Raw genomic sequence first — 72,089 nt, 5'->3', positions numbered from 1 at the left:
TAATAGTAAAAACACGCTATTTATAAAGTTTTAAATTGTAAAAATCTCTTTGTTTGCAAATTTTTAGCTCGTAAGTCATAATAAACAAAGATTTTAAAGTGAGAAATGGTAGGTGTTTCTCGCTCTGGATAGAATTTTGAACCTACTATCCAGGTAGTTCTCAACACAAACAGGGTTGTTGAGGAGGTGCTAACAGTCCTATCTATGGGCACCTCATCAACAACCCTGTTTGTTAGAAATAATAAAAGCATGCAAATAAAATACTTAAAATACATAAAACTATTCGATTTAAGAAACTATATAACTGTATTGATTGTTGTTTTGCATATTGAAAACATTTAAGTATTTCTAAAATAAAATTTGTTATATTTTATCTTTAAAAGAGTCTATTTAAATGGAACTTATTCGATTTTAAGAAAGATTAATTTCGCAAGAAAGTTTTAATTGAAATTGCTAATATATATATAATATTTATAAATTTTACTTATTTTGTTTGTTATCTAAGTATTGAATATTAATTATAAAATTGTTTTTAATGTTGACTTATACTTATGTGCTTGAAAACGACTAATATCTTAAGAAATTTTCATACAAATTTGAAATATATATAGTTATATATTGGTCATATTCCCAAACCATTTTTAAGATAATATTTTCAAATTATAATTCTAGTTCCGATTATTGCAGTTCTTAAAAACTGACCATAGTATTAGCGCTCAAAAAGTTTGGTCTAAGACCTGGTGTACAAAGGAACCTTTCGGTTATCTAGTCGTACACCACATGCTTATAAAGTTTCTTACGAGCTATTACACATAGTTTTAATATTGTTTAAATATTTAAATCTTTAGTAATAAACATTCAACTAAACGAAAATAAAAATAAATTAAAATAAATCTTAACGATTATTAGCTGAATTTTGTGTTTAATAATGTACTATGAATCTTAGTTAGTAACATATGATGTAAAAAATATATATATACAACTTTAAATTAACTTTTTAAAGGATATAAGCAACACTTTTTACAAACGTGTAAATACTTCAATTATAGGTTACAATACAACCTCTATAAAGAAAGTAAAATGTAATACGCTTAAATATTTTTACGAAAAAAGTTTTATAAGTATTTTGTTCTAAAAAGGTAAATTTTACTCGATTTAATAGTTTAACTTGAATAGTAAAAACAATTTTACATTTGAATAGTTAAATAAACTATTGTAGAAATTTTTGAAATTTAAAGAAGCGAATTTTACAATAACTGAACTTAACTTTTATAAAAGAAAATATGAAGATAAGCACTGTACAATTTATGCTTTTGTAAGAAAAAAAAAAGATAATTTTAACAATAATGACATTAACAACAACAAATCTCCTTCTATTTTAAAATATACTCTCTTTTTTTTTTGATTACTTGTTCAAGTCTAAAACTGTATCAATAGAAAACAAGCAACATTTGCAAACATAAAAAAAACAATTATTTTTTGTTGATTTCCTCCAAAAAATAAGAGATTTTTTAACTTAAGTTTGCTTGAAACAGTTATCTCAGCTTACTATTTAAATACTTTATTTTCTGTTCAAGTATAAACGCCTATAACTTTTTTTTTACATTTGCATGCTAAAAAGAAAGTTTGTAAGCACAAAAAAAAAGATAGTAAGTATTCTGAACTTAATTCAAAATAGTAATCTTAAAGAGTAAACTTAAAAATAAGTAGATAGAAAATGCTAAAACCTAGACTAAACCAATGTTATTGTAACCAAACAAATCAAATTTCAAACAAGAAAACACAAATATAAAAAATAAATAAAAATTTGGATATTAAATGACAAATACTATCAACTCCTTAAACAAAGTAAACAGACGAGTAGGAATGATCAATTATGACCTTTAGAATCACTATTTAAAAGATGAATTTTAAGTTTATCCCAGAACTTTCCAAAATGACTTATATTTTTTAAACATAATGGTAGTTTAATCTATAATTTACTTCCTTGGTAGGATAGCGATTTATGACCTGTTTTGCTGTTTAATATAGGTAGGAAAAAAATTGTTTCTGAAGACCTTGTACGATAATTATGGTCATTTTTTACACTTTTATAGTAACTTTTAAAGTTATCTGGTAACCAGTTATGTTAAGCTGAAACATAAACAGACCTATTTAATATTTTTTCTGACTTTTTAATTCTCTTACACTATCATCATAGTTCTTATAACGTATGCATCTAAGTGCTCTGTTTATGAGAACTTTGATATCATTTATTCATTTTTCATTTGCTCTTCTCCAGCACAACAAGCCATATGTAACATAAGCAAAGAACTAAAGATCAAATATAATGCTTTTTCATTTAAGAAGTGTCTGGTTTTATATAATACACCAATTTTTTTTTGTTATTTCGTATTTATAGTTTCTATTTAATCTGTCCATTTTTAATTTTTGTCTAAAATTACTCCCAAATATTTATTGTTATTTGTGTTTGTTATAACTGTTTTACCTATTTTAACATTAAGTTCTATACTTTTCCAAAAATTATTTTTTGATTGATGAAGAACCATGCTCCTAGTTTTATTAAGGTTTAGTTTAAATTTTTTTCCCATAAGCCAATCTGATACCTTTTTTATTTCTGTAAAAATTTTTACTGTCATTTAGATATGTGTCTTTTGTGAATGTTTTGTATAACATTGTATCATCTGTAAAGTTGAGGACTTTAAGACTAGTATCATTTTGTAAGTCATTTATGATTATATTTACTTGGTTACGAAAACAGTATTATAATAGTTCAACATTAGTTTTAATTTAATTTAAAGATTAACAGACTTTATTTTTATGATCATAGTTTTCATAACTCATTTTCATATGAATAAAAAAAGCAATTTTTAAGTCAAATATCGCTTCTTTATCATTATCTAAATATAACTTTGACCGAGTTAATGTATTTAATTTCACTTAATACATTTAATAAACAAAATTAGTTTTATTTTGTATATTTATTATTTTAATATAAGACTTTGTTCTAAATTGACTGTTTAAATTGAAAAAATTAATTAAGCTTAAGCAAAACTTTTGCAATACAGTTATTTATTTGTTTTTTTAATTGATAAAAAACTTGATTACTCTGTTGATATCTAATACATGGTTTAGCAACTATAAACATTGTAGTTTTGTTAATTAGAAGCGTAAAAAATTGTTTTACTAAATTGATGTAATGGTTATTTGATAAACAATAAATAATTTTATGTTGCTTTGAAAAAAAAGTTTAAGTGTCAAATATTTTTTTAAGTTAAAATTTAAACAACAATAAATAAGCTTTTTAAACAACAATAAATAAAAAAATTTTACTGTAAATTTTTCAAAACCATCTAAACAAAACTCGATTTTATTTTGTTTTATAATTTTTATCGTCTTAATCATAACGAGAATAAAAATTTGTATGTCATTTTTGTTTAGCAACTAAATAAGTTAAGATGTTTAAATAAAATTACAAACAAAAATTAAGATTTTAAAGCACTTAACTTTTATTATGATTCGTAAAGAAAATTATGTAAAGTACAGAACGTTACTGAAAAATTGAAAACCTCCTTAGTAAACAAGCTATTTATCTAGTTAGTTATTGTTAACTTTAAGTTTTTATTGTTATGTACAGATTTTTTTAATAAAGGTAATGTAATATTATTTTTCAAGAAAAAAATATTTTTAAAACTAAAGAACATATACGAACTTACTCTTCCATAGTTATGTTTTTATCTTTATATCTTAACTTAAATGTTTAGATTTTTTTTATTAATTTTGTCACTATAAACTTGTTTGGTTTAGATTATAGATAATAAAAGTTTACACATATTGAAAAAGGCAAATGCATTCTAACTTTTCTTTAAAAAATTCCAAAGTAGTCTCTAATATTGAACTACTTTTTAGTATCAACAAAACGTATATCTCCTAAATCTGTATAAAATACATTATATTAATACTTTTGAAATAGTTAGGCTAGTTTAAGTGTTAATATATTTATAAATTGTATATATAAGTTACTTCATTATATTTTTAGATCAGTAGATTTCGACCTTTTCAATAACTCAGCACATAAATTACGTAAAAAATGAATATTTTGTACATCAAACTATAAAAGGTATAAACTAATATTTGAATTTTTTTATGTTTTGATTGTCTTAAATCTATAAATAACTAATAATATTAAGGCACTGAATCATAAAAATTGTTTTTTTTTTATAAGATTTACAAGTCTAACTGTTTATTCGTTTCATAATAAACTTTTTTAACAAAATAATATTTTATTTACAATATATTTTGACCTCACTACATTTTATATCTTCACGAAAATAAATCTAATACTAACATAAATCTATGCACACAAATGTCCACAGGTGCGCACCGTAAAAGCTGCTTTATATTTTTTTCTTTTTTCTTTTTAATGTTTAGTTAACCAGCTGAAGTCATCAAATTTGAAATAAATGAAAACAATTCTACTGTTAGTATAAAACATCTACAACTGAAGACATTATTTTTTCAAAATGAGGGTTAAAACATAATCACAGCAGAAGAACATAAGTTTAGTTTAAAAACTGATTTTAAGTATAGTTTTATTAGCTATGTTGGCATTTAGTTCCATAATTTCATAAGTACTAGGATTATTTTATAATTATTTCATAACTATGGTATCCGTGGTGTGCGACTCGATAACCGAAATCTTTTTTGTGTACCAGGTCCAAGGACTAAATATTTTGAGCGCGTTTTTTGTCGTTTAATAAACAATACTACACTATCTTTTTGTTTGCATTTTAAAACTGAAGTATAAAACTAAGATCAGTATAAAACTTATTGAAATTAGTGACCCAACTTCACTTTCAACTTGAATACAAGCAATGCGCAAAACATACAATTTTAAATTTTATTTTTATAAATTTACTTTCTAGTCTTCTTTCAGTTTTAGTTGTAAGTAAAAGTAGACCTTTTAGAAAGATACTTTTACCATAAAACAGCTTCTAAAAAATTTTTCTAATGTTTTTAGCAAAGTTACGGTGGATCACAAACACTTTTTGTTTACATTAGCGGCAAGACCACTACTCTAAAACTCACTGCTTTTGTATACAACAATTTTTTTAATAATATACTGTAAAAGTTTATCTACAAAAAGCAACATTATTATTAACAAATCTAAAGAAAGGAACGATAGTCAATTATTTAATATCGATTGTTTATTATTGTTATTTAAGTTTTTTTGTAGATATTTAGTAAGAAAACTTTAGATATATACATTAATTTTGAATACACCAATATAGAAATCTTTCCTGTGGCTGCAAAACTACAACGGAGCAGCAAACTTTCTGTTACACATTTTATTTCCGATTTTTTCTTAATTGATTACTTTTAATTACGCTAGTTAGTGGTATAATCAAAACAAGTGAACGGACAACTTTATTATTTAAAATCTCACATTTTTATTCGTTTTTCTTATGTAAGCCGTTTTTAAAATACTGTTATCTTACTTTACAAAAACTAGTATAAGAAATTATACGATGACTTCCCAGTTTTCAGTATTTAGATTGATGGAAACAATAATTAATGTGTTTGAAATCTTTATTTTTATGTAAATCTCATGTTTAGTTCAACTTCATAATACATCACTGTTTTAGAGTTTTTAGTCCGCAATATGTGTATTTGAAATCATTTGCTAAATTTTGTAAGTATGAGTTGTTTTCAAAAAAGTGTGTATTTTGTTTGTGCATTTTAGTATGAATAAAATAATTTAGAAATAAAGAGAGAATAAGCAATTGTGCTTAATAAAGTCTTTTCTATCTGAAGTTTTTCCAGGTTATTTTAAAGATAACTATAAAAAGCGTACATGTTTAATAAATCGTTTTCTTAATAGTTGTTAAAAAACTACTACCTGTTAAAACATATAAACAACAGTGTTTTTATTTATTTTAAATAATTTATATGCTTTGTTACTTGGGTGTATTATATAAAACCAGATATTTCTTAAATGAAAAAGCATTATATTTAATTTTTAATTCTTTATTTATCAGCAATGTTAGATATGTCTTGTTGTGCTGGGGAAGAGCAAATAAGAAATGTATAAATGATATTAATGTTCTCATAAACAGAGCACTTAGATGCATACATTATAAGAAATATGATGATAGTGTAAGAGAATTAAAAACTTAGAAAAAAAAATTAGATGTTGAAAGTCTGTATCTATATGAAATAGGTCTGCTTATGTTTAAGTTTAACAATAACTTGTTACCAGATAACTTTAAAAATTATCATAAAAGTGTAAAAAATCTCCATAGTTATCATACGAGGTTTTCAGAAACAAATTTTTTCCTACTTAGATTAAACAGCAAAATAGGTCGTAAATTGCTATCCTACCAAAGAAGTAAATTATAATTTAAGCTACTAAAAAAGTATAAGTCAATTTTGAAAGTTCCAGGATGAACTTAAAAGTTATCTTTTAAATAGTGACTCTCGAGGTTATAATTGATCATTCCTACTCGTTTGTTTACTTTTTTTAAGTAGTTAATAGTATTTGTCATTTAAATGCAAAATTTTGTTTATTTTTTTATATTTTTGTTTTTTTATGTTCGAAAGTTGATTTGTTTGGTTACATTAACATTGGTTTAGTCTAGATTTTAGCATTTTCTATCTGGTTATATTTTAAGATTATTCTTTAAGATTACTATTTTGAATTAAGTTCAGCAAACTTAAAAACTTATTTTTTGTTATGCTTTATATTCTTTTTAGTATGCAAACGTAAAAAAGTAGTTATAGATGTTTATACTTTAGCGGAAAATAAAGTATATAAATAGTAAGCTAAGATAATTGTTCCAAGCAAGCTTAAGTTATATTTTTATTTTTATTTTTTTTTTTGAGGAAGTTAAAGAAAAAATTCTTCTTTTTTATGTTTGCAAACTTTGTTTGCTATCTATTATTACAGTTTTAGACTTGGAAAAGTATTGAAAAATAAAAAGTAAAAAGAAGATTTAAAAATTGAAGGAAATTCATTGTACTGATTATCATTATTGTTAAAATTGTTATAGTTTTTTATCTTTTTTTCTTATAAAAAACATAAGTTTTACACTATTTATATTCATATTTTATAAAAGTTAAGTTCAGTTATTGTAAAAATCACTTCTTTAAAATTCTTAAAAAAGAAATTGCATTAGTTTATTTAACTATTGAAATGTAAAATTGTTATTACTGTTCAAGTTAAATTATTAAACAAATAAAAAATAATTCCAGCGTGTAACATTTTACTTTTTTTAAAGAAGTTGTAACCTATAATTCAAGTTTTCACACTTTTGTTATTAGTGTTGTTTACCTAATTCTAAAAGTTAATTTAAAGTTGTTTATATATATTTTTTAGTTCATATGTTGCTAAAGAAGATTCATAGTACATTATTAAACACAAAATTCAGCTAATTTTCGGAATTAAATTTTCCTTCAATTTCAAACCTTCTTTTTACTTTTTATTTTTCAATACTTTTCCAAGTCTAAAACTGTAATAATAGATGGCAAACAAAATTTGCAAGCATAAAAAAGAAATAAATTTTATTTCCTTTCATTTTTCTTTTCATTTAATTGATTGTTTATTACTAAAGATTTAAATATTTAATTGATAAAAAAGCTATGTGTAATAGCTCGTAAGAAACTTTATAAGCATGTGGTGTAGATAACTGAAAGATTCCTTTGTGTCCCTGGTCCTTAAAACAAACTTTTTGAGCGCTTTTTTTTATCGTTCAATAAACAATACTAAAAAATTGAGAATTTATACTGATATTGTAGAGTAGATTAAAAGATATTATAAACATTCTTATTATTAATGCAGGATTCGGCAGCCTTATGTAACTTGCGAGCCAATTTCCATATAAAAAGTTGCTTCTAAATCGCATTATGTAGAAAAAAACTTTTACGGCCGCAGGTATTTTAAAAAAGATGTATTATTTAATAGAAATATACTATTTTTAAAGAAATATTTGAAAAAGGACCGACACTAGTAATGATTATTTTTAAATTAACAGCCTGATTGTCAAACCCTTTTTTATGGCTTTTAAAAAGTTTGTTTTTAGCAAAAAGTACATTGCGAATCGCATTTGGCTCGCGGGCCGCAGTTTGCCCATTTCTGGTTGACACTCTAAAGTGTAATTATCTGAGGTACTATTCTTACTTTTGTATCAAGTATTTGTAAATATTGTGGTTTTTATACTAAGGTTATAGTTTTGATGAATTAAGCGCAAATAACTACAAGTTTGAATGATGCACCATGATTTAAGTTGTGAAATTTTAAGTTTTAATATTTTTAATTATTTTGTACTATTTATTAAATAAAACATATAGTACAAAATGATTAAAAAATATTAATATTTCTTCACATTATAAAATTGTATCTCTGGAATAGTTTTATTATTATCAATGTCAATTTAGTTGTTGAGATATGGTCTGTGTTTTAGATTTGAGTCGTCTGATTTCGTGATTTATATATAACTTACATATGTTTATAGAAGCTTCACACGTTCTATTTTCAAAAACATACGGCTTCGTAACTGTTACCAAATGACAACTTAGATCTAAATAAAACATATAGTTAAGTTCAGATATTCTAGTTAAACATAATTTCGTGGTCAAATAAATTGTTGATGAAGCTAAATGAAGGTAGATTAGGTCTATTCGTTTTAAAAATTAAACTGTTTTGCACTAAATTTGTAAATACTTCTAATGGAAAAATCAATAAGCATTTAAATCAGCAATTCGAAAAATTTCACCTCAATTGTGTAACGTATATCAACTATAATTTTCAGAAAAGATGAAGGTGTTCAGATATAACTTTTTTAATGAAAAATAAAGGAACTTTACAAGATGTAGAACCACATAAAACTGTTTTTTTATCATTTCCTTTATTTTTCAAGTTAAGCTCTTCTTATAAACTGGCCGCCATGCTGTTTTACAATGAAAAAAATAAAATATTGTGTAATTTTTTTTCTTTAAAACAAAAATATTTGTTTTAAATGCAGCCAGCAACAACTAATTATTATAAATCTTGCATTAAAAAACACATCAGGTACTTCATTCAAATCTAAGTAAAATTCAAATAAAAGTGCTTACTAAAACTTTGTTGTTCATAATTTAGTTAGTATTATTATTAATTATGCTTATAACAAAATACAAGCATGATGATATTAGTTTTTATACCAACAAAGACTAAACACTCGTTAATCGTGTACTATATTAATTTTTGTGATTAATAACTAAAAGACCAGATTTTTAAATTTGTAAATCTAGCGTTTAAAAGTTCATACACTTGTAAAACTTATACTGTCATAAGTTTAACCTTTGAAAATTAATGTCTTTTAGAATGACTATTTTTTAGAATGACTCTGCTTAAAAAACATTATATATTCAATTTCACCACGTTTATTATGGAATCTATAAGTTAATCTAACTTTTTCGCATTCAAACCTTATTAAATAAATTGGCCTTTAAACTGACTCTTAAAATAAATTAACAATTATTTTTAATCACAACTTTAAAAAATTTTATGTTCTAAGGAAATTAAAAATTCAAGTGAAATTATGATCTTAATTTTGATTTTACAGCTATAAAAAAACTTGAACAAGATGGCTTTAATTAACCAAATAAAGTAAATAATTAATAACAACTATATATTCTTGGACAAGACGTTAAAAGGTGTCCGTGATGAACAAAAGGTTTATTCGTGCACTAGGACCAATTTTTTGAGCGCTCTTTTGTCGTTCAATAAACTAATAACAATTTAATAGTATAAATTGAATTTTAAATTAAAATGGAATGAAGGTAGTCTTCCTCTTTTGATTTTAAAGACCGGACAGGATTGAATTTTAGATAAAACAAAAATAAAAAATGGTTAGAACCATCAAAAACAAATCAGTCACAGTCTTATACAAGCACTTTGAAGAGATCTTTCGTTTATTTAAAAAAAACATTTTCAATTCTAAAGAAAACAAAAAAATATACTAGCAACTAAAGAAAATTAAGTACCGTAAATTAAATATTTTTAGTAAAATTTAAAATAAATTTAAAAACTACCATATCATTAAAATACTGAATTTCATACTTTTACTTCAAAGTTAATGGAACACTTATATTTGAGATTAGTCAGTAAAGTTTGATATATTTTTTTCAATTTGAGAAACTGAGAAAACGACACTTTAGAAATTTGTTTTTGTTTACTGTAACTAAGAAAAACTATTTCTATAAACAACAAACAATTTTTAAAAAATGTGGATTAAAAAAACTAAGGCAAAAATTAATTTAAACAGTGTTTTGAAGGAATAGTTTTAATAAAAAGTTCAAAATGTCATCAAATTTTTTTTATCAAGTACAAGATTAAGGGACTTTTTAAGTGTTTGTTGTTTATAGAAATAGTTTTTCTTAATTACAGTAAACAAAAATAATTTTCTAAATTGTCGTTTTCTAAGTTTCTCAAATTAAAAAAAATATATATCAAACTTTACTGACTAATCTCAAATATAAGTGTTCCATTAACTTTGAAGTAAAAGTATGAAATTCAGTATTTTAATGTTATGGTAGTTTTTAGTTTTATTTTAAATTTTACTAAAAATATTTAATTTACGGTACTTAACTTTCTTTAGTTGCTAGTATATTTTTTTGTTTTCTACAGAATTAAAAATGTTTGTTTTTTAATAAACGAAAGATCTCTTCAAAGTGCTTGTATAAGACTGTGACTGTTTTTTTTTGATGGTTCTAACCATTTTTTATTTTTGTTAGAATTTTAAATTGTTACATTTTCAGAAACTTGAATTGAAAAAAGTTAAGTTGTTCAATTTATTTTATTTTGACTAATAATAACAAAGGAAACAAGAAAGTAATATGCTTTTTTTTTCATACTTTTTTTTTATTTTTTGATATTTTTGTTCGATTTTAACGGATATTTCATGACTTTTTTGTGTTCATATCAAAGTTATCATAAATTGGTCTACCAAAAGTTTTTGTGGCTTTAAACTTAAAAAGTTTATAAAACTGTTTAAAAACTTTTTGTCTAATATTTCTTACTTTAATTTTAAGCAGTAATCTTAATTGTTTGTAACTCTAAAGTATTTTACTATGTGCTGAAAACTTTTACAGTAAAAGAAAATTTCAAATGACGTTTGTTTCATCTTTTTCTATTCATAAAGTTGATATAACATAAGCTCAGTATTTAAAAATTTTATGTATTAAGAGACTTGAAAATGAAATATAAAATGTTGTTCCATAATATTTTTTGTAGTGAAGTGCCTACTTTTTTTTAAATTGATTTACCATAAAAAACTTTCAAAAAAAGTTAAAGACATCTGATTTAAAGCAAAGTTGCAAGAAAATTAACATTATAAAATTTAAGCACGATATTTTACGTAGGTAAATATAAGTTTTGTAATTACTCATTGTTTTAATGTATTCTGGCGACCATGGTCTAAAGTAAATCAAATTGGTCAAGTTATGCAATGGGATATTTAATTTAAAATATAAAGTACTTAAATTTTTTTAATCGTTGTACTTGTTTAACTATGTTTACAATTTTAATATACAACTTAGCCAAATATTTTTTACTTGTATGCTTATTTTCTTTAATTTGTTATAATAATAAGTCAAAAGTTAGTTTATAATTGATAAAACAGTAGTAAAGCTAAAGTCAACATTTAAATAACTAATTTGTAAAGCAAGTTTAAAAAATAAATCCGATCCTAGATTTATTAGATAAAATAAGAAAACTTTTGAAAACCCAAATATTGAACTAATTTATAGCGAACGGATCTAAATTGCACGAGGTGACTAAATTGCTTGAGTGCACAAAATTGCACGAAGCCAAGTTTGCACAAGGGAACAAAATTGCACAAAGGCGATTTTGCACAATGGTCAATTTCTACACGAGAGTAAAAAAGTACAAAAAGAAACAGAAAAATAAATAATAATTAAAAAAAAAAAACAGTGAAAGTAAAAAAAAAACTAACTGTGCACAAACGTGTCCGTGCAAAATTGTCTGCTCATGCAAAAGTGGGATAGCTGTCAAATTTGCACCAGCGTACAAAATTTCACGAGGTAACGAAATTGCACGAGTGTACAAAATTCCACAAAGGGTCACTTTTGCACGGAGACATTTTTGCACGAGTTAAATTTTATTATAAATTTTTTAATTTGTTTAATAGTTAAAAAAAATTTTTTATTATATTTTTTTTACATTCACTGTTACCCATGACCCTTACCCTCGGTCAGCAAGTTATTCTTTAGTTTTATTGTTTTTTTTTTTTAATTTTTTTTATTAATTTTTTTTTCTTATCACTATTACCCCTAACCCTTACCCTCGATCGGTAACTTTTTTTCTTTAATTATTATATTTTTAATAACAATTTTTATTAATTGTTTTTTTTTCTACAATATCACTAACTTTATTTTTCTCTTTTTCTATATATTTTTAACTACAGTGCAAGTTTGGCTTCGTGTAATTTTGTGCACTCGTTCAATTTTGCTCCCGTGAAATTTTGTCTTCGTGCATTTAAGACCCGTCCCCACAAAAGCGACACTTCGTGCAAAACTATCTACGTGTAATTTTGTACAGTCGTGAAAATTTGACAGCTACCAACATTTATACGATTTTACGAGTTTGTTATACTTGTATATTACCTCCTTTTTATTTTTATATAGGAGCTAAGATTTAAATGAAATACACATGGGTAGAAATTAAAATAAATTGATGGAAAACAAGTTGCGTTAGGATCAAAAAATAATGGTTATTACTTCAGCTGAAACGAATTTAACACCAGAATGTGCAATAAGAAACCCGGATGTATTTTGTTTATAGCAGCTACAAATCAAAGTTATGTACCTTTAAAAACTTAATATACAACTAATTTGTTAAACATTTTCATTAAATTTTTAAGAAAACTCTTAGTATCAAAAACTTTGTTCAAAAAAAAATGTATATATAACTATTTTTTTACTTAAATATAACTAATTAATTAAACACCATTGACCTGAATATTAGGCAAAGTAACGTTAAGTCTAGCAAAAAAATGTAAATTTTGAAAAAAATTAAAAATCGAGTGGTTTTGTTGTTATGTACTTTTTTTTTTAAGGAATTTTTAAACTGCTTTTCTAATGAAACAAAATCGATATTGGGCTAAATTTGGTCTAAGCGTAAAATAATTTTATAAATTTAGTTTACACTCTTCTAAAGTTATTGTTAATTTTTTATAAAATCAAAACGAAGAACTTATATATATATTTATACACGATAATTCATATTTAGTGTAATTAGAACGTTTTATTCTTTTTTCGCTTAATTATTATAAAATTATGGATTATTCATTTTATATTTATTCTTTCAAAACTTTATTATGCAAACTAAGTTTGGATCAAAGACCTCGTCAGTGCTTAAAAAAAAGTCTTACCCAATTAGAACTAATTATTTAATTTTTAAAGTTTATATTAAAATTTAAAGTACAAACATTTTTGTCACAGAGCAATTTTTAAAAAAGTTAGTGATTGTTTTACTTAATTTTTACAAATATTTATTATTTTGTTTATTGCAGTAGTCTAGAAGCTAATCAAAATCTGTGCACACTAAATTGCAAAATTAAAACTCTATGTACCCCAACGTGCGAATATTTACTATAAGTTTCAAATTTCCCGTAATAACTAGTGCAGGGTTTTCTCAAAAAAAAGATCCTATAAATCCTAAAACCCTTTTCTTTTTTGTATTTCATCATCAACTCCAGAATATCTAGTGTAAGTTTCAAAACTCAAGATAGCTTACAAGTTACGATTCATGCACAAAAATTTCAATTTTTTGTAATTTCTTTAACTTTTAAGTTAAATTTAAAGTAATTTCGTAAATCAAAACGTTTCGTGCACCCCAAAATAAATTTTGGTTACATTAGTGTGCACTGGTGCACATTCTGAAGATCACTGGTTTATTGAATAAAAAAAAGCGCTCAAATTATTTAGTCTAAGAACCTGGTGCACAAAAAACATTTCGGTTATCGAGTTGAACAACACTTGGATATCTTTTAACGTCTTGACCAGGTCAAATTATTAGTAATTGCATTTATTCAACTAACTTAAACTCAACTTAAAAATATTTTCAAAAACTCAAGAAGTTGATTAGTTTACAATTTTTTTTGTTAATTAAACCTCTTATATATGCTGTTCAAAAAAGAACTAAATGAGAATGTTTAAATTTTTTTTTCTAAATAACTTAAACTACTTTTGAAAAATGAATTAGATTTATGTTGATTAATAAAATTTAATTAAGTATAAAAACAAATTACTTTAAAATAAATAGCAATGAATCTTGTTATTAGCTTAGCAAAGTATATTATTATGTTTTATTGGTATTAAGAAAAGGATACTTTAAAAGCACTTATATTACGTTGACTACGTGTTCAATGAATAGTAAAGTTGAAATAAAAAAATTCTGTTTATTAAAGTGGTAAATTAAATTAATTACTTGTAATTTATGTAGTATATAACTATTCTTAATAAACAATTTTAATCTTTTTGTTTTGTACAAATTCTGGCTTAATCCGTCCCTGCTTTTCAAAATAGACAAAATGGATTCATTTCATCAGATTTTCCTTCCACATTTGCTAAACTAAAATTTCTTTTACCCTACACTAATTATCTGGTAAAGGTATATTCTGTGTACTTTTTGCAAAAAGTAAGAATAAGTTTTTTAATTTAATAAAAAATTATGTAATTCAAAGATGTAATTAAACAATTTAGACAATATGTATGCATAAAAATGTTTATGCTGTAATATATTAATTAGTTGTGGCAAGTTTTACTTAACACTATTACAGTAAATAGTTTTCAGCATAAGCAAATTTTTTGAATTAAAACTTTTTTAAAGTTCATTTTTTCATTATTTACCATTATTTATGTTTATTGACATATGTTTATTGGGAAATTTAAAATTTTTACCCTTAAGACTTATCACAATACTTTTGTTTTATTTATATTGTATTATTTATGCTAACTGGAAAATAATTTAATTATGAAATTACTAATCTAGAAGTAACAAAATAAAGAATAGTTTCTAGTATATATTTAAGTATTAAATGTGTAGAATACAACCTCAAATGTAAACTGAATGATGTGGATGGATTATGCTATGGTTTTAACCCATATGTCTCTACCCTGACAACTATAATTGATTTGTGTTTGTTTATAATTTTGTGTTAAAGCCCACCCTATAAAGGCTTATCCTCATTAACCTTATATAAATTTAATAAGTTTTAAGTAAGATTAGTATAAAAACTTTATAAAAGAGTCAAATTAAATTTTTTAATTAAATATAGTGAAAATCTTACTTCTTTTGTTTATTATAAAAAATGTGTTTGGTAGTAAAATAAAAAGATTTTATATGTTTTTTTCTCTTAATTTTCTTCTTTTATGCAATTTTTATCGTTTATGTTTTTATTGTAATTTTTATGTATTTGCATAAATACAAAAACTACAAGAAAATAGCTTAAATTTTGTAAATTTTGATCCACTAAATACTATTTAAAAGAAATATGATCTAATTTATTATAATAAATGCATATTAAAGTACAATTTTTGGTTAACTTTATTGTATAAAAATATAAAATATATAATTCTTAAAGATTTTATATTAGTCTAGCAAACGTTTTATATATTTCATTCTATTTTTTATTACCCAGTTTTATATTTTTAAAGTTGATTACAAATTCAGACTACATAAAATGAATTAAAGTAATATTTTTGTTCCATTATGAGTTTGTGTTAGTTTTATGTAATTAAATGATGATAAGTATATGATTTTATTGGTGGCCAGTATTTAACTTTATTGAATGAACCTGAAAAAATAGCAATCTTTTTTTTGTAATGAAAATTATTTTTGTAGTTTTTTAAGCATTTTACTTAGTCATGTTTAGCATTTAAGAAATAATTAGGAAAAAATAAAAACTTCCACAAACCTTGAATTTTTAAAAGTTTTAATTTATGTTACTTTTTACATTATTTGAATAAATCATTTCATGTACTTCTTGTTTATTGATTATGGGGATAATGTTTATGAATGTGTCTTAATTTTTTAATACTTATAATTACATAATAATTATTAAGACAATTCAGAAAAGTTAGTTTGTGTTAATCATTTGTTGGTTAAGTGAATGAGATTAAGTAACAAATATTTTCTGATTTGTATGAATGTATGTGGTAATTTGTAATGATAGGGTTGCCAAAAAATCTGGAATCCTGAAACAATTTAAAAAATGAAAAAAACTGTAATTTAAACATAAATCACTTAAAGATTTGGAAAAACCTGAAATTTAAATCTATTTTTACATGTTAACTATCTAAAGTTTGATTATATACAAAAAAATTATTAAAAAGATCTAAATATTATTGTGTAATATGAATTTTTTTTCATTAAATTAAATTAGATTTTTAGTATCTTTTTAATTTTATTATACTATTTTAAAACTTAAGTTTTATTTTATACTGAAAATGGGCATAAAAACTTGGTTTTAAAAAATTGAAGAAATTCAGAACACTTGAAAGAAATTTACGAAAACTTTTAGCAATCCTGTAATAAACAATTAATTTTTAGTTGTATTACATTTTAAAAATTAGTTCAATAACAATAAAACAGTCTAATGATAATTAAATAGTAGTTAAATAACGTAATAACTTAATTATGTTAAAATAATAAAAACAGTATTAATTTATTAGTTTATGTATATACTATTTTTAGATTATAGTTATGTTATTTTTATAGTACAATTTATTTTATATTAAAACAATTTTGAAATAAATTAGTTGATGCAAATATAAGTTAATGATTGTGCTATTTTTATAAATATATGTGTAAACTGAGTTGTAATTGTGATTGTATAAATTGATCATAATTGTTTTTGATTTACAATAACACTGATATATATCTCATAATTAGGGTAAAAAAGTTGTGAATATGCTTAAATCATGTAATATATATTAAAAACAAGGTTGCCACACTATCCATTAATTTCAGACTAGTTTTGATATTTTAAATTTATTCAGGCCTATTCTTATAAATTTCAATGCTTTTAATTTTTGTATATGTTCTTTTCTTATAGATAAGTCCATTTTTGTTATTGTGATATTTTTCTATATTAAAGTTTTATTAATAGTATTTTAAGTTTTATTTTTAGCTTTTATTACTTATAAACTTTAAGAATGGCATAAAAAGACAATTTTATTAAAAATCTATCTTTTCCTGCGTTTTTTGATATAAAGACCTTAAACTTTGAGGGAATATTGCTTGCAACATTTAGAAATTTCTGTCAAAAACAATTAAAAAGAAAAATTAAAATTTTATAAAAAGAAAATTAGCAAAAAAAAACAGTGTTTTATTTTTTGTCAAAAAACTTGAATTTTCAATTTTCAAAAAAATCTTTTTGACAAAATTTTAAAATGTTGCAAGGAACATTTCCTTAAAGTTTGAGGTCTTTATTTCAAAAAACGCAGGAAAAGATAGATTTTTAGTAAAACGGTCTTTTTTTGCTGTTTTAGTTTGCACCTCCCTTAAGGAACCTACTTTTGTCTCGGACTTTGACCAGCTATACCTCAAAAATTATTTTGAATTTTTAAAATCTATAATAAGCATCTTGTAGCTTAGTTAAAACTCTATAAAAAGCATCTTGTAGCTTAATTAAAACTCTATAAAAAGCATCTTGTAGCTTAGTTAAAACTCTATAAAAAGCATCTTGTAGCTTAGTTAAAACTCTATAAAATAATATCAAATTGTAATAAAAAGTGTTAACCCTCCGATGCCCATAATTAATCACAATGTTAGCAACACTTCAATTAGTTAGAGTAAATTATTTTATACTTCAAAGTTTTCTTTAAATAAAATATGGCTTCATTTTATTATTTTAAATAACCATTAAAAAAAACATTTTTAAATATAATAATTAGAGCTATGATTATTAATATTTTTTAAACTTGAACATTAACGGCATAAGGGAGTGAGGAGTCCTTTTTTTACAAAAAGTAAATTGAATTATAAATAAAAGCCTTAAGTAAGTTGTTATAAAATGTAAAAGTTAATACTAACATTTGAGATTTATTTATTAATCTAAAAAGTTTCTGATGAAAACCTATGGACTGGTCAATATTTTTTTTGAAATTGAATCCTATTCTTTTTTTTAGCTAGAGTCTTCAAGATTCTAGAAACTGTTTCTTGCAACAAGTTTTAAATACAAAAAATAAAAGTTATATAACCAAAAAAGGACAATGTGATTTTTTTTATTGATATTGTTTTAAATATTATGCATTTGAAATGTTCTTCTGACATACTTAAATTAGAAGTAATATATTTAATTATATTACTTCTCCTCCAGCAGTTGAGATCTCTATTTGTTTTCTTAAAACCAAAACATATAATACTTAAATTAGAATTAAAAGTTTTAAAGATAGGAGATCGGTCTTTAGTGGTGTTGTTTTTTTTGCCTTTTAAATTTTTCTCTAAGAAACCTTTGAATATCTTAAACTGTAGATGCTTAAATTTAGCCTTAAATTTTACAAATGGCAAGTACTAGCTAAGTTAATTGTGAAAAAAAAGTGATTTACGCATCCCCAACCTTATGACCTTAAAATAATATTGCTTATTTGTTTAGATATGCATGTAAAAAATGTATATACTTAAAAAACAAATGTTTTTGATGAATTTTGTGACCATGAAAAAATTTATTCTTTGCTTGAAATGCATAAAAAAAATTAGTTTGAGGTAAATAACTTAATTTATATTTTAAGCTTTAATTGAGATTCTTGCATTTCGCTTAATTATTTTTTGATAATTTTAGCTTAAAATAAGCACAGTTTTAATTTTTTCCTATAAATACCACTTTCTTTTTTTGTGTTTAACCCACTAATATCTTGATGCCATTCATAATATTTATTGTCAATCTAAATAAAAATTTACTTGGTGTGTAGTTTAAACTTTCCTAAGGGCATAGGGGGGTTGGCAATTTTTTACATGTTGTTATTTTTTTAATTAAAGAAAATTGCTTATAGTTGCTTTTTACTGTTTCTTATAATGAAAATATGTTTTTTAAGATAAAGGGGGTTGGAAAGTTTTGTAGGATCATTATGGAATGCTTAAATTAAAAAATAAAAATAAAAAGACAATTTTATGAAAAATCTGTGTTCTCTGATTTTTAATCAATATTTCTCAAACTTATATTTTTTAAATTAAATTTTAAGCTAGTTTTAAACAATTAAAAAAAAAAAAACTTTAAATATTTATAGCATTTTTTTCCTTTGGTAATATAACTTTTATTCTGTCAAAACATTACAATTGGATTTTGTCTATTAATGAAAGGAACATTCCCTAAGCTTTTGAGGTCATTAACTTGAAAGATAAGAACAAAAAAGATTTCCAAGTAAATTAATAAACATTCAAATAAATTGACTATGAAAAATAATCGTCCATACAGTACATTTGTATATGAAATTTTCACAAAAGTAACTATATCTCATCTGTTTTAAAATAACGCATTGTAAAAGAACCAAGTTGTTTCTATAAAAATAGTTATTTCTACCCATAAAAATTATCAATCATTAAAAGGTTGCCATTTTACCTAAAAACCTGGAAAAACCTGGAATTTGACAATTTAGGCTAAAATAACCTGGAAAAACCTGGAGTTTTAGAAATTTTGAAAAAAATCTGGAAAAACCTGGAATTTTGATCAAAAAACCTGGAAAAACCTGAAATTTTTAATAATTTTAACATTTTCAGTAGTTAAACTTCAATTTGTCTCAAAAAATCTATCATATAATTAAGATTTTTTGTCATCATCAAAAATGTTTTTTATTAAAAAACACATTTAAAGTAACTTTACAGTATCTTTTCAATATTTTTTACTATTTAACACAGTTTCTTTAATAGAAATTAACTTGAAACTAAAAATTGACCCAAAAATGTTTGCTTTTTTAAAACCTGGAAGAAATTTTGAAAACCTGGAAAAAATTTTGAAAAAACAAGTGGCAACCCTGTCATTAAGTAAGTGTTTGACCCAAGTACTATTAAATTTATTTTATTAATTCAGATTTAAAATTTTAAGCACAAGATTTAATGCATATAACTTATTGTACAGAATTTTAGTTAATATAATGTCAAGCAGTCAAGGAATAATTTCTTGGGCTGAAGAAAGCCACAGCACAGTTGATCACCATGACAACCAGCAACCACTGACCGATCACCACGACAACCAGCAGGTTTGTATATTTTGAATATATTTAAATAAGTTTGTACTATTAGTTTGAATAAAATTCCCAGTTGATTGTAATAAAAACTAACGTTTAGCTTTGGACTCTACCAAGCAGAATTTGTGTTTTTTTAATTTGAAAACAGTGTTCATTTTTATAATAACAAATATTTAAAGATGTGGTTTTTATTGATTTTTCTTTGTATAACATCAGTGTTATCAAAGGATCATTTAATATAGGTAATACAGTTTTGTCCTTGAAACTTAAAAAAATATATATTATGTATTTAAAAGCTGCATGGAATGTTATATTTTTAAACATATAAGCCCATACATAAATTAAAAAATATTTCACTAATTAATTATAAAGTATTTATTGTATTGCCTTAAATTACATATGTATTATTATTATTTCCACAAAATGTAATTTGAGGAATAGAATAAATATTTTTATAAATCATTTGTGGATATATTTTTTACTTAAAGTGGTAACAACATTTTTTGTTGAAAATAATTTCACAAAATTAATTTTCAAGGATGATGGAGAGTGGAAGCAGGTGGTTGGCAAGAAGCAGGAGAGGCAGCTTTCAGGTTTGGAATCAGGAGGCAAGAACTCGCCGAGGAGGTTCAAAAACGGGGGCAGAAGCAAAAATAACAAAAGGAGAAAGGAGAGGAAGGATGAACAGCAGGAGAATAAGGAGCAGGTAAAATAATATTTATATTTATTGTTATTTATTTCTGAAGTTTATTTTAGTAAGATGTAAATTTGAAATTTTTATTTTATTTTAGTTAGGTGTAGATTTAAAATATTAGGTTTATAATATTTTTATTTGGGTTAGTATCAAGATTGTTTCATAGCTAACCATAAAAATGTTTCACTGTAATTTCCCAGTTGCAACAGAAAAATAAAGAGTAGGTTGTTTTTATAGGTTATCTTAAAATTTGTTAACTAGTTATGATATTTTATGATTTTAATTGGATTAGTATAAGGTAAACTACAAGGGTAAATCATTTGTTAATGATTTTATAGGAAAATAATTTAATTATAAATCTGATCATAAACGTTGTTACACTGTGATCTTCTAGTTTATCAAATCTTTATTTAAATCTTAAGGTTAGGTGCTTCAAAAAATGAAGCTTATAGACCACTCTCAAAATTTTTACTTGGTTAGTTGTTTATAAATAAGTAATCTATAAGTGTTAAATTTTAAAATTAGGGTATGTATAGGTCAAAAAAAAGGTTAGAAATAAGTTTTAAAGCATATTAAACCAGTTCCTTTTTAGACCTGTCAACCCCTATCATAAGGGTTCCACCTTGTTAATTCAAATTTTAATATTGCATAAATCATGTGTTTAGTTCATACTTGTATCTTTGACCTGAAAGCTAATATCAATTTGCGCCTTAACCATGTAAAGTAACATCAAATTTTCAAGGATCTCCAACAAAAGTATTCTGACAGGGACTAGTAAATAGTTTTATACAACCAACAACTTTCAAAGGTTGAAGAAGACAAAGACAGTGATGAGAAGGCGAAAGAAGAAGAAGTGAAAGAAGTGAAGTATGTTTCAGCGCCGATCCCCTCAAAAAATCCATGGGCCAGGAACCTCCCCATTCCCCAGCCAGTCAAAAAAGTTGCCAAACCACAAACAGAAGTGCAGCAAGTAAAGCAGGAGGTTTCAAAGCAGAACTCAAACAACAACTCAAACTCAAAATCTGCAAGAGGAGGTTTGTAGAATTAATATTTTGTTAAAGTTTATCTCAAATTAATATTTAATTGTTTGAAGTTGAACGCAAATTAACATTTTATTAAAATTAAAATCAACATTGAAAACAGTAAAGTTTATGGGATTGTAACTGAACTAACCAACAAATAAAATCAAAGTGACAATAAGTAACTTCACTTGGTCACAGTTCTGTATTATTATAACTGTAAGTAAATATATTATAAGATTTTTAAATTATTTCATTTCAAAAGGAGCAAGCAACAGAGGTAGGAATGGAAGAGGCGGCAGACAGCGCAGAGGAAAGCCAAGAGACGAGAAAAAGAAAGAAAACAAGAACGCATCATCCAGTGACGAGAAAGTTCCTGTGAAGAAACAAGACAAAAAAGAAGTCAATCTGGTTCCTGCCAAACAGCCAAGTGTTAACGCGTGGGGTTCAACCACTTCTAGTACCTCTGTTGTAGCTCAAGTTGATACGGAGGGTAAAGTTTGGCCCACACTTGATGCTGCTGTTGAGGTGAATAAGATTTAATTAATCATAAATTTTTGAAAAATAAACATAAATGTTAATAAATATTATAAGTTGAAAATAGATAATAAATGTAAAGGTATGACAGATAGTAAATTAGAATTATTTGCACTTGTATTTTAGTGTAGAAATAAGAATATTTTATTGATAATTGTATTAGTTAGCCTGTACGTAGGGTAAAAAATTAAAGTGTTTAAAAATGAAGTAACGGTCCTTAAAAATGCTTTGAGTATGATTGCTTGTAGAACTAAATGCATAGTTTATATTATAGTAAAAATCGAATCATGCAAAAATACAGTTTTAGGGAAGGCAAACAGTTTAATCATCATGTATTTAAAGTAAAACTTTTTGTCAATGAGAAAATCCTAGCACAAGATTATTATCCATTTAGTTGTTATTAGATATAGTTCTCACAATACAATTTCAAAAGTTTAAAATTTACAGGTAATGATAATTTTTCAGGTTTTAGTACTCAAGTTCATTTCAGTGGATTACTTATTATGTTATTTATTTATTCATATTAACAACAAAACAAATGATTATTTTTTACTTATTCAAAATAAAAATTACAGGAAAACGAATCATCCGCCCCAAGCGCTTCAGCTCAATCAACTCCTGCACAAAGAAAAGTAAATAACAGAAAATATTTAAAATAATTTAATTATTAACTCAGTATATATAATTGTTTGTAAGATAATTTAATTATTAACTCAGTATATATAATTGTTTGTAAAATAATTTAATTATTAACTCAGTATGTATATAATTGTTTTGATTAACAGGTTCTTGTATAAGTATAAAAAGTAATTTTTTTTTCAAGTTAAAATTTTCTGATTTGAACAAAAAAGCAAGTGCTGTTAAAACTGTATTTTTGCCACAACTAACAACATATTGAATTTTTACAGAACAATAAGAATAGAAGCAGGAAATCACCAAAAACATCATCGACGAGCGTGGCGAATGTTTCGTCGGAAGAAGGAACCAATAGCGAACAGACACCAGCTAATACTCCGTCAAGTAGAAAAAATGGTCAGTTGATTAATTAATAATTATATAAATAAATAGCGAACAGACACCAGCTAATACTCCGTCAAGCAGAAAAAATGATTGGTTTTTAGACTTATTACATGAAAAAAACAAAAAATTTACTTAAAAAAAAACACCATCTAGTAAAAAAATGGTTGGCTGATTACATTTGTTTATATAAGTAATAATTTATAATTAAATATATAGAATATGTGATACCCTGAATTAAATATTGTTACAAACTTAAAAATATTGACCAAGTAGTTTATATAAACTAAATGTTTGTTGTTGTTTGTGTTACTAAATATTTAGCCATAAACAAGTGTCATAAATTTCTTGCAGTTATAAATTATTTAAATTAAAGATGATAAAATTTGTTTTAATAAAAAAAAAAAAGCAATAAACAACTATATACTAAATATATTTGTATAGGTTGGTCATTGATTATAAACCATTAAGTTAATTATTTAAATTTTTCATTAAACTTGTAATCGATTAAATGTGTATACCAAAAGGCTTTCGTTACAACTTTGAAATAAAATATTTTAATTAGTTTTATTGGCCATGGTTTTATTTACATAAGTTTAATTTACAATACAATTACAATAAAAACCGAGCGATAATACCAAGTGTTCTTTAAGATGTGTATGGGTAAAGCCTCCATTCACACAGTAAATTGGTTACATTAGTCGCAGTTTTATAATAAAACAAAAAACAAAATAATGCTGAGAAGGTTAGTTGCAGCTTTGAATAATATTGAACTAAAGTATATTCTACCAAGAAATAAATATGCAACATTTAGTTATCATACTAACAGTGTAAATATTGTTTTCACCATTCATATGTTAAGTTAGCACTAGAAGCAACTCAAGAATTCAAAGTATTTCACGTGACTACTACAAATTGCTAGTACAACTTAGTTGGTACAAACATATTAGCAACAGTTTGTATTGTATTTATCAAATCGTCTGATATTTTATAGTAGGTGGTAGTACAAGTTGAAAACAAACTTGAATTGTCTGTTACGCTATTAAAATCAACTAAACCTAGATAAAAATAGTTTTTCTAAAAGCTAACTAAAACTACTAGTTATATAACAAAGTAACTGTATGCTAAATAAACTTATATATTTTAAAAAGCTGAAAAAAAATCATTGTTTTATATATACCATATTAAAGTATAAAAATAAGTATTTAGTAATTGTGCAAATAAAAATTTAAGTTTTATTTGTTTACTTAAACAGATGGTCTTATTCGCTTGCATTTCATAATTTTATACTATATATAAACTTAAACACAGTGTGTTAAGTCACAAACTTTTAAATTCAGTTTGATTAAAAAAATACTTATTGTAAATTCAATCCAAATGTTTTAAAAAAATTGTATTTGGTCATAAAAGTTTATATAAACATCAAAAAGTAGTACATTATTTTAAATATAGTGAGCAATCCTACCTAAAGCTACTACTACTTACTAAAAATGTTGCTCAGACAATATAGTCGTATTAAGTGTTTAGTAAATCTATTGGCAAAGAAATGAGATATAATATTAATTTTTTATTTCAAAGTTTATTTAACTTACTAAACATGCAAACAATACAACAAAAGTTGTTGTGAAAACAAATCAATGTCAAGTACTCCGTTTGATGCTGAAATGAATAATATTTTGTAGTAAGTAAATATAGTGAATGTTTTGTTTTCTTATTTAATAAAATCATAGACTTTTGACAGTAAGAACTATTAAAAAAAAAAAATCAAAAATTTGAGTTGTACGATTGCGTAGTTTAAATGCATGTGGCGTTTGATGTTGGGTGTTCGTTATTTTTAAATAGATATTATAATCATTTATCATTGTTACTTCACAAGGCAACGATGGAAGTAATTTGAATACAAAATAATAGATAAATACAAATGTACAGTGTACACAATTAACTTACATTTATCACTTTAAAATGGAACTAGTATAATTTTGAAAAGCTTTGTGAAATAGAATATTAAAAAAATGAGTAATCTGTTAATAATAAGTTGCAAATGGTATATAAATACGTTTAAAAACCTTCATATAATAGTCATTTATTTTAAATAATAAGATAAATAAAATTCTCAAGTACTATAAAAGAAAAGGAATAAGAACTCAAAAACAGGAAAGCCTGAGTACATCATATAACAGGTGCAATTAATATATAGTTTTTATATGATGTAACAACCAACAAACAGGAAAAGGAAAGAAGCTTGATGTGCACATCCCATCGTACAGGGAGCAGCAGAGAAGGAGGAACAATAACAGAGAAGGTCAGCAAGGCAGGAACGAGCGGGGTGGTAACAGGAACAGGAGAGATAGGAGGGGATACAACAATAGTAGAGGGAGAGGGGGAAACCATGGAAATAGTTTGTTTTTTATAATATTTATTTTTACAACAGTGGTAGGGTATCATGTGAATCGTTAGTTTTAATCTGTTTATTTCTTAAATTGTTGTTTATTTGTACGAGTGTGAAGTTAGCTTGATAACGTTTTAGGCCTTATTTCGGAATTAGGAAATCTAGAATAAAGCCAAATAGTACAAAATGTTTACAGTTGGAAAAAAAGTGTTGTACAGGATTTATCAACTAATAAATATAAATATTAAAAGAAAAAAATAATTTTGCCAAGCCCCTATCCAAAAATTTTTTTTTTTGTACATTGAAGACAAAGAACTGCTTTCTAAAAAAAAAAAAAATTATCCAGCTATTAAGATAAGGAAAATAATTGGGTCTGAAGTTTAAACATTCTTTTAAAATTGTTGAAAAACGTTATCAAGCTAACTTCACACTCGTTTTATTTGTTACAATAACTTAAACTGGTGGCAACCACGGACATGTTTAGTTTTATTTGTAAATTATTAATTATATTCACAATTAGGATTTGAATATTAGCTGTAAATTCTTTGAAACAAAATATGTTTATGGAAAGTTTAAAAATTATCTGGAATAGCTTTTTTTTACTTATAAAACAATAACAAAACTAAAGAAAAAAGAACAAATGTGATTTTTAAAGGAGGAAAGAGATACCAAGACGCCAACCAGCAGCTGTACCAGCAGCAATTTTCCATGCCACAGTTCCCAGTCTTCAACCAGAATCCCTACACAAATCCCGCTTCTACTTTTGATAGTAATAACATCTATGGTTAGTATATCTATACGATGAATTAGTTGATAGAAAAAATCTTTATACTGGCTTCAAAATTTGATAGTAATAATATTTATGGTTAGTATATCTATACGATAAATTAGTTGATAGAAATGAAAAAAAATAATCTTTATACTGGCTTCAAAATTTGATAGTAATAATATTTATGGTGAGTAATATTGTTAAAAAAATTGGCAAACTAAATCATAAAATATTTAAGTGATTAAAAATTTCCACATTGTTTTTACTATATGTTATGATATATAATTTGTAATAACATTATAATGATTTCTTTATTGATTTAAAAATTAAAAAAAAATAGCACCGTTAACTAGTAGCAAAAGATGTTTAAATAAAAATAACGGTTTTTAAATTATTTTTTAAATTAAATTATCAGGTCCTCAACATCCTCAGTTGGATCAAATAATTCCGAGTGGAAAGTATGCTGGAACTACTAGAAGACAAATGTTCACTCACAGATTGTTAGTTTAAATATTTATTTAAATTTTGAACTATTAGTAACCAAGTTTCGGTAACAACATTGAAAAAGTACAAATAAAACTATTAGAAACTTCAAATAAAGACGAATAAATAATATTTTTTTTCAGGCAATTTTGGTTTTCTCAAGTCAATATTGCTAATGACGGATTTCTTAGAGGCCAAGTTAGTTAAAAGTTTTATTAGAATACATTTCATAACAAAATTGTTCTAAGTAATTCATAATTTGTAAAGTTGAATTTTTTATAAAAAAAACAATACCACTGGTTTCAGTTGAAGTCAAGTATATCAATTATGACGTCACAATATCATAATAAAGTAAATTTTTGATTGAGTTATATTAAGTGATAACATATAAATCAGTATATGTACATAAATACACTAATAATAAGTACACTAATAATAAATACATTAATAATAAGTACACTAATAATAAATACAATAACAATAAATACACTAATAATAAATACACTAATAATAAATACACTAATAATAAATACTTAATAATAAATACACTAATAATAAGTACACTAATAATAAGTACACTAATAATAAGTACACTAATAATAAGTACACAAATAATAAGTACACAAATAATAAGTACACTAATAAAAATACACTAATAATAAATACACTAATAATAAATACACTAATAATAAATACACTAATAATAAATACACTGATAATAAATACGCTGATAATAAGTACGCTAATAAAAATACATAAATAATAAATACACTAATAATAAATACACTAATAATAAATACACTAATAATAAATACATTAATAATAAATACACTAATAATAAATACACTAATAATAGATACACTAATAATAAATACACTAATAATAAATACACTAATAATAAATACACTAATAATAAATACACTAATAATAAATACACTAATAATAAATACACTAATAACAAATACACTAATAACAAATACACTAATAACAAATACACTAATAACAAATACACTAATAACAAATACACTAATAACAAATACACTAATAACAAATACACTAATAATATATGAAAAGACAACAACTCATAACAGATGGTTATGCTTCAATATAACATAACAGTTTATATAGTATTTAATATTTATCAATTTAATAAAAAAAAAAATTTAAGCAGCTCATCGCAATAACTCTGTACAATGTACTTGACATATAATAATTATTACTATAGTTAAATATAAGTAATAATTATCTAATAATAATTTAATATTTAATAATTAAATCAGCTCAACGAGGACGGTTACGCTTCAGTGGATGTCGTTTTGAATTTCAAAACTCTCGTTGAATTGAACTGTTCGAAACAGGAACTTGTTGATGTTAGTTTATAAAAATTTTATAATAAGACAAACATAACTTGTTGTTGATGAACTTATTACTTAAATAATTAAATAACATGACTGTATGCTTTTACATGGATTTATTTAAATAAGCAATTTTTAACCCTATCTTTTATTGGCATCCAAAATTAGTTGAAAGGTTTGGCAGAGTTGTAGCTATTATTTTTTTGGTTAGACTTCTTAGTATCCTTTTTAGAATTATAATTTGGTTACATTATTCAAAACTGTAACAGTATAAGTGAAGGTACAGTAAATAAACATTTATTGTATAATTTTATTTGATAAAGGTAAACTGTTATAAAAACATCATGTTGAAATAAGTCTCAATGCTAAAACTCATAGTTTTTATATATACCTCATTTTAATTATAAACGATACAGACATTCTTGGTCGTTGGATTTATTGAAGCAAATGTATGTAAAAATTTTCAGTTATTGGAAAGTGGAACTGTGGATGTGGAGTACGATGCGGAGAAGCAGATGATAAAATCTAGTGACAACCAGCAAGTGAATTTCTCAACTCAAATGTTGAACTTCAACGCCAATCATTTCGTTCCACAGCAACAAGTTGTTGGTGGCTTTGCTGGTCAGTATTAAATTTTATATTTAGTATTAAATATTTATATTTTATATTTGTTGTATTAATGTTATTTTTAATTTTGTACAACATCATCAAGTGTTGGTGACCTTGTTGGTTAATGTTAAGTTAACAATTTTATTTTATATTTGTTGTATTAATTTGTTCCTCAGCAGCAGTTGAATAGTAGTTTTACTAGTTAGTATTTATATATAATTATTTAATTTTTATGTTAATTTATTTTTTACCATAACAACAACTTTAATTAGAACAAGGCTTATTAATTTTTTGTCTAAATGTATTGAAATTTTGTTTATCACAACTGAATTAAGGTACTCAACTATGGTAATATTATGAAACATCGTAAATAAACAAGTCACTAAGCTTATAATTATTAAACAGTAATTTATGTTTTTCATCATCAAATAAATAACGAACTATATAAATAAAAAGATTGTTTTTTTTTGTGTGTGGGCTCAAAAACGGAAGTTTATATAAAGATTTTGGGTGAATTAATTTTGATTTAATGAAAGCAAGTACAAAATAAAAAAGTCAAAAACAATTAAAAGAAGAACACAACTTTGCCTTGAGTTATATATTAGGACTTTTTATTGCTGGAAAAAATAAGTCTGAAAATGTTTTGATTTTACAAAGTTCATTATAAATGCATGAGTTTGACATGTTAAATATTTTATCAATAAATATCCTTCAGCATAAATTTGTAGTTATCTTTGTTATGGGAAAAAATGTTCCAATATTTTTAATGAAAACTTGAAATTTGTGTCGTATAAGAATATAATAATAAATATAAGATAAATACTTTGTTTAGAAGATAAATAAGTTTTAGAAATTATTTTATTTGTTTCTTAAAAGTGGCTACTTATGAATTCGCTTGATAGTAATTTGTGTTCTCATCATTAAATTTATTTTATTGTACATAAATGAAATTAATTTGAAATAGAATTTTAACATTCATACATATAACTCCAATAAAAGCGAAAAATTCTTGTCTTTTGTTTCCTAGTTAGTATTGATTTATTTTCAATTCTTTGCTAAAAGAATGTGAACTATAGTTATTAATTTAATTTTAATTGAAACATTTAAACCGCAGCAGTAGAACAATCAAGTCAAAAAGAAAATTTAAGTTTAATAAATAGTAAAATATATCACTAAATTAATATTCTTCATGATAATATATATATACAACAATGAGAAACTTTTAACTAAATACTTAAACTTAATTAATTTAAACAGTATGACCAACAGAACAGTGAGATTTTAACATTTGATTTGAATTATAACTTTTTTAAATAATAATATTGATCACTAATTTTTATAGTTATGTTAGTTGTTACTGTTTCATAAATATTATTATTTTCAACTAAAATAAACTATTTTAGATATGTTGCTAAATATTATATTTTTTTTTATTTAGCTAATTGTTTTTATTTTCAACAGCACCACCGGCACCAGTGGAGGGTGAGAAGGAGAATTGGCAGAAAGTAGGGAGAAATGTCGCCAGTAATGTTGCATCACAGCAAGATAAGCCCGCTGTTGTTGCCGGTTGGTATTAAACTTAAAATGTATTTTCCTCGCTAAATTTAACTTTATTTAAAAGTACACGTTTTAAGTATTTTGGTGGTTTACTAAAAATAATTTATCAACTAAACCACCAAATAAGGATGTGATTTAAAAATAAAATGTTTCAGTAGATTTAGCGAGGATCTACATTTTTTTCATGCAATTTTTCTTTCCTTTTTTTAATTCAGGGGTCGGCTAACTGCGGCTCCAAAAGCAAATATTTTTGTGGAAAAAACTCGCACCAGGCTATTGATTTTATAGTTGGTAACTACTGGTGCTTTATCATCAAAAATTTCATCACATTATTGGTTTAAAGTAGTATTTTTATTCATTAAATTGATATAACAGCGGTGGAAGATGTATAAAAAGCTGCCGACCCCTGAATGTTCTTGCTTTTGTGACTTCACTAAAACACAATTTGTTTTAATATTTCTATTGCATGATAGAAATATTAAAGGATGCTCGATTGTTGTTTCTTGTATTTCCATACAAGTATTTGTGAAGTGTTTGTCAATGATTAATTTGATATTTATTTCTTATTTTAAATAATTATTGAGATCAAAACTAATGATTATAATTAATTAAGTATACCGATAAGTATAGTTATAATTAATTTGTAAATTTATGGGAAAACATTATTTAATACCGTTATTTTATTATGCACTTATGTTCATATTCTTTCTTTCATGATCTTTTTTTACTAAGAAATTTACAATAATTAAACACTTTTGTACCCAATGTAATAGCAACCTCTAAAAATTCCATAAAAGTATTTTCGCACGATGGCAGTGATGAGAAAAGAATGACACGCGATGAAGATTTGAAGGGAGACATTGCTTGTAATAAATTGTTATATGAACAACCACATACTATAATTGACCACCAACTTTTTATAAACTCCGTTTGCTATTTTAATGTTGAACAAGGAAAATTCAGTGAAATTCCTACCCGAAATCAGGAAAACATTGGAAATAAGTGCGTGGTTGCGCTTGGTAACAAAAGTCAGGGTAATGACCTCCCTAAAAACGATAACCAGGGTAATAATGAAAGTGGGACCCTTATCAACCAAATTCCGGTAAGCGTGAATGTGAATGACCAGGAAGCTTCCGAAAACGATCAATATTTTGATATAGAACTTGAAAGTAATCAGGAGGGAAATTATCAGGAGGGAAGTGACGGGGAAGGAAAAGATGGGAAAGAAAGTGACGGGGAAGGAAAAGATGGGAAAGAAAGTGACGGGGAAGGAAAAGATGGGAAAGAAAGTGACGGGGAAGGAAAAGATGGGGATGAAAGTGATGGGGATGAAAGTGATGGGGATGAAAGTGGCGGGGATGAAAGTGACGGGGAAGAAAGTGACGGGGAAGAAAGTGATGGGGAAGAAAAAGATGGGGAAGAAAGTGATGGGGATGGAAGTGAAGGGGAAGAAAAAGATGGGGATGAAAGTGAACAGGAAAAAAGTGATAAGAAAGGTAGTGATCAGGAGAGAACTAATCAGGAGTTGTTTGAAGATGACAATGTTGTTGAGCTTCCTGATAATTTTGAAACTACGAAGTTACAAGACCTTCCTGGGAACCAACCCAATCGAAATAATCAGGATGCAAATTACCAGGAGGAAAATAATCAGGTGATTCTTCCTGATAATTTTGAAACTACGAGGTTACAAGATCTTTCTGGTAACAGGTCGGAATCCAACGAGAGGTTGGCTGCTGCTAGGAGAAGGATGATATTGAAAGTGGCCATGTTAGCTAGAAGAATGGAGAGGTATCAGGTGGTTTTACTTTATTTGCGTCGTTGGAGAAATACGTTAGAGGAATAATTTAGGTTAGAGAGTCAGTAAATTTTGTGTAATTCAGCGAAATTAGTTTTGTAAGCAGGGCAGTTATAATTCTTAATGAATTTGAATTATAAACTATACAAATTTGTGCCACTTTTTAAGATAATTTACAAACCAGACCAGCGCCATGACTTTGGTGAGTCAATTGTATTCCAAAAAAAAAATGTTTTCTTTTGCTTTATGATATATTAATGGATAAAAATTACATAAAGCTGTTTAAAAAGGAAATTAGAATTATTGTGTAATAATTTGTGTTTTGATTTTTGTTATAAAAGGTTTCACTTGAAATTTTTTGTTTTTGATGTTGTTTAGGTAAATATGAATTAGATATTAATGTTAGGTTAATAATTAATTTTATAATTATATTTTCAATGTAGTTTATATTTATTAAAAAAAATATATAAAAAAAGTAAAAGTTTCTATACAAAAAGGATAAAAAATAGTATGCTGTTTTCAGTGTAGTAAATATTTCTAGAAATATTAAAAAAATTAAGATAATAAAAAACATAAAAAAATAAAAAAGTAAAATTCTTACATGAAAAAAAAAACAATATAAAAAAGAGAAAATCACTAAAAAACATAAAATGGAAAATATTAAAATAAATTTATTTTTTTTAATGAAATAATGTTTATTTGAAATTACTACATGATAGAGTAATATAATATTACAAAAACAAGAAATACAAATTTAGGATAGTAAAAAAATAATTTAATTATCTGTAGTTGGAAATAAAGTAATAGTATGTAAATATTTTATATTAAAGGTTTATTTTATTTGCATTAAATTTTATAAGTATTAGTGCAAGGTTAAGTAACTAAAACATTGAAAGTTTATTTTTTGGCCTCTTGTAAAATTTCAATGTTTCGTTTATGAACTGTTAGTTAATAATGGTTTATATATATAGTTATTTTGATATCTTAAATACATGTCAAGAATTTTGAAAAAAAAACATCAATTTGGGAGTCTTAGATAAATCCAAACTAATTTATTGATGTATAACTATGGTTGACTTAATATAGATATTTGTGGGTTTATTTATACTAAAAATGTTTAATACATTTTTTGTTTATATTAAGATAAATATTAGTTTATACACTTTTTTTTTACAATCACTAAATTAGAAACTTGTCTAATGATTAGGTAAGTTATTTATTTTTGTGGTTGGTTTTTTTTTGTGTTTACAGATAGTTATAAAAGAGGATACATTCGATTGTTTATGTTATTTAGTTTGGTGTAATAAATTATATAATCCTCTGAAGTATTTTGTCAAGTTTGTTGTAAATGTTTATGATACAATCTTTAAGATACTATAGTTTTGATAATAACTTTCTCATTAAAACGTTATAAAGTTGTTATAAAATGTTGCTTTGTGCTAAAAAAATATTTTTAGTTAGTTATGAAAATATTTAATTCAAATTTAACTTGTTTGCATGGCTTCAGTCATTATTAACAGTTTTGCTTCAAAAGTAATTCAAAATAAACTGATAATGCAAGAATTCAGAGTAAAATTTTAGTTTAAACAAGTTTTCATACTATTCGGAAAAAAGAAATTAACAGATACTTTATAAAAGCAAAATATTTGTTATTTAATATAGAAAAAATTCTATTTTTTGAATTAATATTGAGTATAAGGAATTTAAATGTTCTAAAAAAGATTAAATCAGAAAAATAAAAACAAGTTTTCATGTTTTTTATTTTATGTTCAAATGAAGTTATTTAAAAAAGTAGTAAGAAACAAAAATACATATTTAATCTTAAGTTTGCATGTTTTTTCGTTAACAAGCATGTATTAATTTTAAAGTTAAAAAAATTGGCTAACAAAATAACCAGGAAAAAAGCTTATAGGTTACGAAATTTAGTTTTTATTTGCAAGCTTTTATTCTAAGGTTATGTAACGTTTATAAAAACGTTTATATTCTAAGGTTTTCAATTTAAGTTCTATATATTTGTTCAGAAATATATTTTAATAAAGAAAATAGTATTAAAGTTGAATTATTCTTCAGGCATAAAAAACAAATAAGGCAGTAAAATAACAGCCAACATAAGAAACTTAATTCAATAAGAACTGATTATAAAATTTACTCAACTTTGCATCAATTAAAGCTGTCATCAAATTTATAAGCCAATGAGAAGGCGCCATTTAATATCCCAAACTTGCATCAGTATAATTTGCTGTAAAGAAGCCAAAATGTCCCCTGTAAAGTCATTGATGCGTAAAGAACTTTCTAAGGTTTTCATTGCAATGGTCATTTTAAAGTAAACTTCAAGTTAACAGCAAGTATAAAAAAACATAAGTAATGGGTAGAAAAGGCAAGAAGTTTGTTAATGGTTAGTTTTTAAAAGTAGATAAAAATTCAAATAATGTTAAATTTATTATTTTAGTTGGTGTATTTAGGTTTTTTTTTGTTTGAAGTACATGAAATGTTTTGTAGCTTCATAACAAAATCCAAATTGACCATGGATACATCTTTTTATCAGCCATTAAAATGTTTGTAGTGTATCATGCTATAAAATGTACCTACTTAAAAAAAATTAACTTGGCAAAAAAAAAAAAAACAATGACCAAATCTTATGATATATAGGAGGAGTTATTGATTTTGTACCATAAGTAAAAATAAATTTTTAAGAACTAAACACTGGTGTGAGTGTTGTTAGTATAAAATTGAGTAAAAAAAATTAAAAAGTTATTTTTTGCCAGCCAATCCTTAGTTTCAAGGTTATTTTTAGATTTTTCCATTTACACTGTCATTGTATTAGTACTACATTATTTAACGATGAAATTTAAATTTCAATTATGGTTATGGAAATTAAACTTTTAGATAAATAAAATTAAATTTTTCATAAAAAGTATTTTAATTTCGGTAATTTTCTTATTTATTAATTTCAATATAAAAACAGTTCATATTTTAAAAAAGTTAGAAGTAATGAATGAATAATTAATTTAATAAAAAATATAAATCCGTACCACAAATGATATATAAAATAAAGCTATTCATAATAAACTGTCATGCAATACATTTTTTTCCATATATACCTGTTTAAAATGTTTATTAATTTTGTTTGAACTCAACCTCAACAAAATCCTAGCTGTTTTCTTGTTATTAGCTATATACTTTCATTAAAAAACTATTTTAAAACAATTAATGATGTTTTATCTATTATTTTTACTTTATCTCATATAACATATAAAGTACATGGCTAGGATAATGAATTTTAAAGTTTCAATTTGTTATAGGCAATTAAAGTATTCAATGTAATATTTTTTGGTAATTTTTTTTTCTGATTGCAATAAGGCCTTGATAGCGTTAAAATTTTCAAAAAAAAATCTCCTAAAATGTACATAATATGTGACTTAAATTTTTCTGAGTACTTTGACCCACCTAACCAAACAAAAAAGTTCCAACCTTCAACTAAACTCAAAGAAAAAAGTGAGATAGAAGTTTTATATACAGATACAAAATAATTATATGTATTTTAATGTCCATATGTTACTTATTTAAATTTGTAGAACTTAAAAACTATATCTAGCTGTAAGATACCAGAATTTTTGCTATATATAAAAAAATAAAAGTAGCACTGCATAATTTTCAAAATTTGTTTTACACATCAGATGCAACTAAACAGGGTCAAAAAAGATAACATAAACAAGGTTTACCATTTTTATTTTCAAAATCATTTTAAATAGATTTATCCTCTTAGTTAACTACAAATTTTTTGTCGTTTTTTATATTTTGCAAACTCTTTGTAGTTATTGCCCCCTTACAGCGAAAGTCACCCACTATGGGACTATATCACCCACTTTGGGGAACCCTGGTATAAAGAATAAATAGTTGCTTTAAATTAAATGAATGTTTTTTTTACTTAATTTTAAATTACTTGTAAATTGTAAGCTTTCAGTAAGATAAGTTAAATGAAAACATTATGGTTAGTTTTCACTTCCCTAGATACAGGGTTGCCACTTTACCTGGAATCCTGGAAAAACCTGAAATTTGACAATTTAGGCAAAAAAACCTGGAAAAACCTGGAATTTGAGAAATTTTGAAAAAAACTGGAATTTTGAACAAAAATCACTAAAAAAATCTGGAAAAACTTGGAATTTTAACAATTTTCACATGTTCAGTAGTAAAATTTTGATTTGACTTAAAAAATCTATCATATAAATAAAAACATTTTGTCATCATCGAAAAATTTTTTGATTAAAAACATATTTAGAGTAGTTTTACAGTATCTTTTTGTTGTTTTTTTACTATTAAAATATTTTCTTACCTTAAACTTAATTTTAAACTAAAAATAGACACAAAAATGTGTACTTTTAAAAACCTGGAAGAAATTTGGAAAACTTGGAAACATTTTTGAAAAAAAGACAACTCAAATTAGTTTAAGCACAAATAAACTCCATTCAAAGAATTTGTAGTTACCACCGACAAATAAATTAATTGTTATTAGTTATGTATAAAACTTGAGGTCAATTAATTTGACTTTGTAGCTTGACTTAAAAAAGGTAGCAATTGTCATTTCAGACCCTGTAACATGATTTTTTATTTATTTTTGCTTAAATCTTCAAGAGTAGTGACAGTAGATAATTATTTAAGCTAATACACAATTGATGCTTGTTTTAACAATAAAACTGTTTGTTCTATTGTAATTAAGAGAAAAGAACCACAACTTCAAAATAATTAGTTCAGGGTTTCCTAAAGCAAGCGGTTATATTTGATGTGTAAAATCAATTTCAAGTTTTATAGGGTTTTTACATTTTTTTTTATTACAGCTGAATATAAAAATGCTTCAAATTTAAATAAGTGAGGCAGATTTTTAATGAAGCAGTTTTTTTTTATTGTTATTTTAGCCTTGCCTTTCCAAAATGATTCTATTAAACTATCCTATTTTGTCTCCTTTTACCTCAAAAACAATTTCTCATTAAAAAAGCTGTAAAAAGTAACTTTTAGCTAATGATCTTTCATCCAACATGAAGAAAAGCATCTTATCCCCCTATGCGCTACATAAAACATATAGTCTCTACAGCAGGGTTTATTATGAAATGGATGAAATCGCCTATTTAAGAAATTTTTGATTGTCAGGAGGCGTTAATTACTGAGAGGAAAAATAAAAAAGGTAATTAACTAGTAAAGCGGGTACATCTAATAAATGGGGGCGATTATATATTTAAAACACTTGGCGTTAATTAAAATGATTTAGGGTCGATCTTGACACATAATATATTTAGTATCTGGATATGAAGCACTTTAATATTTAAGTTTAGCTAAAGTCTTTAAACTTTTCATTTTGATAAAGTGGTAGTTTAGGGGTAATTTTAATAAATATAGGTTTATCTAAATTATTTGTGTCCTATTGGTTGTCCTAATAGTTACATTGGTAAGTTTTTAAATATGCCAAAAGATGTTGTTATACGGTTTTGGTATTTATTGGTATGCAGTACCTGATTTTTATAAAAAATAAAGGTACCATTATTTAATAATACTAAACATATTGAGAGTTCATTGACATATTACATAATAAAACTATCGGCAAATTGAAATAAAACTTTGGTAAACATTAACACCGGTCTTTGTTTGTTTAATAACATCAAAACTTTTGCAACTTTTGTTCAACTCTCTAGTGCTCCAAGTGGCGTGTTTGTGTCCGAAAACTTGAATTTGATTGGTTGGTATTTTGCTAATTGCCAACACTAATATTGTGTATTGCGTTACAATAATATTTTGAAACTTTTACTTGAATAAAATATTTTCACAAAATATCCTCAATTTAATTTAAATTTATTTTAGGTCAATGAAGTTCCGTAGCAAAAATATATTTACTTCGGTCTGCAATAAATAAATTACTCTCATTTAAAGTTACAATTTATTATTTCTTTTTGGAAACACTAAGTTAGGTTAATCATATAATGGAAACAATGAAACTCAATATCTGTGTTAAACTGAAAATTAACTCAAAGTATCCGTTATTAGAAAAAATATGACAAGTTTTGAGCCAACATTAAGTTACAAAGTTTAAAAAATTGGAATATCAATACCTTAATTGTTCGAAAATAGTCACTTGTCATTTCAGTAAAAAATATGTTAATTTCTATTAAGAAAATAATCTTCAAGAAACTTTCTTATAAAAAGGGTTTGTGTTGTGAATGAAGTTTATATTGATTATGAACACATGTCAGCTTTGTAAGATTTATTACATCTCATAATTAATTCATAACTTGAAAATAACAACATGCACCTTTTTATGGTGATGTTTAGAATTAGTCAATTCTAATATCTTTCGCGTAACAAACTAATCCTTTTTCATCCAACTTTCATTGGTAATTAATTCTGTTTTGTTATTTTGTGATTGTGAATAAGTCACAAATAATTTTACTTGGTGCTTTATTTTAATTGATAACTGAAAGTTATTTATTTACAATTTATAACCTTAGTTTTATTAAAATTTGTATTTGAAAGTTATATCTTAAAATTATGTAATTGGTGCATGCAAAATTAAATTTTATTAATGAAACTGAACATGTTATTATATTCAGAAGTAAAAACATATTTGTTCAACTTTCTTCCCTATTTTAAAATATTTTAAACTGTGTATAGATAAGAGCCAAACAATTCATAAGAATTTTAGCGTGTTTACACACACTAAAATCTAACAACTGTAAAAGAAATAAGAAATAACTCTCTTTAGCTTTTTGTATATTAATTATTAATGCCAATATGCTTTGTGTTGCATAACTTTAAAACATGCATTCAATCAATCGGTTCCCTGTAATAATTTTTTAACACACTTGTAAACATTATTTAAAAACTTTAAAGGAAGTATCTTACTGTAATAAAAGTTTTTATATAACCCTTAGAAGACTTGCAAAATTGTCATTCTAAGTTGAGTAACTCTTAAAGCATGAGTGTTTATGTATACGTATGAATTAACTCTTCTTTATAATTTCAATTTACTACGAAGGGTAGACATTTATAATCTCTTACAGTACAAGTATTTGTGTTTCCGTATTAATAATAATAGTACGTGTGTTTCTCTCCTGTATTTTTCAATAATTGTACTTGCTAATAAAATTTAAAATTAATTGAATAATTCTTAGAAGCGGAAAACGACAAGGAGGAGCTGAATTTTATGTTTGACGAGGAGATAGAGTCGATGAACCCCAAGCTTCAGAACACAAAATACGAGCCTTCGTCCGACGAGGATGACGTGGAATTCGCTGATGACGTCATCACCGACAAGCAGCTTGACAGTTTGATGATCGTCGCCACTCCGGTTAGTATATATATATACAAAAATCGTAGAAAAAAAAAGATTTTTAGACACTTTAGTCTTTAAGCCATAGAAATAAGTCTATTGCTACCTTGTTATAATTACTTCAATCATTATTTATATATTTTAAAGAGCTTTAATATTTTTGCAATATTTATATGTTACCATTATGTATTTGATTCAAATACTGAAAATTATATTGAATTAAAAATGTTGTACAGTATTGTTGCAATATAGCATAATAGCTTACAGAGAAATACCACAAAAATATCCAACCACATAAAAGTTTAATTTGTTTTTCAAAATTGGAATGTTTTTAATCTAAAAATATTTTGAAATTAATGTAAATTCAGATAAGTATACTATAATTTGATACACTAAAATAAATGTAAAATTTTTAAACTAGTAGGTAAATTACATCATATTTAAATAGAATATAAATTATGAAAAGAATTCACTTAAAAAAAATGATGAAATTTGAAAGTATAAAATATTATTTAAGCATTATTTCAACAGAAGTAGTAAAGTGTTTTTTATATTGAAAGTCTCCCTTATGTAATTCTAAATTTTATTTTATTTTTTGTGTTTTGTAACATTGGTTTTTGTTTTAAACTGACATTTAAAAGTTTTCAAAAACAGTTTTCTATTCCTGCTGAAACACTTTACAATGTTTTTCTTAAGTTATCCAAATTTTTGTGTCATTTAAGGTTACAATTTATACTATACAATACTAAGCTGCTTTTTATTAAACATGCTTAGCAATCATGCTAATGTAGTAGTTTCAAAATCAATCTACATAACGCATAAACTAACAAACCATCCAAACTAAAAATTCCCCTATACAGAAAGTAGTGAAGCAGGACCAGACAACTCCCATAAAGATGGACAGAGACAACAGAAGTGGTAAGCACGTGAGTAAGCAGAAGGGACAGAGAGATTTGTGGCAGCAAATTGACGATGGTTTGTACCAGTATGAGAACGAATTGTGGGATGATTATGATGAAGATTACTTGCCGAATTCAGTAAGTTATCGATTAATTTGGTGTGAATAAGTTTAACTTTGTGCACACTTTGTATTTTTAAAGATACTTTTAAGTTTTTTCTGTGTGAAAACAAACTGTGAGAACAAATATTAATTTCGCTCAATGAGTCAACATAAATAAGTTTTATGCCACTATTACACACGATCATACATTTATCTAAAATGTTTTGGCACAGTACACCCAGCACACAAACATCAACGTTATATCTCAGGAAGATTTCGATAATTTGAAGGGAATAAACCAGCAGCCTGAAAGTTTTGATCCGACACAGACAACCCCACCAATGCCACCCAAGCCCAGGGCTAAGAAAAGTAAGTTATTTATTAATTAGTTAATAACATAAATAAATAATTTTTCTATGCCACCCATGCCCAGGGCTAAGAAAAGTAAGTTCAAAATTGTCAAGAAAAGATAATTATGTTTTTCTTGATAAAATAAGTAAATAAAGTGTCTGTTAGAAGCTACCAAGCATAGGGCTAAGAAGTGATAGTTTGAGTTATAAGAAATAGTAAATTATGTTAATAAATAGTAAAATAGATAAATATATTTTTTTTTATAATAATAAAAAGTTATCACAAGTAATGTGAGTATTTAAGATAATTCCAAAAATTTTTCCTATTGATTGAACTACTTAAATAAAAAATGAAGGCTAAAAAGTAATTCAACTTTATAAGTAAGTATTTCAGTCTGTAAATATTTTATATTAACTATTTTACAATATTTTTAGTGCCTCCAACCCCAGGTAGAACTCAAAAAACACCAAGATTCTACCCAGCAAGTGATAAGGTCACCAAATTGGACCCTAAGGTTAGTAAATTGACATCTTGTAAATTTTATAAAAATAATTAGAATGAAACTAAACTTTTTACTTGAATGAAAGTTGTTAATGAATTTTACAAAAAAAAACAGTTAAATTATAATAATTAAAAAATATTGTAACTTAGTAATTCATACTAATTTTTTAATGAGAGCAAAGTCTTATATAAATGTTTCGCAACCAATAAAAGTTGTTTAACAACTTAATCATTAATATACCTTATCTAAAAATAGTATTGTTAACCATAACAACTTTGTTTAGCTATCAACCTACATGCATATAACTCAATTAGATTTAGTTGTCTTACATACAGCAGACTTCGCAGTTAGAGTAAACTAAGAAACAAATATACATGTCATAATATTTATCAAACAGCTAATGCAATTATACTTCGGCACTCGATCATAAGTGGTACTTATGTCATTCTAAATAAACTGATAGCTTCAATAATATTATTTGCTTGGTCAAGTTTAAATATCTACCAGTAATTTGTTTTGAATTGCGTTTTTGTTATAAATATATATAATGTTTGTTTAATCTTAAATTTTAACTGAAGTTTTATACTGTTTAAATTAAACATACCTTGTTACATTTAATATTTCAAGTGTTGCGCGCAAAAATAATTACATGCTGTTTCATGTCCAAATTTTAGCATATATATATATAAAGTTTATAAAAATGATATGTTAAATAAAACAGACTCCACGCAAGAAGAAAACAAGACATCAGAATCCAGTTGAAGAATACGACATTGGATTTATATTCAATCCGTATGTTAGTCATATGAGGTCCAGAACTACTTCTGTAAAGTTTGTTTTTAAAATTATTTATATTTGATCTGTTTTAGCTTTTTAATCAAGTTTGTAAATTTAAAAAATATTATTGTCAATGTCTTTGTTTTTAAATTTCATCTTAATAAGTTTATATTGCAGAGCAATCATTTAAATCATATTGTATAAGTTTAATAATTTAAGAATTCTTAAAACTTACAATTAAACGCCAGCATATAAGTTTAGTGTTAATGGTTATTACCAAATGTTAAAAATCTGCAAAACTTTTTCAATGAGTCATCAAAGTTAAGCGCGGAAATAAAACATTCAAATGCTTTTAAATCAAACTTTTACTCAAGTATATTATTTTGAAAAATACTGATTTTAAAATTTTCAAAATCTATTTTTATTTCTTTTTAAAAAAAGTTATGTTCACAATTTTTTTGATAAATCACTTGAATACTAAGCATGTTTGTAAGCAATGATCTTTGTGATTAAAACAGTAACAATAAGTTTGTTTTAAAAACTTAAATTTTTTTTAATTTATAAAATTAAAGTTTTTAATTGAATTGCTTCGTCATCAAAGCAATAAACTTAAAAGTTAAATTATATCTACAAGAGTGAGAACTACCGAAAAAAAAGTTGAATTCAATGTAACAAAAAAAACAATTTTAATAAATAATATTTTTATAAAAATAGATTACACTTATAACTAATATTTACTGCAGCGAAAACTACCAACAATAATCATTTGATTCTATGAAATAAATAATTATAACAAAAAACTTGAATAACATAAATTGACGAATAGTGAGAACTACCAACAACAATCATTTGATTCTATGAAATAAATAATTATAACAAAAAACTTGAATAACATAAATTGATGAATAGTGAGAACTACCAACAACAATCACTGGATTCAATGGCATCGTCGCTTTCAACGTCGTTCGGTAACAAGAACCACAACAGGAGAAGGCAGCACGCAAGCAGGGAGTTGCTGAAAAAGAACAATTTCAGGCAGTGGAAGTACAAGAAGTACATGAACAACTGCGTCAGGGGTTAGTTGAGTTTTATAGTTGAAAAAAAAATTCTTTGTGGAATAAGACGATAACTGTGTAAAAAAAAATTACTAAATATTTAGTGAATTATGTAAAACATAATGTACAAGGTATGTTTTGATTTTTTGGTAAGTAGAGTATATTTTGATAAGTGAGAGTTAAGTATGAATAAGTTGTTTAACTAGAATAGCTTAATGTTATACTAATGTTATACAGTTTCTTAAGTTATCAGAATTTTTAAAAGTAAAATCTTGGTTGAATTATTAGCTAGTACACACTCATGTTACAATAATCAATATTTTTACATTAAATATTTAAATGGGGTTTTTATGGATTTTTATGCGAAATTCGATAGTTTTTGAGGTTAAAATTTCGGAGGTGTGAAATGGGCTTGTTATATTGCGCAATGAAAGTTAATTTAACATTTTTAAACATAAATAACTAAAAGTTCTATAGTTTTGAACATTTTTTACATGTAATTTTTTTTTTTTTGATATTTAGATTTTTTTTGTTATAAAACACATTAAAAGTAGCATTACAGTATATTTTCAATATTTTGTACCATTCTAGTGTCATACTAAAAATGTTATATGAAAAATGAACTAAAATGATATGGACTTGTGCTTGTTATATTGCGCAATCAAAAATATATTGTTAGAAATACAGTAAAAAAATGTGGTTATAGTTTAATTTTTAAACCAGTTTAGCGTTTTTGATAATTATATTTTTATTGATGTAGTTGTAATATAATATTATTATGTCTCAGATTCATACTTTTTTAATATCTGCCTATTAATAATAATTTTTAATATAATAAACTTATTTTTATACTATAGCTTTATTATAATATTTGATTAATTTAATTTTAGTATTGTACTTAAACATATCATACGATTGAAATAAAATTTGGAATTTAAAAATTCACTCAGTAATCACTTTTTTTACAATTTCTTTTCTTTTGTGTTTTAACTAAGCCACAAGATATAGCAGGTCAAAGTCGGAGGCAACAATAGGTTCCTTATGGGAGGCGCAAACTAAAACAGCAAATAACTAGAAATCACTAAAAATTTATCTTCTCCTACGTTTTTTGAGATAAATACATCTAATGTTCAGGAAATATTCCTTGTAATATTTAAAAAATTCTGTCACAAGAAATGTAAAAAAAAATGAAAAAATAAAAATTGGTATAAAAAATCAACAGCAAAAAAATTTATAAAATAAGACTAAATTGTGAAAAAGATGATAAAAGTAACATATAACAGGATTGTTACTTTACCTGGAAACCTTGAAAAACCTGGAATTTGACAATTTAGGCAAAAAAAACCTGGAAAAACCTGGAATTTCGAACGAAAATCACTAAAAAAATCTGGAGTTTTTACAATTTTCACATGTTTTCGTTTTGAAATTTCGATTTGTTCCATATAAACAAAAAAAAAATGTCATCATCTAAATTTTTTAGTTAAAAAACATATTTAAAGTAGCTTTACAGTATCTTTTTAATGTTTTTATACTATTTAACACTGTTTCTTACCTTTTACTTAACTCTAAACTATAAATAGACTCAAAAATGAGACTTTTAAAAACCTGGAAGAAATTTGAAAAACCTTGAAAATTTTTGAAAAAACGAGTGGATATCCTGCATATAAGATATGTATAGCTTTAACATTAACTTAGTTATTTTTTAAAATAATAAGGCTACATGTAGTTGATACTGTTGGTCTTTTAAAAACTATTTTGATACGGTTTAAAATTATACTTCTTACTCTATGACATACTACATAAATAGATAAAAGTCTAGTTAATATTACATTGATAATAAATAGTATTTATTTATTTTGATACATAAATGTATGTGTGGACAATCCCATTCGAGTACTGAGTAAATAGCTTAATTGCTATGTTTGTGCTTTAGTGCTTTTCCGAGTTGTCCAAAATTAATCAACTGTATAACTTTGTCTTTTTTACTAACTTCCACAAAGTTATACTTCCGTCTACAGAGCATTAAATCCTAACTTGATATTACATGTTCAAGTTTTTATTGGGTTTGTTCAATGCTGCTGGGCGTAACATTTCTAGTTTACAATAATTTTATTTTTATAATATTATTTAATATATGTGTAAATGTAGGATATTTTTTCCCTGAAGGATTTAAAATGCAGAAACGTTAAAAAGTATTATAATGTAAAATTTAAAATTTTCAAATAATCTAATAACTATGACGTCATAAACAGATCGTGAGGAATCGATCAAACATCTTGGTTATGGAAAGTCTCATGAAATGAACACTCTTTACAGGTTTGTTTATCTTATATATGTAATAATTTTTTTTAATGAGTTGGTTTGTATAAATAATATGATATGATATACATATATATATGATAAAATTCATCTTTTATACTACATTAAGAAAATAGTTTTTTTCGTTGTCTATAATTTCTGACACTAAGCAAAAAAAATTTTTATACAGTTCTCCTAAGAATAGATTTAAGTAAACAAATATATACATTACATTTTTATTTTTCGCTATTTATTGGTAATAATTGATAATTTTATAAAACTGTTATTAACAGATTCTGGAGTCACTTTTTGAGAGACAACTTCAACAGAAGCATGTACAATCAATTCAAAAAACTGGCTATTGAAGATAATAAGCACAATTTCAGGTAATTAATTATTTTATTAATGTTTTCAATAAAAAATTCAAAAAACTGGCTATTGAAGATAATAAGCACAATTTCAGGTAGTTATTTTGTTAATGTTTTTTATAATCAATTCATAAAAATATCATTTAATAAATATTATAATATTAAAAAAAAAAAAAAAAAAACCGGAATATTTATAATTATATATTGAAATAATTATTAGTTTAAAAAAATTGAAAAAAGGTCCATAAAATACAATTATTACTATTTTATAAGATTTAATTTCATTTCCATTAATACTTAAATGTTAAATTTATTTAAACATGTTATGTAAAAATACTCAAGTCTGATTTTCAATTTAAGACTAACATGTTTTTTTTATTACATTTAATATAATATATTAAATATTCGATTACTTAGTTGCAAATAGAAGTTATTATAAAGTGTAAATGTATTATAAAGTACAGCTTATTTAATTTTAATATATATGTACTTCATTAAAAAAAATAGTTTGTATAATCTTACCATATTCGTGATATAAAATACCAGAAAGTATGGAAATGTTTTTGTGGTTTTAATTTTCCTAGTTCATAAAATCTTGTAATTCAGGTTTATAAATAGAATTTTAAGTTTCCTTTTAAGAAGTTTCTCCAAACCTCAAATGTTAAACGTGTTTTTACAGCTATTATAGATATTTTATATAGTAATACTCATTTAATTAATACAGATATGGTATGGAATGCTTGTTCAGATTTTACAGTTATGGTCTGGAGAAGAAATTCAAAGCTGATTTGTTCGAAGATTTTCAAAACATGGTCATCAAGGATTGCCAAGAAGGTGATAAAAATTATTAAATTTTATTAATTATGGTTGAAAACATGGTTGGAATTTGATCTTAACATTTTTTTATTTTGTAGGTTTAAAACAATCTATTTTACGGAAATTCGCTTTGTTATTACATTCCTGTAGTGAATTTAGAAAGAACAACCATTTTTATAGTTTGAAAACATGTTATAAGATTTAGTTGTCATCAATAGCATTGTTTTGCAATACTTGACAAATTTATTTTATTATATATATATACTTGTTATTATTTGACAAACTTAAACATTTATTTAATTTAAGATCAACTGTACGGACTGGAGAAGTTCTGGGCTTATTTGAGATATTCCAAGTTTAGCGAGCAGAGCACGAAGATCCCAGTGAAGAAGTTCATCAAGGACATGCTGGAGAAGTACCCGACATTGGAGCATTTCAAAACTGAGGTAATTAAATATTTTATCATAAGTTTATAAATTTGAAAACCATTAGAAATTTGTCGTAAGAAATTTAAGTGAACATTTTTTTTTGTTTAACACTTGAACATTTCAAAACTTAGGTTTGAAATTATTAATTTTAAACTATTTATACAAATTTTTAATCAGAAAATGTCGAAGTGTTTATTAAATAGAAATTAAAATTACGTGAACCTTTGAAACATAATAGCCTTGTTAAATTATTAAACTAATAATAAATTTTAATTGGATTACTTTTTTTTGTTGTAGTCATAAAGTAATGTACAGTTAAAAATCATATGTCATAACAAAATATTCTTTAAAAAAATATTTCTACCACATAGTCGTTAGTTATTTAACATAACATGAAAATGAGTTTTATAACAAATTTGTATAATTAAGATAATATCAAGTAATTATAATTTTTATGTCTATGTGTTTAATGTATATAGTAAATTGTAATTAATTTTAACTTAGTCTCTGTTAATAAAGTTTATTTACAACCAATAATTTAAAAATGAAAATTTTATCAAACTCTTTATAATTGAATTATTTAATTTTTTAATATTGTTGTATCATATGATGTATAAAATTATGTTTGTAAAATTATTTTCTGATAAAATTAATTTTATTTACAACTCTTTAGCCACCAAGCGGAAGCGGAGATTCATCGTCAAGAAAAAAATAAATCAGCAAAAAAAATCGTAACAAAAAATCTGCCTACAAGTTAAATATTCCAAAAATTGTGCCTTTCAAATAACGAGGTCCAAAAATTATTTACCAGTATATATACCGTAGGCTTAAAAGTTGGGAAATTTATTTGTATCAGTTTATATCGGCTTGTTTAAATTAAGTATTGTGTTCGGGGGTTCTATATTTTTTCAAGGGTTCTATATTGTTTTATTTCAAGAAAAAAATACAAATATTAGGTTGTATTTTATGTGAGGTATCTTAATAAAATTTTAAGGTTTTATTATAAGTAACTTAAGGTATTTTATAAGTATTTATGCTAAGCTTTAAGTAAAGTTTAGGGTTGTAATTATTTTGGGCTTATAACCTGAAAGTTGGATAGAACTTTAAATTTTATCAATATTTTCCTAATGATAAGTTGAGTGGAAAAGTTAAAACAAATTTTTCTGCGTTTTAAGTTTATTTTTAAAACTTGAAACATTTTTTTCTCGTCAATTTTAAGGTGATTTTTTCATCATGTTAATATTTGTTTGTAAATAAAAATTAGTTAATTGTGATTAAAACATTTTTTTATCGCCGTTATTTTAGTGAAAATACATCAATAATTTTGTACCATACATTTAAAAAAGTTGAAAATAATTAATTAGTAATAACTTTTGTTATAAAACAATTGAAGGTGGTTATAAATAGTGTGCTTTATGTGAAATGCACTTTTGATGTTAAAAGGTGTATTTTATTATGGACTTTTACTTTTTGTTCTTTTTTTTTGACTTCTTCCCAAAGATATTTTGATCCTGAAAAATTGTACTAGACATAAACCTTAAAGTTTTTGTTTTAAATCTTCTAATTTCTAAACATAATAGTTCTATTCTAAATACCACACATTTAAAAAATAAAATTCAAACTATTCTCAGACTGCTAAGTAGAAAATTAAACTTTAAATAGGAAAAAAACAAACAAAATAATTACAGCAGTCTTTTATATGCATTTTATTGTTGTAGATTTTTATTTCTTAGTTTAAATTCTGATTAGTTAAAAATTTATTGTACTTTTTTGCGTTGTCCACTTTAAAAAAAAAAGCAAATTTCTTATTTTAGACTAAACCTATTTCAAATTTTTTAAAAGTTTTAAATTTCTTATTGAGACTTTTAAAAGGTGTTTTTACTATTTTTATATATAATAAAAGAGTGTGGTGATATTATAAACTTTTTATTCGATTAAACAGAAAAATTTAAATTTTAAACAAAAATACTTTTAATTTTTTATTGTTATTATTTTTGTTCGTGGACTAAAAAATAAAAAAGACTAGAAATAGTCACCAAAAAAACCTAAAAAAAAGTTGTTTTTTTGTATATTTTAATTTAAATTATCAGGTTCTTAGTGAGTTATTAGAATAATTAATCGAAGTAAATTTTTGTAGTTTAAAAAAATACAAATTTTAAAAATAGTTAACCTATTTTTAAAAAATGTAAAAAATAATCCTTATTTATAAAGTTTTTTAGTTATTAATTACTTTTTTAACCCTACTAAATAATAATTGCTAAAATTCAACAAATAATGAGAGTTTTCATACTTTCAAACTGTTTACTTTTTTTTAATTTCTTGTATAAGTTCTTATAAATAATAAAAATTCATTTTTTCAAAGTCCTATTTAATTAAGATTAAATCTGATTTACTGTGTTTTAAATTGAAATTAAATTTGGTTTGCTAAAGTTGCGGAATATAACACCAGAAGTAAGTTAATTTTATTATTGAAGAGTATAAATTATATATGTTAATGATTAATATTATAACTTTCTAAAATGTGTTTGCAATTATTTTTAAACAGAATATTTTCATAGTAAACTTTAATCTAAAAACCAGGGTTTCCAAAAAGCCAATTTTTAAAATTTAAGGGACCATAAGCTGTTGAGGGGGAAAGTGGTTAGTAAATAGGCACTAGATATTTTTGAGGTGATGATGAAAATTAAAAAGGTCTTCTGCGTATCTAAGTCTTTTGAGAATTATGTTGGGAGTTGCTATAAATTTTTCAAATTTCTTCTAAAAGGGCATTGTGAAAAACTAAATTTTGGAAATCTTGGTCTATAGCAGGGTTTCCAAAATGGGCCAAGTGGCCCCCTTCCGGGCCATGAGCAGTAAAGGAGCCACAGGGGGGCCATGAGATCATAACTTGAAACTTACACTAGATATTCTTGAGTTGCAGATGAAGAGCAAAAAAAAAAGGTCTTTGGTGTTTTTATCGTAGTTTATGAGTAATCTTGTTGAAGAGGGCCATGGCTTTTTCAATTTCTTTAAAGGGGGCCATTTGCAAAAAAGTTTGGGAAACCCTGGTCTTTAGTCTCCAAACAAAACGATGTTTCCTAATTACACCGTAATTTACTATGAACAAGTTAAGTTTTTGTTTATTAGGATGATGGTTAAGGTTCTTATATACTACGTTTTAAATGAAAACTAAATGTGATCTATTTTAGAAGCCTGTGAGTCAGAAACTAGAATAATTAAACTTACTAAAACTTTAACTGTTGCAAAAATTTAAATATGTTATTGATTTAAATTTAAACGTACTAAAAACATATGTCAGTTATTTTAATTGATAAGCTTTCATGGTAAATGTTAGTCTAAAAGTCGTTATACTCCGAAAAAAAATGTTTTTCCTTATAAGACCGTAATTAATCATGTAATGGTAATATAAAATTCATTTAAATATTCTCATAACTAAAAGTTTCAAGTTAACTATTTACTACATAGTAGCTTTTCATCAAATGGTTAATGAGGTAAACTTTATGAGTAAGTAATAAAACTTCAATATATCTGTGAATCTGAAGTTTTCCCAATAGATCATTTGTAAAAAAAATGTATGTAAACAGGTTTTTTTTATAAACTTCTAAGCTAGTTGTCTGTATTAGTTTTATGTTAAGTAAAAATATTTACTTTAAAAAGTTTAAGATGACTGGAAAAATTGATAAAAAATAAAATTTATGTAGTGTTGTAAAATAATTCTACATGTAACAAAATATAATTCAATCATCTTTTTAATTTGATAAAATAAAGAAGTATTTCTACTGGTATTACATTTGCATAAAATAGAAAGACTATCCTAAAAAATTAAAAATGGTTGTCTTGTTTGTGATACTAAGAGTGTTAAAGAATAGCCTGGTGTTTACAAGTATAAAAATAGTTTGTACTTTAAGAAAAAACTTTTTAGTTTTATTGTCTCACTTTATACAAAGGTTTCTTATTTTTTATCACTTAAGTTTAAAAGATATATGAAAAGCCTATTTAAGTATTCTTAAAATAACTGAAATTTACATTAGAGAACTATCTGCATACAGTAAAAAACAGCTTGTCGAAACATTTCTATAAGTACATGCATGAATTTTTTTTTCAAATAGTTTTATTATGAAAATAATGCCGTTCTTATTGATTACTATTTTTAAGGAATTGCTTTAGTATTTCTCGGGGATGATTGGAGTTGTAGTTTACGTATAAAATTGGTGAGTTTGGTTTGTTGTATGGTTGGTAACTTTAGTTTGATATGTTGAAGGATACATCTAAGAAGTCTGTTTGGAATAATCTGGATTCTATTGTTATTTAAATGCCGTTTTGTTTGAATAATTCAATTAAATATTTAGCAGTGTTTTCAGCTGATCTCGGTGATTTGCTTCTTATTATCCCTAGTCCGTCATCTCTATATAATTTGAATTCATTATCTATAAAAATCTTACTTTTTTTGATTTCATTTAGTAAAAATAACCCTATTAAATCGCAGATCCTTAGATGTATCCTTCAACATATCAAACTCAAGTTAGTAACCATATAACAAACCAAACTCACCAATTTTATACGTAAACTGCAACCCCAACCAACCCCGACAAATACTAAAACAACTACCCGAAACAGTAAACAGAAGACTAATAAAGCTATCTATTAACGAAGAATCCATTAATGTAAAAAGTGAATACCAAAAAGCATTAAATTTAGCCAATTACAAAGATACCTTAAAATACGACAAGACCACTTTACTAGAAAGAAATAAAAAAAAAAGAAAAAGAGACATAAAATATTTCAACCCACCATTTAGTCTAAATGTAAGTTCCAAAATAGGCAAATAATTCTTATATCTGATTACCACATCATTTGATGAAAACCACCCATTCCATAAAATATTCAACCGAAACACAATTAAAATATCTTACAGTTGTACAAAAAATTTCAGAAGTAAAATAATAGCTCACAACAATAAAGTACTAAACAAAAGCAATATAGACGATAAAACCACCATAAAAGATAAACTTTGTAATTGCCGTAAAGAACCTTGCCCTTTAAATAACGAATGCCTAGTGTCAAATAAATATATAAAGCAACAGTAACATCAAATAAAACAACAAAGCAGTATATTAGATCCACAGGAAATACTTTTAAACAAACATACAGAAATCACAAATCATCATTCAACAATATTAACAAAAGACACACAACAAAACTAGCGAACTATATATGGAACTTAAAAGATAACAATACAGACTACAAAATTAAATGGGAAATATTAAACAGGACAAAATCAAAATTCAATACTAAATTCGGCTGCAAACTTTGTAACTTAGAAAAAATAGATATCGAAAAATTAGATAAGAACGTAACACTAAACAAGAAAAGCAAACGACAAAACTTATGCATCTAGTATCAAAAATACTTTTTTAACAAAATTAAAACCAACTAAATATTATAACAAAATAAAATTCAAGCGGCAAACACGAGTATTTTATTACATTTTTCCAAAAGTCGAAAATTTTTTTTCTTCTAATAGCTTAGAATATTTTTCTAAAATAACCTTTCTAAACTTTTCTAAAATGCATAATTTAACAACTACAGCGTATTATTTTCAAATTCAGCTAACTGTACAATAAACTGTATCATTACTACGTCAAAATTATTATAAACTTTTTTAAAATCTAAATTTCTGTTTACTAACATAATAAACTGTACCTTACTGAGGAGCACATGAAATTTTACATTTCATGTGTGAAACAGCTGTATAAATTATAGTTTTTATATAATTAGATAAATATTTAGCTCCAATTTAATTTGTCGAGCACTATCGAGCAGAACTTTTTATAAAATCTTTAATATGCATATACATACTTAGAACTTTTTTTTGAAGCAGAGCTCATAGAATGTCAGAAATAAAGAACTACAAACAATTAATAAAAAATTGTTTGTTTTATATTAATTCATCATTTTCGATAAATGTAAGCTAATCAATACATAGTTTTAATTATTCAAAGAAAGGTCTTTTTAAGTAAAGTTTGTAAATATCTAGCTTTTGTAAAGCTTAAATTTTTTGCACTTGAAAATTTAAAACAAAGTTCAGTTGCGGAAGCACACAAGTTAATAATAACTAGTTTTATAATCATGGAAAGTTATGGCAACTCTTTCATAAAATTATTTCGTTAATTTAGAAGTACTCAGAGCTTTTAGACTAATTAAAAAAAGGAAAAAAGCCTGTAAATATATATCAAGTAGCTTAGTTATGTTAAGATAAAATCTAAAAAACTAAACTTGTAAAGTATTCAAAAAAGCTAGATTTTAATGAAATTGTTCTCGAAAACTTTTTGTCTAAATTATAACAACTAGCATACAAAATGTTTTATTATTTGTAAAGGTTTAATTAGAATGTAGAATTAAATTTTTACTTTGAAAATTAAAACTTAAAAACCTCAGACAAAAATTTCAAGTTCAGAGTATTTATAAAACGGTTTGAATAAAAATTCTTTCTAAATATAAGTCAGAGAAATAAAAGTATTTTGGATAAATACAAGTTATAATTACAAAATTTTTTGCCTTTTGAAAACATAGAAAAACTTTTGATCAATTTAATACGTAAAAGTTTACAGACTAAAATTTGTTTAACTTTTATACTAAAATATTTCTGACAAAGTTATCTTTGTAAACTTTCACATTTTATTTTGAATTTGACTTTTAGTTTTTAACTTTAAATTTTATTTCAATTTAATATTCATGTAAACATTTATTACTTTAAATGAACTTTAAACTACTAAGGTTGTTTCTACAGTGTTTCAATTCAACTAGTATGAGCGACATTGTTTTGAAAAAGATGAAAACAAATATTGAAAATCATCATACAAGTTGTAATATTGTTGGTAGCAGCAAACAAACAATCATTAGAGGTGATAAACATTTGCAAATATATAACGATTCTGCCTTATCAGGTTTGGTCGCTTTTGTTTCAATTTATTATTAATTTGTAGTTTTAACGTAAGTTTAAATAAAGTAATTGTGCAACGCTCATAAACTCACGATCATCGGGTTTTTACATCAAAAAACGTCTTAAGTAGATTTTTAATTAATGTAAACGGTTTTATAATTTTTAATATATTAATTTTTCTAATATCAATTAAAACTTTATGTATGTTATACTTTGTCCGTTTTGATTTTTTTAATACAATGAAAAACATCAGTTTTAAACTACATTTCTAACAATCAAAAAAATGATAAGACCTAATTGTGTCTAACTATTACCAAAATGTGTTTAAACCTACTAATATGTATTTTTATTTATCAATTGATTACAACACAGATTGTAGTAGTGATTTACAGATAAATAATCCTAACATGGATCTGACTGTATCCTTTTTCAACTAATATCCGGATTAGGCCGGGTTGTAAACTTTTTTATAGACCCGGTTTCGGCCGGGTCTTAACTTTAAATATAAATCAGGTTTTGACTGCATTCTAATTTTTGTAGCTAGATGACTAGCTAATAGTATCAAGCTCAAATTTTAGTTTTTACAGAAACTCAGTTAAAAAACAATACTTATAAAAATGATGTTCATTTTGCTTTAACAAGCTTCAACTACGTGAAAAGACTTACTATTTAAAAGACTTTTTTCTGAATGCATCTAAATTTATCAAGCAAAGTATTGAAAAAAAAAACTGTTGGTGTTAGTCTTTAAAAAGTTCAATCAAATTTTTCATGTGTAAAACATATAAAATAAGTGTTAAATATGTTTTGTTTTCATTTAGTTTTAACTTTGTTTTACGAAGCTTAGATGGAAACAAGTTTGTAAAGATGTTAAAAGCAAAGAAAATTTTGTTAATTAAAGATGTAGAAAATAAAGCGTTAAAGCAAACCGAAGAGAAAGTGGTAAATAGTAATGTGGCTACATTTTACCAAGTTGCTAATATTTTCAACTTCGCTGAGCTAATGAAACTTTCTTTGTGCTACATGGAATGTTGCTTCACGTTGGCTTGTGAAAACAGCAACTTTAAACATTTAGATTTTGCCCAAATTGCGAAGATTATTTCCAGTTCGGAACTGAATATTGATTCAGAAATTGCAGTAATAAATCCAATTGATAATTGGATCAGTTATGATTTTGATGGAAGAAGCAAATTTGCAAGTAGACTTTTTTCAAAAGTTCGTCTCAACTTATTATCAGTCCATGCTTTAAAAAGTATCAACGACAGTGAGTGATCTTTCCTTTAGTAAAATCGGTGATTGTGTTGCAATACTGACAAGCGCTTTGAAAAACAATAGAAATTCTCTTCGAAACAAGACTAGTAGATATTGTAGTCAAAATATGTTTGATCTAATGATAACTGGAGGTTATACAGGTCTACCAGAATACAGAAAGATGTCTGGGACAAAACAAGTCAGTGCTGAAGAGTTTAATGATTTGAAAAGTTTTGCTCCAATGAAAATGAAACGAAAACATCACACATCAGTTTACTGTAGAGGGGCAGTTTATGTGTTCGGAGGTTTTGATGAAAATGATAAGTTTGCAAAACCTGTTGAAAAGTATTCTTTAATGAATAAAACTTGGAAAGATGTAGGCTATATGCTAAACTATCTGGCAGGATTCTGTGTCCGAAGTTTTATGAATAAAATTTTTATCGTTGGAGGATACAATCATATAACTCGAGATCATTTATCTTGTATGAAGTTTGATTCGAAAGATGACAAATGGAATGAAATTGAAAGAATGAAAGAAGCTAGAATACATGGTTGTTGTGTAGTTTTTGAAGGAAGAGTCGTTGTTACCGGTGGATGGAATAGTCAAAACACTGATGGATTAAACACTGTTGAAGCATATGACCATGTAAGTAATACATGGACACCAATGCTAAGTATGATTCAAAGAAGATATCGTCACAGTTCAGTTGCTATAAAAAATAAATAGTTTGTATTAGGAAGTTAGAATGGAAATGGACGTAAAACATGTGAAGTTTTTGATTCTAAAATTCAAAATTTTCTTTTATTAAAGCAATTCCCATTAAACATCAATAGGGGTTTAGTAGCTAATTCTTTCTCCATCGGAAGTAAACTTGTTACAATTAGTAACAGATTATCAATAATTTTGTTTTATGACGTATAAAAAGATGAATGGTCTGAGGAAACATTTGACGTAACAAAAGATATATCTCATTTTAGTTGTTCGCTTATACCGCAGGTAAAGTTTAAATATTGACACTAGTATATTTTTATCATAATTCATGTACTGGTTTCAAGTCCAGCGGGAATGTTGACTTATGTAATATTTTTATATTTTAAAATTAAAAAGTTTTGTGAACTTGTTATAAAAGTTTAAAAAAACTATCTAATATTTATCTGCTTGAAACTTCTTATAATAACTTATAACATGCTTACTTTATTTTTTTTTAAATATTGATGGACTTTGATTACTTTTCTTATTTTAAATTGTATAAATCGACAGAATAGTTTATTTAACGTGGTAACAAGACATATAAGGTTTTAGTTGTACGTTACCGCTTACTACACCTCTACTAAAATTTTTACATTTGAAGTTCGTTTACTTTTCTGTTTTTAAGATGTTTCTTGGTTTATAAATAGTTTTTAATGTTATATCAAATGTTGTTAATGTTAGTTTTGTTAAATTACAATTATTCATGTTTTAAATCTTTTATAAAAAGTTAGCGTCTTAAAACATAGATAAACAACCAAACATTTTCTGATATCATACTAGTGATGATTAACGTAAATAAAATATTTTTTAAACAATTTTATCAATGTTTATTTTTGTAAAACCTTATGTTTATTAAATTGATCTATAAAACTATTTAGTTTTTAAAAGTGTTTTATAATTTCTTTTCCCTCAATGATGAACAATTGTACGCTAACTTTAGTCTCTTAAAAAAGCTTCAAAGTAATAAAGGATACATATTATTCTTCTATTATATTGATATAAACAGAATAGTAGGTATTCTTCTGTTTATGTAGAACACGGTTTCACAAAATAATTTTCATAAACTATCCTTGGCGGAATTCAAAAAAATATTTTGAATGCATTGCCTCTATACTAGTTAAGTACCAATTAACTTTTTGCTGCCTTACTCATTAAAAACACTGATAGCCGAATTTGTTCTTAGAGTAGTAATTTTTCCAATTTTGGGAAACCCGGTTGTAGAACTATCTGTGTAGTGTGAAAGTAAAACTAAAACTAGTAAGTTATTATAAACAAAACTTAATATTTGTTTGTAAAATGTAAAAATGTAGAAACAATTTGTTTTTTATATCCGAGTCTGATGACTCGATGGCTAAATTCTTAAAAGTCAGTCTAAGATTAAAAATAATTAGAAGAACCTTTTTTTCATGTTTCAAATTAAAAATAAAAATATTTTCGAGTTTATTTTCAATATGTTTTGGTTAGGTGGGTTAGGGATACGGAGAAGAAAAAAGCTTCAAAAAAATTACTGACTCAGCATTTTTTTCTTATTTCTAGCTTAGATTGATCTTTAAGTACTTTTTCCAATATTGACAGAACTTTTTTTGATAGGTTTGGAATTACTGGAGGGTAAAATTTATTAGTTTAAAACAAGCAAAAGTTTATACGCTTCAGTGCTCAACTACAAGAACTTTGATAACTGTTGTCAGTACGGTACTACCTTCTATGAAACTTAGTTCCCAGAAAAAGTTGCCCACGGGTTGCAATATAGATAACAAAAGTTTTCGCGTTTCGCAGTCATTATAAAAACAAAAGATTTTAACTATATTGTTATGTATTCACTGTTTTAAACTATAAAAGTTAAAAATAAGCGTTTTCTTTTATCAAATCATGTGTTAAGTGAGACAACATTAAAAACACAAATGAGGTTTAAATGATTTTTACACTTACTTTATTTTATAATAGATTTTTATAAAGTACAAAAATGCCATGTTTATTAAAAGTAGTTTAAAACTAATTTGTTAAGCGTAAAGTAAATAAAAGTAATCAGCTAAATAGTCGTTTTAACTTATTTATGAACAATATTCGATTAAACTTTTAAATGTTAATTCAGGTAATTTAGCTTAAAATGTTGGTTAATAGTTTAAACTTAGTATACTCTAGCTTTAATACAAAAAAAAACAAGTATAGTTATAAGTCAGAATGTTTAAAAACTTTGTTTAGTAAAAACATTGAAAATCTTTTGCTTAAGAATATATAATAACTAAATAGTACAGTACAATACAAACAGTCAAGTATTATGATTAACATTAACTTTTTGTTTTATCATGTTTACAAAGCAGTCTAACACTATAAAAATATTTTTTTCTACTATAAGAGTGGTTTATACATAACTTTAATAATATAACAAGAATTGATTATATTAGTTTATTAAAGCTGAGTAAACTTTGATAAAATTATACTTATCTTTAAATTCTTTTATTAGGAATTAAACCAATTGAAAGCGAAAATAGATTAGACTATAAATGAACGGCTGTAAAACTATTATGTTTTAAAATTTTGTTTTCTTTAGAAAAATTGTTTACAAATTTTATTTAAACAAAAAGTACTTCGTAAAAACTTCAATATAAGTTATAAAATCTTTTTTCATAAAACATAAATAAACATTAAAAATGAAAAATAGAAAATGCTCTTATAAAAATTTTTTTTTTGTTATTTGCTTCAAACTTGTTATAACAAACTTATATTTAAATGTAATATATTAATAAAAATAATATTTTCATAAAAAAAAAGATTAAAGCAAAATAAGTTTAGTTTTTAAGACTTGCTACTTTAAGAGTGTTTTTAAGTCAAAGACCTGGTAGTAACGAAAATTTATAAAAATTTTTGTTTGCAGCATCTATGATCAAAAATATGCTTTTTCAAAATCGTATCTTAGCAACTGTTGTTCAACTATATCCATCAAAGTATTCAGTGAGTGTTGTTGATAAATTGTGGGCTGCATACAATTTAGAAAAGGATTCAAATACCAAATAGCCTACCAAATGAACTTTCCTAAAGAAACAATCTATTTACCATTGGTAAGCCATCTTTAATAGTAATATAATTCATTAAATTGAATTCTTTAAATATAATGATTGGTATTTAAATATTGCAAGTTAAATACTTATAATTGTTTTATACACTGTTTACTTCTGTGTAAGTTTGTAATTTAAAAATAATTTATTATAAGGTTTCTTAATCACACTAATTCAGGCTTGTATAAAATTCAGGAAAGGCTTGGAATTGTTTGGACATTTTACCAGAACAGGCTAGTTTTTATGACATAAGAATGATTGTCTTGACCACAATAAACCCTCAGTTCAAAAAAACTGGTGTGCTAAAATTAAATGATGTTTATAAACTGCAAATTTGTTAATTGATACTATAACAGGGTTTGATGTGGAACACAAAATATTTACACTTGCTAGCTCTGTTCACTCACAGAACACAAGATTTTCAAAGAAAATGAATTTTATAATTGAAAGACCTAAAACAAGGCTTGGCTTAAACTGTCTTAGGAGTTTGGGTCCCAAGTTTTGGTCTAGTATCCCTGAAACTTTTAAAAACTTAAAAAAAGATTGTTTTAAATTTAGGTATAAAAACTTTTTGTTAAATAACACCAAGGAGTAGATCAAGAGTGCTTCTGCAAGTATGTTTTGTTCGTGTTGAAATTTGATTCATGTTATATGGGCATCAAATTGTGAAGTGTGGGTCTTAAATTTTATGAATGTCCTGTTAATGAAAGAGTATTGGTAAAAATTATTGAAATAAATTTTGTTTATTGTTAAGTTCGTTTAAATGTTATCATTTTCTTACTGTTATAGATTTAAGATACTTCATTTTATTTATTTAATATTTTTTTATTAGAAGTTAGACGTAAAAGTATAAAGTTAATACAAATATATTTTTTTAATTGTTTTTTGAGTTTTATGTCAAGTTTATAAAATACTTATTATTTTATTGATTTTAGTGTTGATATTTATATAATTCAAATACAAACAGTATCTCTTTTCCTACTTACAGTACTTATTAATTTTAAATAGTTTTTATAGAACTTAATACTTTAAATTAGATATTAATTTATTTGAGTTTGCAACAGGTGATTGTGAGTTCACACTGGTGGCAGTGATCACATGATAGGATTGTTGATGTGTTTTTTGTTGTAGCGTGGCGGGATTTGAGCTTCATTTACACTTGTGGTTTTTAGTGATGATATTTTGACCTTGTTTTATTTTAACCTTTGCCAAATGAGTATCATCAGGGGGTTTTCAAGAAAGGGTTAGGATTAGTTTTTATTTTGGTAAGCCAAAAAATTTTTAGTTTATAGACAGACTTAGTTTTGTTTTTAATTAAAAAGTAAATTTTTTCTTAGTAAATATAAGATAGGGCAGGTGGAATAACATGTGATGAGCTCAAACTCACTCGCTTGACCATCAGAAAACGTTTATCGTTGCAGAGGGAGAGTGAGTTCTGATGTTTTTCTACCATAAAAAATAAAATAAAAAGAGAATCTTTAATTTAAAAGCTTTTCTCTATGAAGTTTAATTTTCCCTAGGAACTATTTATTGTTGCAAGGAGTATGAGACTGATGTTTTATTACCATAAAAAAATTTGTAAGTACACTTTTAAGTGTTCATATTTTGATTACATGTTTTATCAATTTTTTGTACTTAACTACTTATTAACTTGCTCATAAACAAAAGCTGACTTAAACTTTATTGGTGTAAGTCAGGCCTGTTTTTAATTTATCAGGTCTCTTCATATCAGAGAGTGAAAAATCTGCTCAGGCTGCCTTATTTCTTACAAACAGTGGCAACCCTGCTATCATTTTAAAGCCAGGCTTTTTGTTTTAAATCAGACTTTACAACACATGTTAGTTGAATCTACTAAAAAAAGTACTCTATATTTTGAAAATTAGTTTTTACAATGGAAATAAGATCTGACTAATTTAAAAAAATAAGAATACAACAATAAAACTAGTTAACTTAATAAATTTGATTTAAAGTAAAGACTTAAAAGTATTTTTTGGTCAACTAAAAATATAAGTTCTGATATATTCAAAAAACCTTATACCTAAGTTTCACCAACTATACCATACTAAAGACAGAGCTTTTTTAAGTTTTGTAATTAATTTTATAATTATCTTATTAAACACTAGCTTTTTACAGCAGAATAAAAATACAAACTGGCACTTAAGACAATCTAAAGAAGCAAGTGAAAATTATTCTAATGTATTCCATAAAAAAGCAAGTTAAGCTGCTTACAAAACATTATTAAGTCCGTATGGGAGTACAACCTAACTTTTGACAAGTTAAGGGCATAGGGAGGGGGGTCCAACATTATTTTTTTAAATGCAATTTGCATTTATATGAAGGCTTTTACTACAAATTAAAAGCCAGTTTTTAAAAAATTAAAATCTTGTTTATCATTTGAACTATTGTAATGATTGTAAAAGTTTTATACAAATCTATAAACCGCAAAATTTTATGGTCTATTTTCTAGGAAATTAAAAAATATATATAAATCTATCCTATCATAGACTTTAAGAGCTAGAGACCTCAAACTTCCAGGAAGCGTTCCTTTTGTTATAAAAAAACTTTAAATGTTGCTATTTAGAAATATTAAAAAACGCAAAAAAATAGTTTATTTTTAATTAAATTTTTGTTTTCCAAAATTATTTTTTTTTGCATAATTCAGTTTAAATTTTAGTAACTGGCTTTCTGTAAAAAATTGAAGAAGACTGGTTAAGAAATGTAGGAGAAAATAAATTTTAATGCAGATATAGATGGACCTTTGAACGTATTTTAATACCACTTAATTGCAAGACACAAAAATTTTTCCATTATAACTTTTATTAAGAATTTAAGCGCTTTTGGAATTCACAAACTCCCTTGTCAAAAATACTAAACACTCACAAGTTAACTAAACATTATATATATAGAGTGAAACTAAATCATTTGTAAAAAACACAACTAATAAAAACGACAAGTAATTAACAAAAATGGATTATTTATAAACAAAAAAAAATTAAAACAAAATGGTTTATTTAAATATATTAATTGTTACTCTTGATCCTTTATCAGTACCAAGCTGATTATTTAAATTTGGTTGCAGCTTTTTATTTAGTAAAGCTTCTGTAGATAATAAATTATTATGCAAAGTGCTTGTTTTAAAACAATTATAAATGTTGTTACAGTTAGTACAAAATGCACAATTTTTAATATGTTTAAATAACGCACTATTAGTTGGAGTCACATGTTCTGATTTTGCATTTTTTGTTTGTGTCTTCCACTAGTAACCAATTAAACACACCATATTTAATCGCTTATATCCTAAAAGTTACTTTGGCTTTTTTAAAGTAGTTAAAAATGTTTGATAGCATAGGTAAAACTCTACAAAATAAATTCAACGAAGAAAATCAAACGGACCCCTGTATGCCTTTGAATTGTATAATTTTATCTTAGCTACCAGGCAACTTTTACTGTTTTAACAAAACTTTTAACTTTTAAGATATAAGTTAATGAGATTAACAAATTCTTTATGAAAGGCAGCAAAGTATAAATAAGTTAGGCTATTTTACTAAGAATTTAATACTGTTCTATATCTAGTGCTTTGCCTTTATTATCTCTAACCAATGTCTTGTAGTTCTCTAATAGCATCTCCAATTCATATTTAATTTTGAAAAAAAATTCAGAGTAATACCATACTTATCATAATGAACTCTCTTTTCATCAGAAAAAATTGTAGCAACAGGTTTTGCAGAAATTTTTTAGTTTGTCCCCATTATCTTAAATACTAGTCTTATCTATTTGATTCATAACAAAGCAATACTTGCAAGTTATTTTGCAGTCTGCTACCAGCTATCTTTAAATAGGTCTGAACTGGTGAACCATACATGCGTTAGTTTATATCCTGTTTAGAACTCACCATTATCTAAAATTAAGAAATTACTAGTATTCTGTATAAAGTATATTATAGAATCTTAATTAAACTAAAATTAAAGTTAATTATACAGGGTTGCCAAAAAACCTGGAATCCTATTAAAACCAGGTGTTTGAAAATTTAGACTAAAGAAACCTGAAAAAATCTAGAATTTGAGAAATTTTGAAATAACCTGGAATTTTGAACAAAAACCAACAAAAAACCTGGAATTTAGAACAAAAATCACTAAAAAAATCTGGAAATTTAAACAATTTTTATATGTTAAATAGTAAAATTTACTTTGAAAATTAATTTGAGTAATTTGCCATATAGATAAAAAAAAAATTATCATCAAAAATCTTTTTATCTATATGGTAGACTTTTCAAATATAATTTTTAAAATTAAAATTTTATTATTTACTATATTTAATATTTAAATTTATTTAGTTAATAGCAAATTTAAAGTAGCTTTAGAGTATCTTTTCAATGCTGTTATACTACTTTGCACAGTTTTTAACCTTAAACTTAGCTTTTAGCTAAAAATAGACTAAAAATGTGTACTCTTAAAAACCTGAAAGAATTTAAGAAAACCTCAAAGAAACTTCTCAAAAAAAAATTGGCAACCCTGATTATAGAGGTGCCACACACTCAGAGGACTCAGGATAACTCAGGATAACTCAGGGAAACTCTAGAAAATCTCAGGATGAGAGTGTAATTAGGGTTTTAGTTACTTTGATGGGCTTTAGTAAACGTTTTATAAAAATTCAGAGAAATATCAATTCAACTTAAGTTTTGTCTTCTGTGGCTTGTTTGTAATTAATTTATAGATATAATAGGTTTTGTAAAAAAATTCTGATACAACCATATGGAATTGAAGATTTTCAATGGTAATTTTCTTGAACTTTAAAAATTTTACTAAAAATCTATCTCTTCCTTCATTTTTAAAGCAATTTGTTTCAAATTTTAAGGAATTGTACTCTTTAATTTTACAAACAACTTGTAGGATACGTAGTTTTGAAAAAGGAGTCATAAAATAAATTTATGATCAAAAAAATTTTTTTTTTGGTTTATGTTTGATAAAAAGTATTTTTTTTACACAAATTGAAAGTCTATTTCCTACAAGTTGTTTAAATTTTATTAAAGATTACTCTGAAAAAGTTTTAAAACAATTGCTCAAAAACTGAAGGAGGAGATAAATTTTTAGTTAAATATTACTTTAGTTTTCTGTAAAATAGAAATACTGTAGGGAAAGAATAGAAGAATATATAGTAGAAATAGTATATATATACATGTTTGCGTATTAAAAATAAAAACAAATACTATAGATTATTGTAAATTAATGCTTAGTATTAGATACAATACATAATGTTAAATCCGACTGTTATAAAACTATATAATATTTGTAATTGTTAAGTCTAAGTTTGGTAATTAAAGTAATTAAAATATTTATTTTTTCACAAAGCTTTGTTGAAGTGTGTTAATCCCTTAACACACAGAAACATGTATTAGTGTAATATAGAAAGGATACTATTTAATTTGTAGTTATTATATATTCCAGTGAACTTGTTTAGGATCTTTATTAACAAACGCTTAAATTTATTTTTTCAATAGTTATTTAAAAAATAGATATAATTAATTGTTATTTTTAAAAATATACACACTACTTTTTTTATTAATATAGCATTTTAAAGTTTCCTAGTAAAATTGTTTTATAATTGTATAATATTTAACAGAATGTAGAAGTATGGAAGTTCATGGATTAAATAGATCAACATGAAAACTTCCAACTTCTTTACAGAGCATGAGCGGTGACTTGATTCCTGATTTGGGAGATGTGTTTAAAGAAGATACAGAAAATAATGATATTTTTGTAAAACGTTTTCTTAGTTTTACAGCAAGGAGCATTTTTTAGTACTTATTGTATTTTAAATATTTTTATCAGTTGAGATTATCAAGTTTTATTATATTTAAATAATATTAAACTTATATCTCTTTAAATTCAGTTTTTTTATTTAGTGGAAGTTGTTTATGTTCAGGCTGCAACACACTTAGGCTAGTTTAAAATTTGAAAAAAAAACTCCTGCTAGTTTGAATTTTTCTTTAAAACTCAAGCTGACTCAGTCTAGTTTAGATATTTTTATAAATCTCTGACTACTTTTAATGACTTGAAATTTTTTCTCAAATTTTCATTACTCATTTAGGTACTTAATTATTATTTTGATAGTTTTTGTTACTTAAGTTTGATTAAGAATAATTTATTCTATTTTTTAGTTCATATCAGTAGTACAGTAAATTGTTTAGTGGTAATTAATAAAATAACAACTTTTAATTTTAGTTCACATAGTTTGTGAATAAACCCATAACAGTTAGCTTAAGAGCTCTAAAACAGTAAACTATTTATTATATCAAAAATTAGCTCAACAAAAAAGAACTGCAAGTTTTTCAAGTATATTTAACCTTAAAAATATTTATTTTATTAACTAAATAACTAATACATAAAATAAATACAGTTTTTAAAGATAATTATTTTATTGTAATTAACAGTTAATCGTTTCAAGTTATTCCTTTATATAACATTATAGTTATATTTCATTTCATTAAATTTTACATAATCTAAGTTTGAGTTTTAAAAGTTATTTATAAGGAAGGAGTGATTAAAAGATTTTTTTTCAAGCAGTAATGAAAGGTAATATCTTTTCTATTTTAAACTTTTTTAAATTATATAACAAAACACATTTAATTTTTTCTTAAATTTTTTTGAGTAATTTCGAAGTAAGTCTTGTCAAAAATTGTATCGTACTAAAATAAACTTCAAACTACAGTACAGTTTTATTTCAATTTCAATTCAATTTAACTTAGTACGGATACAATATTTGACAAGACTTACTTTGAAATTACTCAAATAAATTGAACAAAAAAATTAAAGGTGTTTTGTTATGATATTTTAGATAAGTTATGCACCGGAAAAATTGTTCAAATATTTTAAATTTATAATTAATATAAAAACTATTTTACAATTAATTTATAAAACTAATTTACAAACTAGAAGTTTAATACCTAGTACTTTTCTATCATTGTGAAATGAGGTGTAAGCATTTATTTACTTTACCACAAACATATTCAACAAATACAAGTCATAATGAAAGAAAAGTACAACGTATTTTGCTAATTAATTTTATTTTAAACGATTAAGTGGAAAATTTTAAACTTAGCATGACTCTAGAAGCTTATGTAATAGAAACATAATTTTGTACAATAATAAACAAAAGCTTTTTTTAGAGCTGATTTGTAGTGTTTTTTTAATATTTTTATTATTGAAGCTTAAATCTGCTATTGATTTGTATGATATAAATTAAAAAATAAATGTTGTTAATTATTGTAACTAATTATAAATATAATAATATTTTCAAACTAAAACTTATATATAAATTTTTCTCAGCTAGTTCTATAGACTTAACTAAGTGTTAAGGCTCAAAAATATTTTGGTTAAAACTTGTTAGCAGCGATAAAATTAACAGCTCAGAGTTATACCTCAGAATTATTAAAATAATTAATACAACTAGAAGCAAACATAGTTGGGCTTAAGAAAGTTTTGCTAAATTAAATATTGCTATGATGATCTATCTATAAACCAGTCATAAGTGTAAAACAACTACAATTAGTAATACAGTTGTGCTTAACTTTTTTTTAACTAATAATTTTCAAATGATATTTTGTTAATAGGCTTGAACCTTTAATTAATTAGCGAAATAATACGCTGTATTTTTCTTTCATTATGATCTGTATATGTTGAATGATTGTTTGAGGAAATATAAATTCTTACAGTTTATTTAATAATGATAGTAAAATACAAAGTATTTGTTAACTAATTGATTAATTTTTCAAGTCTATAAACTAAATAAAATTTAAAAACAAAAATCATAGCATTATTAATTTATTGTAAGTATTGTTAAAAATTAAGTAAATAATTAATATTTAAAACGTCTATTCACTAAATGTGTTAGGTATTAAAACTAATAAAAGACCTAATAAATTAATTACTTTCTATTGCAACTTTTTTTGATATTATATTATGTTTTCTATTTGAAAGTTTTAAGTTTTATTTTAAGCGGTATATTTATTTATTTTAACAAGCTTAAAATCAGTAGTGCATTATACAGGCTTGCTAATTTCTAAAGCAAAAAAAAAAAAAAACAGCTTAAGTGACCAAAAAACTAAGGGCTTTATAAGAAAACTGAAAAAGTTGAAAAAAAAAATTGAAAGTTATAGAATATTTAATTTTTGTTTTCAAATGAAATTAGTAAAAATTTAAAGTAATTAGTTATTAAATGAAGTTTTTATGTTATATTCAAAAATATAGGTGTATTTTGTGTGCATATTTGTATAATGATAATATTAAAATTGCTTCTTGCTGTAAATTTTTAATTTTTTACTGATTTTTGTGCATTTTCTTAAGTTTGTTTATCCGCCTGAGTTGTTTTTTATTTATATCTAGATAACTTACCTATAAGGAGTTTAATAGTCTTAAAAGTTACGGACTTAACAGGGTATCTTAAACAACTTACGATCAACTAATCGCGCATAATCTGTAAAAAATATCAATATTGGTCCCAAACCTAACAGAACAATTAATATTTCTTATCTATCCAACAAATTGACATCCTATTTTTGAATATTTTAAATTGTTGCTAGTTTTACTGTAACCCCAATATTTTAATTGTAAACCTTCTTACTTCTAAGCTAAACTTGTGCACAAATGTAGTTCCTAGGTAACGTTGTGAAAAATTCATTACACATTTAAAACCGTTCTTTCGATACTGAGGACCTCAATTTTTAAGAAAACATTCCTGATAAATTAAAACAAATGATAAATGGAATTTTATTAGTCAAAATTTAGATTATTAAATTAAATTTCTTGCCTATGATCGCTCCATCTCAAAAGTTAATTTGATTATAATTGAAAATTTAATACTTTACAAAGACTAATCAATTTGTAAAGAAACAGTTTTCTTAAATTTTCGAGTTTTCGAAATTTATTTTTAAATAATATTTTTGTAAGATATTAAAATAATAGCGTACTCCATTAGATACAAGTACAACTTGATAGCCAAGTTCTGTTAACGCCCCTCAAAAATGTTATCGCTCTCACAAGGGTATTGAGCGCGCGTTTTAAATATCCTTCACATCTAAGTAGTGTACGATTCAATTTTCTCGTGAAATAAATCCCCCCGGATTAAAAGCTTACAACAACTAACTCATCACGGTAATAAGTAATATTTGCGGTACTTTCCAGTATAATTACTAGATTAGACCAACTTATATCTGTACAGGTTAAAAAGAAACTAACAACGTATTTTTATGGAAGCTCTGCTTTTCAATATGTATTTTCATAAAATTAAAAATTACAATAAATTCTCTATTATTTTGCTTTTTGAAAAGCTGCTTGAAATCCTGTTCAATTGAGTTTGACATTTCTATCGAAATTATTAAACACTAGGGCAAAAAAAACTTTGGTTCCCTCTGCTCAACCTACGTATGCTTAGTGTAAGTTGTGGTCTCTTAAACGGCAGTTTCTATTTTCATAACTTTAAACTCTCCAATGGATTATAAAAAATAATTAGTACAAAATAAACTTTAGGTCAATATACTTGAATCTACCATTGTTATATTAGGACATTGATGTATTTACAAAATAACAAATCGTTAACTAAAATAATTATTATTGTGATCATGTCTAAGACACCAAGTAAAACTAACTCTTAAATATATAATGAAGTCCTGTTTAGGCTGAACATGGTAGATTTCAGCTCTTAGGTTTATAAAAATTTTTATTACATTTAAATTTTGTCCCACTTTAAAAAAGATGACCTTTAATAGCTTTCAATTGAGCTTTCTATAAAACTACACTTCAATGCAATTTAACTTCCAAAATGTTACTTATTTTTCTACAAGATAACTTTGAAGAGAGATAGTTTAAAAACCCCAACATAATCAAATAACTGAAGTTGTTGTGTTTGGTTAGAATAAGGTTCAGGTATTTGAAAATCAGACTAAACTAGCAGGACTTTACACAAACTTTTGTTAAAACATTGTAGAAAGTTTTAAATATTACAGTTTTGATTTGCTATAAATCCGCTTTATGTGGCTTTAATTACATTTAGTCCAGCTACTAAATCAGCTGACTTTTAATATTGTCTGAACGATTTAACTAACTGCCTACCATATTTGCTATAAGAAATATTATACTAAGAAAAAGAACAAAAAGCCAGTGTTTTTGTTAGTGATTTACCAGATTCACTAAAAGATTAGCTTAATTAGGGTCTTGTTTTTAAACTCTCCTCCATATTTTTTATTTTCTTCTTATGTTAAATGCTGATTGAATTTAACTTTAAATGTGTAGAAAGTTTATTAAAGAATTTATTATTAAAAGTAAATTTATGTAAAAAGTTAGTCTGATAAATAGATGTTTATAAAACTTTCCAAAAGTCGAAAACCAATACAATGCATAATATAACAAAACATAGACAAGTGTGCGGAAGTATAGCTAATTTGAGCTAGTAGCAATGCTGTAAGAACTATTATTAGAAAACTTACTTAATATATTTGATTTTTCTATTTTAGATACTTAAAAAAAGTAAATTTATTGGTTAAAATATTTAGCTAAACTTAAGTTATATCATACATTCGGGAACGGATCACAAATACACGGAACATCACTTTTGCCCGTGATTTATTTGTTCTAATTAAGAACTTTAATGTTTAAAATTTTTTTCTTTATAATTTTGTAACCAATAAATAAATTATAAAGTTGCAAAGGTAATTCAAATCTAAAACTTTTGAATAAACTCTGATTTTGTGAAAGTGACGCTCCGCGCATTTATGACACCCACCCCATACCTATAGAAGTCTAAACTAAGTTTAAAATTGTGGAAATGAATAGAACTGACTTAAACTATATTGTAGATTTAACACGAAAGTTTAACTTTTTCATAAATTAAGCGGTTTTATGTATTTTATAATTTATGCTTTCTAACACTGAAATTATTGTTCATTTAAATTAGGAAAATACAGTTTGGCAAAAAAAAAGCTCTTAGTGTTAATTTTTTTTTTATTTATAACGACTCTGCTCTAAATTTAAAAACTCATATTGGTTTCCGTTGTTTAGCTTAATAGTTTTAAAAATCAGAAACACTTTTACAAAAACGGGGATTACGTATAAAATATACTTGTTAACTGATAAGAAAAAGTTAAAATATAGTTTAGTGTTAACTAAATCTTATCACATAAGGGGAAATGCTCAGTTCACACCCAAAATAAATTTCCACTCGACTTATTAAAAGTAAAAAATCTGTTAAAATAAAATAAGTAAAATGGAAAACTATTAAAAATAAAAAGAAATAAATATTACCGACCAAGGGTAAGGGTTAGAGATAACAGTGATAATAAAAAAAACAATAAAAATAAAAGCTTCGGGTGGGAACTTTGAGTATAATGACATAAGTTTTATTATCATCTCTATTTAAAACCATAAACTTTGAAAAAAAAAAAAAAATCAAATACAGTTATAAATTGGTAATATATCAATAGTTGACATAATAAAAACTAAGTGATCATAAAATACTAAAACTTGATAATTTTACTTTTAGCCTATAAAATTACATATTAATTAATCAAAAATTATACACAGTACACACTATCATTAAATAAGGTACAAAAATAGTTTTTGATACTTTTATGTATATTAATAAAAAGACATTATACATCTTTAGAAATTTAAGCTTAAATTGTGCAAAGTGTTTTTATTTATATTGATAAATACTATCAAAACTAAGCATAAAAATAATATAATGTCATAAATTAAATTTCTACAGCAAAATTCTTAATAAAAAATTAATTATTTAGTAAATTCTAGTCTAAAACAAATCAGTGATTAAATCTTAACAAAGCTTAATTTAAAAATGTTAGAATTTTTTTATGATGTAGTTATAAAAAGACAGTGTTGACTTATGATTTTTTAAATGGAATGCTAAAAATATAATATTAAAAACTATAACATAATATTTAAAAAAGTACTTCTTACATCTGAGTGTACTTAAGCTCTAAATTTTATTATACATACCTTAAATTAATAAAACCATAAATAAGACTTAATTAACCAAAGCAGCTTTTTAAAATTGCATATAAAGCCTGAAATACATGGTATGAATTAATAAAAACTATACTCTAGTACAGTAGTCGTCAAAGTGTGTATAATATTTAATAAAGTTTTTTTTTTACGCGACGCTTGTTTCGTTTATTTCTACGGGAAAAAGAAAATTATAAAATGAAATACCTTTTTTTAAACTTTTATTTACTAAGGCACTCGAAACATAAAAAATAGCATAACAATTTTATTAAGATAACAATTTTGATAACAATTTTTAGTAGTTAAGTGTCATTGAAAAATGGAAAATATTTTTAGACAAGTTAATATTAATAACAAAAGACAAACAATTTCAAAAACACTAAACATATTTCGAGCAATTCTCATCAGTAGAGTACAAAGCTAACAAGTAAGAAGATTTTACAAACTTTTTAGTATCCATGTAATCATAAAGTAATCAAGATATTAATAAAAGACAAAAGCGATAAGTAACAGTTAAAATCACTGTACGTTTTTATTGATCTACAGAAAAACTAAACACAAATAAAATGAAAACAATCCTTATAAAGTATTACGAAAACAAAAAAACAGTATAGTCAAAATCTTTTTGCTTACATAAAACAGGTTTCCTCAACAAAATACAAATGGATTCTAATTTTATCATCTCGAAATCTTTATTGC

At 24.7% G+C, this 72,089-nt stretch overlaps 2 protein-coding genes across 2 annotated transcripts; both read left to right on the top strand.

The window, feature by feature from the left end:
• The first annotated feature begins 20,142 nt into the window (after positions 1 to 20,142).
• On the top strand, positions 20,143 to 49,308 carry LOC145843831 (uncharacterized). Its single transcript, XM_082951069.1, has 24 exons — positions 20,143 to 20,259; positions 20,786 to 20,953; positions 21,750 to 21,975; positions 22,226 to 22,488; positions 23,073 to 23,129; positions 23,406 to 23,529; positions 25,742 to 25,912; positions 26,559 to 26,687; positions 27,088 to 27,172; positions 27,299 to 27,353; positions 28,436 to 28,525; positions 28,978 to 29,131; positions 30,581 to 30,685; positions 39,629 to 39,804; positions 40,647 to 40,823; positions 41,020 to 41,155; positions 41,572 to 41,651; positions 42,361 to 42,470; positions 43,326 to 43,492; positions 45,724 to 45,787; positions 46,063 to 46,155; positions 46,862 to 46,971; positions 47,260 to 47,399; positions 48,055 to 49,308. Exons 1-24 carry the CDS (start codon positions 20,155 to 20,157, stop codon positions 48,094 to 48,096), a joined length of 3,027 nt encoding a protein of 1,008 aa, XP_082807195.1. The 5' UTR covers positions 20,143 to 20,154; the 3' UTR covers positions 48,097 to 49,308.
• A 5,880-nt stretch (positions 49,309 to 55,188) lies between these two features.
• LOC145844321 (kelch-like protein 28) lies at positions 55,189 to 55,593 on the top strand. Its single transcript, XM_082951711.1, has one exon. It carries the CDS (start codon positions 55,189 to 55,191, stop codon positions 55,591 to 55,593), a length of 405 nt encoding a protein of 134 aa, XP_082807837.1.
• The last annotated feature ends 16,496 nt before the right edge of the window (positions 55,594 to 72,089 follow it).

Source organism: Thalia democratica, chromosome 9 (assembly GCF_965202585.1).
Source record: "Thalia democratica chromosome 9, ktThaDemo2.hap1.1, whole genome shotgun sequence".
Taxonomy (NCBI): domain Eukaryota; kingdom Metazoa; phylum Chordata; class Thaliacea; order Salpida; family Salpidae; genus Thalia; species Thalia democratica.
This window is presented reverse-complemented; position numbering and strand designations above follow the sequence as displayed.

What these genes read in the sequence shown, in the direction of transcription:
- LOC145843831 (XM_082951069.1), top strand. Translation starts at nt 20,155, where the DNA reads ATGTCAAGCAGTCAAGGAATAATTTCTTGGGCTGAAGAAAGCCACAGC. An exon ending in ACGGATTTCTTAGAGGCCAA is followed by an intron (nt 27,354 to 28,435) that starts GTTAGTTAAAAG and finishes TAATTAAATCAG; the next exon opens with CTCAACGAGGACGGTTACGC. An exon ending in CGAAACAGGAACTTGTTGAT is followed by an intron (nt 28,526 to 28,977) that starts GTTAGTTTATAA and finishes AAAAATTTTCAG; the next exon opens with TTATTGGAAAGTGGAACTGT.
- LOC145844321 (XM_082951711.1), top strand. Translation starts at nt 55,189, where the DNA reads ATGTTAAAAGCAAAGAAAATTTTGTTAATTAAAGATGTAGAAAATAAA.